Below are 72,089 nucleotides of genomic sequence, written 5' to 3' on the forward strand. Positions count from 1 at the left end.
CTCTGAGCTACTATACAAGGGGGCGGTCCTTGTAAGGGAGCAGGTGGCGACCAGGCAGGCAGTCACAGCAGGTGACCGGGACAGTCTCTAGAAGAACGGGCAGGAGGTCACGGCAAGTGACCGGGGCAGTCTCTGGATGAACGGGCAGATGGTCACGGCAAGTGACCGGGGCAGTCTCTGGGTGAACGGGCAGATGGTCACGGCAAGTGACCGGGGCAGTCTCTGGGTGAACGGGCAGATGGTCACGGCAAGTGACCGGGGCAGTCTCTGGGTAAAGGGTTGGTATGACCTGTGGCGGCTGATGGTAGACGTGAGCTCCCAGGTGAGCAGGCGAGAGTCTCTGGATAAACGGGTGGTCACAGCATGTGACGGCGGAGCCTCCAGGAAGACCAACAGACAGGCAGCAGATGAGCGCTCCCAGGTGAGCGGGCAGGAGTCACTGGACAGGCAGGTGGTCACAGCACGTGACGGCAGAGCCTCCAGGTAGGCTAGCAGGCAGGTAGCAGATGTGCGCTCCCAGGTGAGCGGGCAAGCTGGTCCATAGACAGACTGACAAGAGTTGGAAGGCAGACCGTCGGACCTCAGGCAAGCAGGCAGGTAGTTGATGTGCGCTCCCAGGTGAGCGGGCAAGCTGGTCCTTAGACAGACTGACAGGAGTAGTAAGGCAGACCGTCGGACCTCAGGCTAGCAGGCAGGTAGCAGAATATCAGGCAGGAATAAGACAGCAAGCTGGCAGGAATCTGGCAGGTATCTGGCAGGTAACTGGCAACGGGACCTGAGGGCTGAAGCAGAGTAGTGAACAGTGCAACAACATTGCTCGGGCACCTCCATTTTGGAGGAGGTGCCTTATATATGGTGAAGTCCTCCGGCCATCTGCCGGGGACTCCTTAGGACGGCGCGCGCGGCCCCTTTAAGAGGGAGGGAGAGCGCGCGCGCGCGCCCTAAGCACAGTGGCCGGGAAGGAGCGCGCGCTGCCAGCAGAGCGGGAGGAGGACGCCGGGCACGGAGCAGAGAGGTGAGGGGAACAGCGTCCCTGCCTAGCAGAGGGCAGGGACGCCGGCGCTACAGTACCCCCCCCTTTAGGCCCCCCCTTTTTTAGGCCAGACAGAAATTTAGCAAGGATAAGAGGGGCATGGATGTTCTCCCGGGGCTCCCACGTTCTCTCCTCAGGACCAAACCCCTTCCAATCTACTAGAAAAAAGGTCTTTCCTCTTACCCTTTTGGTGGCAAGAATGTTCTCTACCTCAAACTCGTCCTCAGCAGAAACCGGAGCAGGAGGCGTACCTGTAGACTTGGAAAAAGAGTTAAGTACCACAGGTTTGAGGAGAGATACATGGAAGGAGTTAGGGATCCGTAAGTTGGCCGGGAGTTTCAATTTATAGGCCACCGGGTTGATCTGACTGATGACTAGTGTTGAGCCACCCCCGTAGTGTTCGAGTTCGGTTCGGTTCGTCGAACACCCGTGTGTTCGCCGAACTGTTCGTCGAACTGTTCGTCGAACACCTTCGAACACCGTTAAAACCAATGGCAGGCAAACAAAAACACATAGAAACACATAGAAAACACCTTCAAAGGTGTCCAAAAGCTGACAAACTGCTCAGAAGACATAACTAACACATGGAAAAGTGACAAGTACATATAGTCATGCGAAAATAAAAGAGGTGGAGGAGTAAAAGGAGGGGGAGACACAGATATAGGCATGTCATGCCCTTCTAAAATCCAAAAAGTGAGAAGCCGACACGGCCAGTCCGCTCCTGCCCGTGCCACCTCCGTGTCGCCGGGTTTGTGCCAGAGCCGCGGTGAACCCTGACGGCCAGCCCCCCTCTCCCAATACTGGTGCCTGTCCGCTGGTGGGTCGAGCGAGCCCCCCTGTGGTGGAGGCAGCTCTAAGCTTTTTAATTTAAATTGTCTCTCTAATTTGAATGAATACACTTTAAATCCATTTACAAGGATCTATTGGAGGGCAAGTCTCATGCCAGCAGCCGCGGTAATTCCAGCTCCAGTAGCGTCCACTAAAGCTGCTGCAGTTAAAAAGCTTTTATAAGGATCGAGCTCGGCTGTCCACCGCAAGGCATCCTACTGCCAGTCCCAGCCCCTATGCCTTGGGGTGCCTCCTGATGCTCTTCACTAAGTATCCCATGGTCCCGAAGCATTTCCTTTGAAAAAATTAAGTGTCTAAACTACAGGTGGTGCAGCTTGCTTAACAGCCGGGATAATCCGCTCACTAGCAGACACTGCTACTAGGCACAAAGTATTTCCTGGGCTAGATGCAGTTAAAAATTTGTAATTAGATACTCTCGTTTGATGCTGAGAAAGCATTCCATAGAGTCTCCTGGCACGCCATATATGATTCTCTTAAAAAGCTTGGGGTAGGGGTCTAGGGGACCCTTTTATAGCCAAAATCACGGCCCTGTATCGCAATACGTCACCTAGGCTGAAGATAAATGGAACTGTAGCACCCTGAGGGCTCGGTTGCTACAGACGTATTGCACCTCACCCAGAGGTAAGGATGGAGTGTGGATCAGGACCCGACACCTGCATGCATTACACCACATTGCCGTGGGGCAGGGCGACCAATATGCCCCTGAGATGGGCACGACAGTCCCTGTCCCTGGATGGAGTGGGGGGAGGGAACACTGAGGAAGGGGAACCCTGTAGTGCATGAGCAGGGAGGAAGCAGTTCCTGGGTGCATTGAGAAGGGAGTATAAAAGGTGGGCACCATCTTAGTTCAGTGCAGAGAAGTCTGAGCAGAAGTGGCAGGGAGCAGGGGCTCTGCATGAGCTCTGCTCCGGAGGCGGGCCTAGTAACAGAGGCCCAGGCCTGGAAGAGGGAGAAGGAAGGAAGAGGAGCGGAGAAGGCTCCAGGAACGAGGAATGAAGGGATCCCAGGGGTGCGGACGGGCGAGTCGCCACCGCACGCCCGAATCCACCTGCGTGGAGGGGTCAGGCCAAAGGGGGAGACCGGTCCCCGAACTAGTGGAGGCAGGAAACGACCCTCAGCTAGAAACCGGAGGCTGTGAGATTTTATGTGGCGCAGCCACTCGCTACACCCGCTAGGAAGGCACCACATAGGGTCAGGGAAACTGGCGCCAAGTTTACCAAGAGGAGGCCCGAGGCAGCCGGACAGAAGTGTTGGTAAGAAAGGCCAGACAAAGGACACACAAAGGGGGTCCTGTGAAGTGCTCCAAAGTTATCTGGGAGTTGTCTGAGCCCCTCACCTGGTGAGCACAGTACGACGTGGGCAGCCGTTACCTGCAGACGTGGTCTGGATAATAAGAACTGTGAGTAAAGGCCCTGAACTGCATCACTGACTCCGTGTCGTTACTGCTGCTGCCCTGCACCATCACCCCCATCCTCCGCATACACTGCCCTGAGGCTATACTCCTCCCGTGGGGAGTTATGCTACGCTCTGCTGCACCCACAACACCAGCCTCAGTGGTCTGCCCTGTAGCGGCGGTTCACTCTGACCGCAATCCACGGGTGGCGTAGTCGGACATTTAAACATGAAAACCACATAAATAGTTCCGCCACTGGTTTGACCGCCCTGAGCCACGGAACCGGGTCGCCGCCACGAAGACTACAACCACCAGCATCCACCAAAAAGGGTCCGGCTCCTGGTGTCCCAAGGCCCAGGGGGTGCGTCAGAACATTTTCATCACCTTTCACAATCACCAATGGGACAAGGCAGTGATGTCCTCTGTCCCCTCTCTTATACATCCTAGTGACGGAGCACCTGCTCTCATCAATTCGCCATAACCCCAATATTAGGTGGATTGAGGTGGGAGGCACCGAGTACAAGTGCTCTCTATTTGCTGATGATGTCCTAGTATATATCACTCAATCACATATATCCATCCATGCTGTTATGGCTGAAATAGATCACTTTGTTACATGGTAAAATTTTAAAATCAATGCAGCGAAGTCTGAGGCCCTCGATGTCTCCCTCCCCAAATCCATATAGGATTCCATCCAGTCCAACTTTCCCTTTGCCTGGCCCTCACAGGGTATCAAATACTTAGGAATTCCTATTCATAGAGACCTCTCCCATCTATGTTATCTTAATTTTGGGCCCTTTATTGAACAACTCCATACAGACCACGGTTGGCAAGTTAGAACTGTAAGATTCACTACGTGAACCACTGGTGTTTTGTGGAAAAGCACATGTACACTGCGTTCCAAATTATTATACAAAAAGTGTTTAGGAGTGATAAGGGAAGAATTTGTTTGTTTGTCAGTTAAACTCATTGATGGTGATGTGTGTCAGGGCTCTTTATATCACTGTAAGCAATTGCAGACACCTGTGCTAATTAGTTTGGCAGGTGTGTCCAATGAAAGGCAAGACTACTTAAGAAGGCTCTCTCACATTATTAAGCAGCCTACATTTTCTGCCAAAATGGGAAAGAAAAAGGATGTGTCGGCTGCTGAGAAGCAACAAATTGTGGAGTGTTTAGGTCAAGGCATGACTACAATCAACATTGTGCGATGATCAGGATGAAGTGTCTTGGCAATCAAGAAGTATGTAGCTGATTCACAGTACACACGTGTGCGTGCTGATAAGGGCAAATTGAGGACTCTTTCCTACAGGCAATTACGTCAGGTTGAAAGAGCAGCGGCAAAAAAGCCTTGTCATAGCAGCAGACAAGTTTTTGAAGCTGCTTGTGCCTCCAACGTCCCCCGAACAACAAGATGCAGGGTCCTTCAGAGGTTTGCAGCTGTGCATGCGCCATCCTGTCGACCTCCTCTATCCACTTCACACAAGCAGAAACGGCTCCAGTGGGCCAAACATTACATGAAGACTGATTTCAAAACTGTTTTGTTCACGGATGAGTGCCGTGCAGCGCTCGATGGTCCAGATGGATGGAGTGGAGGATGGCTGGTTGATGGACACCCCACGCAAACACGGCTACAGTGCCAACAAGGAGGAGGTGGAGTAATGTTTTGGGCTGGAATCATGGGGAGAGAGATTGTCGGCCCCTTTAGGATCCCTGAAGGCGCTAAAGATGAATTCCATAATGTATGTGGATTTTCTCAAACAGCACTTCCTGCCATGGTTCAAGAAGAAGAACCGTGTATTTCACAGCAAGATCATTTTTCTGCATGATAATGCACCATCTCATGCTGCACATAAAACATCTGCATCTCTGGCTGATATGGGCATAAAAGGGGACAAACTTATGGTGTGACCCCCATGCTCCCCTGACCTCTACCCCATTCAGAACCTTTGGAGCATCATTAAAAGGAGTGTCTATGATGGCGGGAGGCAGTTCACATCTAAGCAACAGCTCTGGGAGGGTATTCTGTCCTCATGCAAAACAATTGAAGCAGAAACCATCCAAAACCTGACAAATTCAATGGACGAGAGAGTTCAGAAGCTCCTTTCGAACAAGGGGTCCTATGTGAAAATGTAACATCACCTAGAATAAAGTTTTGAGTTGAAAACTGTTTGATTTCAGTTTCTAACAACCTGCTAATGCTTATAATTTCAAAAATGACCATTTTTTTGGTCTTTATTAAAATGAAAAGGTTGATCGAAAAGTTTGGGGGATCTAAGAGTGTGGCAACCCAGTAGTCATGATTACTTCGAATTCTGACAATATGAGGGTCATGCTGCAGGTAGTGCAGCAAGAAGGCACTTATGTGCCTTGCGCATCTCGGAGCCCCAAAATTATTTTCCGGGCTAGATGCAGCTAAAAATTATTTTTAATTTTAAATCTGGTGAAGCTTTAGTATAGATGGCCTAATAGGATCAGTGCTGCACACTGCTACAAAGCCCAAATTATTTTCCAGTCAAGATACAGATAAACATGATTAGTAATTTGAAAGCTTAAAACGGTTGGTAGGGTGATTTTAACCAATCATCAAGCTTTTACTCTCCCCAGGATGACACAGGGGTAGAAAAGTCGTTTCGGATCCATGATTTGTTCATCTTTATGAACGTGAGTCTGTCTATATTATCAGTGGAGAGCCGCGTGCGCTTATCTGTCAGCACACCACCAGCAGCGCTGAACACACGTTCAGACAGAACGCTGGCTGCGGGGCATGACAAGATCTCCAAGGCGTAAGTGGCTAGCTCTGGCCATTTATCCAGATTGGAAGCCCAAAAAGAGCAAGGGTCCAGTGACACAGTCGTGGCTTCAATGTTTACTTGGAGATACTCCTGTACCATCGTCTCTAGGCGTTGACTATGTGTCAGACTTCTTGTCTCCTGTGGCCTTGCAAAGGATGGGCACTCATGTGTGTTGCGCATCCAGGAGCACCAAGTTCCTGTTGTGTTGGTGGCGAGGTAACAATCATGCTTCCTTCCTCTGTCCTCTCCCCCCAACCTCGCACAACAGAAATGTGATCAAGGTCTCCCTCATCTGATGAGTCTTCCATCAGTTCGTCCTCCACTTCTTCCTGGGCTCCTGCACCTTCCTCACTAGTTTGGCTGCTACCATGCGCCCTGGTAAAACCATCTCCCCCACCCTCACATGCCTGCCGCCTTGGTGCTGCCGACCGTCTGGACCTTGCAGATGTTAGCCCTTCCGCATACAACTCCTCCTCCTCTACTTCCTCCACCTCCTCTTGTGCCACCACCTGACTCCGAATTCTGTTTAACATGTGCTCCAGCATGTAAATCACCGGAATAGTCATGCTGATAATGGCATCGTCAGCACTAAACATCTTCGTCGCCATTTCAAAACTGTGCAGAAGGGTGCATAGGTCCCTGATCTGAGACCACTCCTCCAGCGTGATTTGCCCCACCTCTGAATCTCATTGGCCCAGGCTATACGTCAGAACGTATTGCACCAGGGCTTGTCGGTGCTGCCACAGTCGCTGCAACATGTGCAGAGTTGAATTCCACCGGGTAGGCACATCGCATTTTAGCCGGTGAAGTGGCAGGCCCAACGACTTCTGTAGAGATGTAAGTCGCTGAGCTGCGGGATGCGAACGGCGGAAGTGAGCACACAGCGACCGTGCCCTCTGCAGAAGGCCATCTAGTCTGGGATAGTGGGCTAAAAATTGCTGGACAACCAGGTTCAACCAGGTTCAACACGTGAGCCATACAAGGCACGTGTGTGACATTGCCCCGGCGAAGGGCCGCACCCAGGTTTGCAGCATTGTCGCACACCTTCTGCGTCTGGTCCTGGATCCGACTCATAAAGATTCTGGGCATCAGTGCAGATCATTTCCTCGTCTCGATTCACAGAAGCGCTGGAGTCGACCTCTGATTCCCAGGCTATAGTATGAGTAAACAGCTCTGCAGACTCAACCATCTGTTCTACCTCATACTCAGACGGGCAGCTGGAGATTTGGGAGCTGTGAGGAAGCAAGTGCGATTTGGGTGACACCTTTGAGGACTGGAGTATTTGTGATGTTGAAGTTGATGTGGAGGAGAGCCCACTTAAAGGAGCACTTGATATCCGTTGAAGCACCTGCTGTTTTTGTGCCTCATCTGGAATTTGTAGCGATTGGCGTGGCCATAAGAAAGGGATCTTATCACATTGTCCGCTAAAAGAAGTAGACATTTTAGTTTGGCTGGAATATGGTCTTTCTTCTGCAGATGTTACTGTTGCTTTAACACCTACCCCACGGACACAACCATTTTTCCCCTTCCCAACACGCCTATTCCCCTTTCCACCAGCAGCAGGCCTTTTTCCACTCATTTTGGTGGTTAACTAATTCACAACTCTGGAGTTGTTTGCACAAAAAAACAATGGATGGTAACCGAGCAGAGCTGAGTGGCCAAACTGTGGTATTAGGCCAAAACTATTGGCTGGGTTAGATGCAGAAAAAAATTATTTTGAATTTGCAACCTGATGGAGGTCAGTATAGATGGACTAATACAAATAGTCCCACACACAGCTAGAAGCCCAAATATTTTTTCAGAGGTACTGTAGATGCAGATAAAAATTAGTTTTAATTTGCAACCTGATGGAGGTCAGTATAGATGGACTAATAGAGAAGGTCCGACACACTACTAGAAGGCCAAATATTTTTTCAGAGCTAGATGCAGAAAAAAATTATTTTTAATTTGCAACCTGATGGAGGTCAGTATAGATGGACTAATAGACGAAGTCCCACACACCGCTAGAAGCCCAAATATTTTTTCAGAGCTAGATGCAGAAAAAAATTATTTTTAATTTGCAACCTGATGGAGGTCAGTATAGATGGACTAATAGACCAAGTCCCACACACTGCTAGAAGCCCAAATATTTTTTTCAGAGCTAGATGCAGAAAAAAATTATTTTTAATTTGCAACCTGATGGAGGTCAGTATAGATGGACTAATAGACCAAGTCCCACACACCGCTAGAAGCCCAAATATTTTTTCAGAGCTAGATGCAGAAAAAAAATATTTTTAATTTGCAACCTGATGGAGGTCAGTATAGATGGACTAATAGACCAAGTCCCACACACCGCTAGAAGCCCAACTATTTTTTCAGAGCTAGATGCAGAAAAAAATTATATTCAATTTGCAACCTGCTGGAGGTCAGTATAGAAGGACTAATAGAACAAGTCTCACACACTGCTAGAAGCCCAAATATTTTTTCAGAGCTAAATGAAGAAAAAAATTATTTTTAATTTGCAACCTGATGGAGGTCAGTATAGATGGACTAATAGACCAAGTCCCACACACTGCTAGAAGCCCAAATATTTTTTCAGAGCTAGATGCAGAAAAAAATTATATTCAGTTTGCAACCTGATGGAGGTCAGTATAGATGGACTAATAGAATGATGCTATGCCCAAAAGATTTTACTTCACTAGGTGCAGTAAAAAAATTGGTATTCTATACACAGGTGTTATATCTTGCAACACAGATAGGCTACTCCACTGACTAACACACTCTGCAATAGGCCAAAAAGGATTAGCTTTGCTAGATTCAGCCAAATGCTGTGAAAAAAACTTGCACAGCACTGGCACAGACCTGCCTGGCAAAAACTGATAGGAACTCATGTAACCTAGTCCTGAAAAGGACTCCAATTACAATTAGTCTTTACTCCCACAACCTATCTATTTAAGAGCACAGACCTCCCTGATAAAAGTCGTAGGAAATGCTGTAACCTAGTCCTTAAAAGGACTGCAATCACAACTATTCCCTACTCCCAAGCTATCTGTATATTTGTGCGAAAATTGGCTTGAAATTAACAAGGTATAGCGCACACAGCAACAGCGGTGCCGTCTAACACGCAGCTGCAGCAGTGAGAAAATGGTGGCGACGGGGAAAATGGCTTGGTCTTATAGGGCAAGGACATGTGACATACACTGCCAATGACACATGCCCTTGCTTGTGTGAAAAAAAGCACTTCGCTCCATGTGTGCGCTGCTGATAGGCTGACAGATTGCACCTCCCCACTGCAAATGCGGGAAAGAGAAAAAAAAATGGAGATCTTCATTGTTACTGCAGAGATCCATCCCCTGCCCCTCCCCCCACCCCGCTGTACACTCAAACTGCGTATTAACATTACTTTTCATCATTACTGAGAAAAAATCCAGTTATGATTTTGGTGCACGAACAGTTATCGAACATAACCTCGAACAGCCGAATTTTTCTCAAATTGTTCGTGTTCGCCGAACGGCTCGAACACCGCCCAAAACAGCTCGAATTTGAGATTGGCGAACAGTTCGAGTAGAACAACGCTCATCTCTACTGATGACCTCCAGAGGACCGATGAACCGAGGCCCTAACTTGTAAGAAGGTATCTTGAGTCGGACATATTTAGATGAGAGCCAGACTTTATCTCCAGGACGAAATTGTGGAGGATCCAGGCGTTTTTTGTCAGCGTGTCTTTTCATCCGTTCGGACGACTGAAGGAGTGCGGATCGGGTACTCTCCCAAATGGAGGAAAATTTGCTAACGAGAGATTCCGCAGCCGGGTTGTCCACAGAGGTGGAGACAGGAAAAGGAATCCGAGGATGGTGACCGAAGACTACAAAAAACGGGGATTTGGAGGAGGATTCGCTCTCGTGATTGTTATAAGAGAACTCGGCCCATGGTAGGAGAACCACCCAGTCTGAATGATGGGCATTAACGAAGTGCCGGAGGTAACTGGTCAGGTTCTGATTGATCCGCTCCACTTGACCATTGGACTGTGGGTGGTAAGCGGAAGAGAAGTCCAGGGTGACGTCTAGCAGTTTACAAGTGGCTCTCCAGAAGCGTGAGGTGAACTGTACCCCACGATCCGACACGATGTGGAGGGGCAGGCCATGAAGACGAAAGATGTGACGAATAAAGTCTTTAGCTAGCTCGGGTGCAGACGGGAGGCCTGGCAGGGGAACGAAATGAGCCATCTTGGAGAAGTGGTCAGCGACCACCCAAATGACCGTACAACCGGCAGAGACTGGGAGGTCAGTTATAAAGTCCATTGCTATATGCTGCCAGGGGGCAGCAGGTACAGGAAGCGGAAGGAGGCGACCGGCTGGCAGATGTCTCGGAACCTTGTTGCGGGCGCAGGACACACAGGCAGAAACAAAGTCTATTACGTCCTTGTGCAGGGTAGGCCACCAGTAGTGCCGGGTAATAAGCTGGAGGGTTTTTTTCTGACCGGCGTGGCCAGCCAGTTTAGACGAGTGACCCCAGTGAAGGATCTTCTCCCGATCAGGTACTGATACGAACGTCTTTCCGGGAGGGAGACGATTTAGACTCACGGGAGCCACCTGCATTACTCTGGCGGGATCGATGATGTGTTTCGGATCTTCCTCGAGATCAGACACCAGAAAGGATCGAGACAAGGCGTCCGCCTTGACGTTTTTGTCAGCCGGGCGAAAATGAAGAACAAAATCAAAGCGAGCAAAAAACAAGGACCACCGGGCTTGGCGCGGGTTAAGTCTCTGGGCATGCTGGAGGTAAGCCAAGTTCTTGTGGTCAGTGTAAATTATTACCGGGTGAAGAGCCCCCTCGAGCAGGTAACGCCACTCCTCCAATGCCAGTTTGATGGCCAATAACTCTCGGTCTCCTATGGAATAATTGCGCTCTGAAGAGGAGAAGAGTTTAGAGAAGAAGCCGCAAGTTACCATCCTCCCAGAAGATGATTTTTGAGTAAGTACCGCTCCGGCTCCAGAGGAGGAGGCGTCAACTTCCAGGAAGAACTGCTTGTTGCCGTCCGGGCGATGCAGCACCGGGGCGGAAGAGAAGGCCTGTTTTAAGGAAAGAAAGGCCTCCTCTGCTTCGGGCGGCCACTCTTTGGGATTAGTACCCTTACGGGTGAGCGCGGAAATTGGGGCAGTCCGGGAAGAGAAGTGTGGTATGAAGAGGCGGTAGTAGTTGGCGAAGCCCAGGAACCGCTGAATGGCCTTCAACCCCTCCGGTCGAGGCCATTTCTCGATGGCAGACAGTTTCTCTGGATCCATTCGTAGGCCGGTCTGAGAAATAATGTAGCCCAAAAACGGAAGCGAGGTCTGCTCAAAGAGGCACTTCTCGTATTTAGCGAAGAGGTGATTCTGCCTGAGCCTGAGCAGGACCTGACGAACGTCCCTCCGGTGAGTCTGGAGATCCGGAGAGAAGACCAAGATGTCGTCCAGGTACACCACTACGCAGGAGTAGAGAAGGTCCCGGAAGATGTCATTGACCAACTCTTGAAAGACGGCAGGAGCGTTACAGAGACCAAAGGGCATTACCAGATATTCATAGTGGCCGTCCCGGGTGTTGAATGCCGTCTTCCATTCATCCCCCTGACGGATACGAACCAGGTTGTACGCCCCACGGAGGTCCAGTTTGGTGAAGATTCTAGCCCCCCTCAGACGATCAAATAACTCCGGAATGAGCGGAAGGGGGTACTTATTCTTCACCGTGATCTGGTTAAGGCCTCTATAGTCTATACAGGGACGGAGAGAGCCGTCCTTCTTTTTGACGAAAAAGAAGCCTGCTCCCGCCGGGGAGGTAGATTTCCGGATGAATCCCCTGGCCAGATTCTCCTCAATATATTCGGACATCGACCGGGTCTCAGCAGCGGATAATGGATAAATACGCCCACGGGGAGGAGTAGTACCGGGTAACAGGTCGATAGGGCAGTCGTATGGTCTATGAGGGGGTAGTGTCTCTGCCTCCTTTTTATTAAAGACATCAGCATAAGATCAATAAGGAATCAGAAGTCCAGGTAGATTAGCTGGGGTAGGAGAAGGACGTACGGGATGGACGGGAACCAGACAGGTCTTATGGCAGTTCTGTCCCCAGCGAAGGACTTCTCCGGTCTGCCAGTCAAGCACGGGTGCATGTCTCTGGAGCCAAGGTAGACCTAGCAAGAGGGCGTGAGAGAGTCCAGGCAGAACATGAAAGGAGATACTCTCAAAATGCAGCATTCCCACCTGCAGAGTAATGGATTCGGTGATGAGTTGGATGGGGCGTGGTAAGAGACCCCCATCCACGGCAGCAACAGACAAGGGTACAGCCAGAGGTTTGGTGGGGATGCGGTATTTCTCTACCAGGGACTGTGAAATAAGATTCCCGGCTGCTCCAGAGTCAAGTTGGGCTAGTTCGAAATAACGGTTCTCCCCGCAGACGATTGAGACTGACAGCAGCAGAGATGGAGAGGATTTATTCTTGTCTAGGTCGACCTCTCTGAGCGAACCTAGACACAGGCGTTTCCCGACCTCTCCGGGCAGGCACGAATCCGGTGCTCCTTACTGCCACAGTAGAAGCAGCTCCCCTCGGCACGGCGTAAGTCCTGACGGGTTTTGACCATCTTGGTCTGGTCGACCTGCATAGGCTCAGGAGAGTGTACCTGGGGAGAGACGGAGGGAGTGACGGGTTTCTGAAAAGTAGGAGCTAGACGTGGAAACCTCCTCTCACGGGTGACCTCTTTGGCACGCTCCTGGAACCGTAGGTCAATCCGGGTGGCAAGAGTTATTAGGTCATCTAGAGTGGTAGGAATGTCCCGACCGGCAAGTTCATCTTTAATACGGCCGGACAGACCCTCCCAGAAGACGGATACCAGAGCGTCGTTATCCCAAGCCAGCTCCGAGGCAAGGGTATGGAACCGTATGGCATATTGGCCCACGGTGAGACTTCCCTGACGGAGGCGTAGCAGTGATGATGCGGATGAGGTCTTCCGTCCGGGTTCGTCGAAGACTTTCCAGAAAGCCGTGAGAAAGGCAGGCAAGTCGGACACCAGGGGGTCTCCTCTCTCCCATAGAGGATTTAGCCAGGCCAGGGCCTCTCCGGTGAGATGGGACATGATGAAGGCAATTTTGGCCCGGTCGGAGTTAAACTGGTGAGACAGGAGTTCAAAGTGCAGGGTGCACTGATTTATGAAGCCCCGAGCCTGGGCGGAGTCGCCTCCGAAACGAGGAGGTGCAGAAAGCCGGGGTCCGGGGTAGGATACCATGTTATTAGTGGGCAGTGGAGCTGCCGGATTGCGAGTCATGGCACTGGCGGTGGTTGCAGGCAGAGCAGTCAGAGTGTCCAGGCGAGAATTGACATTCCGCAGGTGACCCAGGATGGACTCCTGTTGGGACCTCTGACGGGACAGTTCATGACACAGGTCCGAGAGCGAGGGAGCTTGGGTGCCACCGGGTTCCATGGCCCGAGCAAACTGTAACGGGTCTGGGAGGCGGAACCTCTGAGCTACTATACAAGGGGGCGGTCCTTGTAAGGGAGCGGGTGGCGACCAGGCAGGCAGTCACAGCAGGTGACCGGGACAGTCTCTAGAAGAACGGGCAGGAGGTCACGGCAAGTGACCGGGGCAGTCTCTGGATGAACGGGCAGATGGTCACGGCAAGTGACCGGGGCAGTCTCTGGGTGAACGGGCAGATGGTCACGGCAAGTGACCGGGGCAGTCTCTGGGTGAACGGGCAGATGGTCACGGCAAGTGACCGGGGCAGTCTCTGGGTAAAGGGTTGGTACGCCCTGTGGCGGCTGATGGTAGACGTGAGCTCCCAGGTGAGCAGGCGAGAGTCTCTGGATAAACGGGTGGTCACAGCATGTGACGGCGGAGCCTCCAGGAAGACCAACAGACAGGCGGCAGATGAGCGCTCCCAGGTGAGCGGGCAGGAGTCACTGGACAGGCAGGTGGTCACAGCACGTGACGGCAGAGCCTCCAGGTAGGCTAGCAGGCAGGTAGCAGATGTGCGCTCCAAGGTGAGCGGGCAAGCTGGTCCATAGACAAACTGACAAGAGTTGGAAGGCAGACCGTCGGACCTCAGGCAAGCAGGCAGGTAGTTGATGTGCGCTCCCAGGTGAGCGGGCAAGCTGGTCCTTAGACAGACTGACAGGAGTAGTAAGGCAGACCGTCGGACCTCAGGCTAGCAGGCAGGTAGCAGAATATCAGGCAGGAATAAGACAGCAAGCTGGCAGGAATCTGGCAGGTATCTGGCAGGTAACTGGCAACGGGACCTGAGGGCTGAAGCAGAGTAGTGAACAGTGCAACAACATTGCTCGGGCACCTTCATTTTGGAGGAGGTGCCTTATATATGGTGAAGTCCTCCGGCCATTGGCCGGGGACTCCTTAGGACGGCGTGCGCGGCCCCTTTAAGAGGGAGGGAGAGCGCGCGCGCGCGCCCTAAGCACAGTGGCCGGGAAGGAGCGCGCGCTGCCAGCAGAGCGGGAGGAGGACGCCGGGCACGGAGCAGAGAGGTGAGGGGAACAGCGTCCCTGCCTAGCAGAGGGCAGGGACGCCGGCGCTACACTTACTACCTAAGAGGTAGTACCTTAAGGTGTCCAAGACCCACTTGATGGCCAAACATTCCTTCTCCACTATGGAGTAATTTTTCTCACAGTATGTCAGCTTCCGGCTTAAATACATTATAAGGTGCTCCTCTCCGTTCACCTCTTGTGATACGACAGCACCCAGTCTGATATCTGACGTGTCCGTCTGGATCACAAACTCCTTTGAGAAATCCGGAGCCACCAGGACTGGCTGTTTTCACAGAGCCAGCTTTAGTTCCTAGAAAGCCGTCTCTGCTTCTGGAGACCACTTAGCCATGACCGACTTTGTCTCTTTAAGGAGGTCTGTCAAAGGGGTGGCTACCATGGCGAAGTTGGGGATGAACCGGCGGTAGGAACGCTCTGGCCTGCTTTTTTGAGAGAGGTTGTGGTCAACCCTGGATCGCGTCAATTGTATTTATTTGGGGCTTGATCATGCCTCTGCCTATGACATAGCACAAATACTTGGCTTCCTCCATGCCCATGGCACATTTCTTCGGGTTGATGGAAAATCCCGCCTTCTGCAGAGCATTGAATATTGCCTGGACTTTGCTCAGATGGCTTCCCAGATCTTGGCTGTAGATCACAATATCATCCAGACAGGATGCTGCATACTTCTTGTGGGGAGCTAGGATCCGGTCCATGGCTCTCTGGAAGGTAGCTGGAGCTCCCTGCAACCCAAACGGCATCTTGGTGTACTGGAAACACCCATCTGGAGTTGAAAAGGCTGTCTTCTCCTTGGCATCTTGGGCCATAGGAATTTGCCAATACCCTTTTGTGAGGTCAAGGCTGGTAATGTACCTGGCAGGCTCTAGCTTTTCAATTGGTTCATCTACCCTGGGCATTGGGTATGGATCGAACTTAGAGACCTCATTCAGTTTTCTCGTCTTTGCAAAACTGCCATTCTCCATCTGGTTTTGGCACCAGGACTATGGGACGTGACCAGCCACTCTTGGATTCTTCAATGACTCTCAGACTTCACATCCGCTTCATTTCTTTTGTGATTTTCTCTCGACGGGCTTCAGGAATCCAATACGGCTCTGTAAGGACCTCATGCTCTGTGATCTGGGTACAACCTGGTAGTTCGGAGAACAGGTCCCTGTTCCGCTGCAGCAACTCTCGGCACTGTTGCTTTTGGGCACATGACAGCGACTCAACCACCTTGACCTCTTCCGCATCGGCTTCAGGCTTTGCCACCAAACAGGGAGTTTCCACGGGCTCCCTATCTCACCATGTCTTGATCAGGTTGACGTGGTACACCTGGTAGGGATTTCTCCTCGCTGGTTGGTGAATTTTATAATTGACACCGCCAACTTTTTCCACTACTTAATAGGCACCCTGCCACTTAGCCAGGAATTTGCTCTCCACTGTAGGTACCAGCACCAGTACCTGATCTCTGGCGTTGAAGTGTCTCACCCTCGCTGACCTATTGTACACCCTCGACTGTGCCTCTTGTGCTTTGAGGAGGTGTTCTTTCACAATGGGCATTACTTCTGCAATCCCCTCTTGCATCTGTGACACATGTTCAATTACACTCCTGTAGGGTGTAGACTCAGCCTCCCAGGTCTCGTTTGCTATGTCCAGGAGTCCACAGGGAGTCGGCCATACAACAGCTCAAAAGGGGAGAATCCAGTAGAGGCCTGTGGGACTTCTCTGATAGAGCACAGAAGGTACGGCAGTAGGCAGTCCCAGTCCCGGCCGTCATTCTCTACGACCTTCTTCAACATGGTCTTCAAGGTTTTATTGAACTGCTCCACCAAACCATCTGTCTGTGGGTGGTAGACTGAGATCCTGAGTTGTGTGATTTTCAGGATCTTGCACAACTCCCTCATCACCTTGACATAAACCGAGTCCCTTGGTCCGTTAGAATCTCTTTAGGCAACCCCGTCCTGGAAAAGATATGGACCAACTCCCGGGCTATATACTTGGAAGAGTTTTATAGTGGCACCACCTCCGGATGCCGCGTAGCATAGTCCAGTACCACCAAGATGTACTGATGTCCTCTGGTGGACTTGACCAGGGGTCCCACTAGATCCATGGCGAGGCGCTCAAACGGAATCTCAATGACAGGTAGAGGCACTAAAAGGCTACGGAAGTGAGCCACCGGGGAGGTCAACTGACAGGTGGGACACGACCTACAATAATTCACTATCTCTCTGTGACACCTGGGCCAGTAGAACTTCTGGAGGATCCTTTCCTGGGTTTTTTCTAACCCCAGATGACCACCCAAGACATGTGCATGGGCCATATCTAACACCCTGCGTCTGTATGGTCCTGGCACTAGTAACCCATGTGCATAAAGCAGACGGAATTGAAAAGAATATATGAACAAAAATTCATTAACATCAAGTTATACAAGGAAAAACACACAGCAGAGGTTTTACTAGACTTACTTATTTCAAAACTGAAAATTAATAGCGTCCTCTAAGTACTTGTCAGCACATAACGCCTGCCAAGTGGAAAATGAGCTTTAGAATGAGCATTTAAAGATGTTGTCTCAAGTTCATAAATTATTAAAATTGCAAAATGTTCTTAAAATCAATTTACCCTGTAGATACAGGTTACCAGAAACATAGGTAAGGAGTGCACACCACTTGCAGGCTCTAAGCTTCAGAGCCTGTAACCACTGCTCTGAAGCCAGCTGGATCACTGGATCAGTCTTCAGTAGCGCACCACCGCCTGGAAGAAGCTGGGAGGTAGTGGAGGAGCAGTATGCTCCTGAAGACAGAAGATTACAACACTATTTTGATACTCCTTGATAAAACAATGCATATTTCAATCACATTTGCAAAGCTTTTTTGGATGAAACTGTTCCAACTCTAACTGCAGTTTTTTTTTTTTTGTAAAAAAAGGTTGTGGTTTTGCTGGAACTATGAAAATCATTAAATCATGGCACAAAGCTGTGATCACCAGGGAAAATAGTAGCCATACATTGTATATCAATGGAGCACTACATGGCAAACATTCAAAGAAGTTACATTTTATTACATGGATGGGTCAGATCTGTCCGAAGCATAGCTGATGATACTCTGTAGCTCTGTTCTTTGATTTATAGAGGGTGGTTCCAAGTGTGCATAAAAGCCCATGTTCACACGTTTAGTATTTGGTCAGTATTTTACATCAGTATTTGTAAGCCAAAATCAAGAGTGGGTGAAAAATACAGAAGTGGTGATGTGTTTCTATCATACTTTTCCTTTGATTGTTCCACTCCTGATTTTTGCTTACAAATACTGATGCAAAATACTGGCCAAATACTGAATATGTGAAGGTGGCCTAAGAGTCAGATACAGAAGTATAACAAAAGGCTGAATGGAAAGAAAAAATCTATCAGATCAGTTATATGAATTAAAGTAATAAACAATGCAGACAGCTACAACATGGATTATTATGGAACGTTAATTGAGATTAAATGGGGGTTGTGGAACTTTATGATACAAGTAATTAGATGAGACTCCGGTGTTCCTTTCTGACCATTCCATTCAGAATGACGCAATGCAGATTGTGATGTCATGAAAGAACATCAGATTTTGATTCCATAAACAGCTTGGAGATTAGAAGATGCAGAGACAGGACAGGCCACCATACATTCACAATGGATTCTGAGGAAAACTTTTACACCAGTGAAATGGAACGCAAAATGACCCCTGGGGCTTACACCATCTTTAATGAGCTTAGAATGGAGGGCAAGTTGTGTGATGTTATAATCAAAGTTGGCAGTGTGGAGTTCAATGCTCATAAGAACATCCTATGTGGCTGCAGTCCGTACTTTAGGTCAGTGTTTATGATGTTCAGTGGGAAATGTAATTTTATGAAAATGCCCACAATTTGCTGTAAATTTTAATTCTATGGATATTCAAGGGAATTTCCAGAAATAAGTATTTCATCAGTATGAGACAATCATAAATCAACAGAACTCACAGGCCCTTTCATTGTTTTTTCATACAGAGTTGATTGTCCTTACATGGAACTATGGCCGGTACTGAGACTTCGCTCCATTCAGTATCAGTCACAGCTGCATGTACATTAACAGGGTCAAATTGCTCTAGAATGCTTTCAGACTCTAGTGTGAACAAAAAAAACCCCAAACATTGACATCCTAAGGAAAGGCCAGTAATCCTAGGAGACCCCTTTAACTAGATATAGACGAATTTGGCAAAAATTTATATTTGCAGCTTTGCTTGAATTTCTTCAGGAAATTTGATTTGTATGGAATTTAATCTGTGTGAATGGAATGAGAACTATTATGTTCTGAGTTTTCTCCAGACACCAGAATATAATATAAGATAGGTTAAAAAAAGGAACAAAAAGTATATACTCACTCAGCACTGACTGATCATTCATGACATTGCGAGGCCTAGTCACCACAGAAGGTGCTGAAAATGGTGTTTATGGAAAATGCTGAGGATAGTAGAGCCCCAGAAGACTCCAAAGATGGTCCAGTAAAGACTGGACAGAATTAGGGCTGTGCGACAGGATATTTAAGACCCCGGTGTATATATATTTTTAACCCCTTTCTGGTTATTTATAGTCTAAAAATGATGGCTGGGCGGACACCATTTTGCTGGATTCATCCAAAGAGAATTCTAGATATCTGGATTTTGGTATTTTTTTGTAAAAATTTATTTGAGGCAACTTCAATTCATCTCAAATCAAGGTTTTAACTTATAACCTATATTGTTCCATTTAATAGTTTCTTGAAGGTAAAAGCAATTCTCACCTAGATCATGCTTTTATCTCCACCTTATTTCTCATTACAGAGCAATGTTCACAAATCGCTGGAAGAACAGTGAAGAGAAGGTATATGACATTTCTGGCGTCGCTCCAGAGATAATGAAAATGGTTCTACAGTATGCCTACACCTGGACTGTCCCGATCAATACCGACAATGTGGAAAGTCTCTTCATTGCGGCAGATTACTTCAACATTGAAGGTCTTCTCCAACTTTGCTCTGGTTTCCTGATAAACCAACTGTGCCCAGAAAATAGTATTGGTATCTACAAGTTCACTGAACATTACTATAGCCCCGAGGTTCAGCAAAAGGCACATGCTTACATCTTGCATAACTTTGAAAATATAATGAAGACCTCAGATGAGTTTCTTGATCTGTCAGCTAACGAATTTAAGATTCTATTAGAGAAAGATGAACTTAATGTTAAACAGGAAGAAGTTGTATTTGAAGCTATCATAAAGTGGATCAATCATAACCCAGCAAGCCGGCAAGAGTATATCTCAATTCTTCTTCCAGAGGTAATGCTGAATTTTTATCATGAAGCCTTCACCTAGAGTTAAACGCTAATCGAAAACATGTATCTGATACCAGTGAAGGTCTGGCCACTTGAAACCCAACGGTTCAGAAGAAGAAAAACTTGCTGATGACTGTTTGGCTTTTACTAAGAACAATGCCACCTACGTCGATGTTTTGTGTTCAAATTCGAGCTTAGATAGAAAGATAGAAATATACTGTATAAATTGCTGCATAGTACAACAGATGTATTTGATTACATATTTCTCTTGTTGTCTTTATCTTCATACTTTTTATTGTTTTGTCAGAGACAATTGGTTCTCTTTTTCTAAAGCACACCTGTCATCTCAGCTGACTTCAGAATAAGCTGTCATTTGTGTGTACATCAGGAACAACACTATTTCTGGCCATTATATGACTTTCATCCTGCATTTTCACCAGTTTTCTCATCCATAAATTCCAGTTGTCTATGAGCTAGTGGGTGTAGACTAGCTTCTATGATGTCTCCTATACATGGTACATGAAGACAAGAGAGACAACAGGGATTCATGTTCCCCTTCACTTTGTAGAATGCAGACAGAAGCATCAGCATCAGAGAGGACATTATATAGCAGTAGTGAGCAGTGTAGCTGTGAATCCAGTACTGGGGGGGTAAAACACTTACTAGAAAGCAGCATCACCTCTCCCACTCTGTTTCACCCTCTTTCTCCCTCTCTCCCCTCCATAGATTTCAATAGACTGCTGTATTCTGAACTCTCAATGAATTGTTAATCTTTTTAATGAGACAGATTTTTTCTGAGTGAGTTACACGTTCAGGAGACAGAGGGTATTAGAAAGGGCTAATAGTTGGAGAAAAAGGCATATTTCTTTGACAAAATGTTACAAAGTGTTATTGATTTTTCAGTTTTTTGAAACAATAGTAACCATTATATCTCTTTCCAGGTTCGCTTTGCCTTCATGCACACTGAATACTTTGGCAACAATGTCAAATCCAACATCTATATAAAAGACAATGAAGAGTGCAAACCTATTCTAATTAATGCTTTCAAAGCCATGTATAACCTCAATGTTAATGGCCCCTCAAATTCTGATTTTAAAAACCCTATGAGCAGACCCCGTCTTCCTTATGCAATCTTGTTTGCTGTTGGAGGTTGGAGTGGAGGTGGACCAACCAATGCCATGGAATCATATGATGCTCGTGCTGAAAAATGGATCAATGTTACATGTGAAGAGGAAAGTCCAAGAGCTTATCATGGAACAGCATACTTAAAGGGCTATGTGTACATTATTGGTGGATTTGATAGTGTGGATTATTTTAACAGTGTAAAATGTTTTAATCCGGTCAAGAAAACTTGGAAGGAAGTAGCACCCATGCACTCAAAGAGATGTTATGTCAGTGTCACTATTCTGGATGGAAACATCTATGCAATGGGAGGCTTTGATGGCCATTTTCGTCTAAACACAGCTGAACGATACCAGCCGGAAAGCAACCAATGGAGTTTGATTGACCCTATGAATGAGCAAAGAAGTGATGCAAGTGCCACCACACTTAATGATAAGGTAAGGAGATATTAATCTTAATTAGAGATAAGCAAACCGGTGTCGTTCATACTGGTCTTCAAAAGGAGATGGGCTGGAGTGCACAGTGTGGGCGATGGGAGGATTGACAAGTCTGTAGTCACGCAGAGTGACTGCAGACTTTTCATTTTAGGCCGGATAACCCCATTAAGAATTTCATGTACGGGTGTAGTGAGTATTTGTAACCCATATATGCCTCATGGAACTTTATAACAATGGATTGGGGAAAGTAAAATTAAATTTTTACCACTAAAATGTAATAAAAGCTGCAAATTTTTAACTTTCACCAGGGAAAATGGGTAAAAATGAACCCCAAAATTAGTCATGCAATTTCTCCTGAATGCAGCGGTAACACATAGAGTATCTGCTTGGAAATTACAGTTTGGCCACATGGTAGGGCTCAGAGGGGAATGAGCGCGATCTGACTTTTGGAGCGCAGATTTTGGTGGGATAGAATATGGGTGTCACTTGCACAGACCTCTTCATGCCAGAACAGCAGAAAAATTCCAGAAAGTGACCCCATTTTTGGAAATTATACCCCTCAATGAATTGGTCTAAGGAAGCAGCGTATTTTGCTCTCACAGGTTTCTCAGAAAAAAAGTATGGGCTGGATGTTGCTGAGTGAACATTGCAAATATGCCAACTTAGTGCCCATATATTGTGCCCAGCTAGTGATTCTGGACAAACGTACCCTATAAATTGTTCAGTGACTTCTTGCTACATTAATGCCAAATATGAGGACTCTAACTGCAGTTTAATCACAGTGGGGCTCAGCAGGGGGAAGAAGGGAGCATTTGGATTTGGGAGCATAGATTCTGCTGGATTGGTTTTTGGGTGCCATGTCACTTTTCCAGAGCCTTTGTCCTACATGTAATGTATTTTTCTGCTCACAGATGACGTTTTTGAAGTTTTAATTGGTAATATTTTGGGGTACAAAACATTTTTTGGTCGTTTTCAGTATAAGGCTTGGTTCACATTTATCCTGTACTTTCTGCTGAGCACTTACGTCGGCTTTTCCACCTAAATTCCCAACAAATGTGACTGAGACTGAACCTCTGATGGAACTGCTATAATGAGGCAGATGATGTCACTTTGGATTCCTCTGCCCTCTGTTTAAGTGTCCCATCGTTTTAGACATGCACAAAAATGCTGTCAATCTCACTTTTTTTGTGCTAAAAGATGCCTAAAATGACAAGATTCCTCAGGAACGGAGGCCAAACATAGTCCAAAGTGACTCCATCTGCCTCTGTATAGTGAGTGGTTCTGCCTGGTGTTTGCTTTGATTCACATCATCTTAGGGATTTTGACAGAAACCCCGAGGTATGTGCTTAGCGTACAGCACAGGATAAATGTGAACCAAGAATTATACAGATTTTTGGGAAGCAGAATGAACAACTAAACAGCAGTTCAAGAATTGTTTTTATTTGATTATATTTTTTTTGCGCTATATAAGTGATAAGATGATTTTATTCTTTGGCTCAGTACGATTACAGCAATACCACATTTATATATTTTTTACTTTTTGTTACTTTTACACATCAAAAACAATTTTTTCATCATTTTCTAAGAGTCACAATTTTTTCTTTTGTTTTCCACCGACAGAGCTGTGTGAGGGCTTGTTCTTTGCTGGGCAAGATGTTTTCAATAATACATTTTTTTACATACAAATTTTTGATCTCTTTTTATTCCATTTTTTGCTTGTCAGTATGGTAAAAAAATGGTTTCAAGTTTACATGGTAACGATGGGCATCTAGGATGTTAAAAGGCCATGGCCAGTGATAACACATATCGAGCTCGAGCCAGGATAGTGTATAACAACCTCCTGCAGTACCTGAGAGCCCTTTCTGATCTTCTCTGCAGCATCACTGAGAAGATCAGAGCTGGAAAAGTAGCTTGCTTCACTGTGATTGGTCTCTGTGTGTAGATAGATCAATCGCAGCAATCACAGTGCGAGACTAAATCTGATTGGTCTCGGGCTAGATAGCTGCATGTCTCCTGTGTAGGAGACAGTAGTTTGTGTTAAATGCTCACCTTGTGATTACGTGCACTGACAGTGTGACTTAAAGGGGTTTTCCCACGAGCAAAAGTTCATTTAACTCAATAGATCTTGGAATAATAATAATTTCCACTATTGGATGTGTTTTTAAAAAAATGTTCCTGTGCTGAGATAATCTTATAAATGTGCCCCTGCTGTGTACTGTGTAATGGCCGTGTCTTACCGTACAGGGATATGGTCTGATCATACCACATCTCCTGGGCAGGGGAGGAAGTAAGAGTATACAGATATTACAGCAGGAGATCACAGCTGATTCTTATTGTGAGGCAAACCATTTCCCTGCCTGTTTTTAAACAATGTCTTACTTCAAAAAAATAATAATTTGCGATCCTATGCTGTAATGTCTGCATACTTTTTTTCTACCCCCCTGCCCAGGAGCTGTGGTAAGATCAGATCATGTTTTCCTTTCATAAAACTTTGGGTTATACAGTAAATGATGCTAGTTATAATAAAACAAACGATGTAATAATTACCCTCCCATGGGTTCAGCGCTGGCTCTATACCACTGCCCCCATCTCTGTTGTCAGAAGCACTAATGTCACAGTTGAACATTTAGACAAAATAAAAGAATGCTGGAACTTGAAGATGAGGAGGCAACATTTTAGATCAGTTTCACAGTGAATTAAAGACATTTATATTCTGGAAATTATAGCATCGTTTCTATATATTCATTCATCAGGCATACACTGCATATTTTAGCACTTAAGCCTCATTCACTTCATTATTAACTATGCTCTTAAATGTAGCATCATATAATTCAAGACACATCAGTTTTAGTGATGAGCGAGCATGCTCAACACATGTGAGGATTCCCTATCAAACAGGCAATCTCTGCATGTGTTGAGGCTGACTACCAGCCATAAATCATGCAAACGCAGGGACTCAAACTTAATATACGAACACGCCGAAAATACTCGGAAAGAACCCGAGCGTGCTCGGCGAAAGGGTTAAACGAGAACACTCGCTCATCACTAATCAGTTTCCAAGAGGTCACTGTGAATGGTGTTCTTGTGCCCCTCTTTATATAGAATAAGGGTCTTGGAAATTGAGTGGTTCCTCCCCCACACACACTCTGGGATTCACATTTTACTCTGATAAGCTCTGGCACATCAGAGAAAACAGAATTTAAAGATCCAGCCCACAGAGACGTGACTGGTTGGACCGCTTCTCCCTGCACTGCTCTAGTTAATTGATAGATCTCTCCCATGTGCGTACCTTGGGAGAAACCTGTCAATCAGCTCGAGTGGTTAAGATCTTAAAGCACACCTAGCTGTAATTAGGCAGCCAGGCTCTGATTCAAGCTGCTCATGGTTTGGGCATCATGAATAGACAGACAATTTCCCTTTAACATTCAGAGAAGCCACACACTTGATGGTTACTTCCTTATTCTTTGTTCTTTAATTCTACTATTCTATTGAGGTACTACTACATTTTGTTAACTTTTTCTTCTATATGTATAAAAAATTGTATGTAAAAAATTTATGCTTCTTCTTATTTTTTTTCACAGATCTATATATGCGGAGGATTCAACGGGAATGAGTGCTTGTTCACTGCTGAGATGTACAACCTTGAAACCTTGCAGTGGAGTACAATTTCTTCAATGAGGAGCCGACGTAGTGGAGTGGGAGTTGCCGCTTATGGAGAAAAAATATATGTGGTATGAAGGACTTATATTTAAAACCTGTTATTATTGGACATGAGGCAAACCCCAAAAATGTACAAGCTAACCAATTCGTCAATCAGAGAATTTTATAATTCTAGAACATATTTCTCCCTTTGAAAACGATTGCCTCGATTCATTGTTTGTGTTTTTTCTAAGTCACTTTCCTTTTTTGTCTTATGGTATTAGATATTTTTGGAGCCAAATTCATCAAAATGACACATACAATTCATGAATTTGGTGCAGAGTTAACAATGGGTTTTCTTCCTGTCTTGAACCATTTTTACATCTTTTGACACTAAATTTTTTTATGTTGGCACAAAAGAAATTAGAAAAATTGAAGCAAAAATTACTGGCGTACTAAAAAATGCATCAAGGGTGACTGGAGTGAAGATGACCCAAATTTTGTGATTTTTTAAAAAAGTGGCAATTAATTAATGAATTAATTAATAAATGAGCCTAAATCATTTGGAATTACAAGACTTTGCAAAGGGGAAAACTAAAAAATTTAGTTAACACATGTAGTATATAATAGACTTCAAAAAAAGCGCAAGTTGAACAATGAATTGGGTGCAAACAAAAAAAGCCCAAAACTAGACAAAAAATTGTTGCACAGCAATGATGGATCAGGGCCGATGTATAGTTAAAGATAGACCCGTAGTGTAGCCAATATTTGTCTTAACAACTTTATACCAATTTTTGTTTTCATTTTTTCCTCTGCATTTTTCAAGAGCCATATTTTTTTCAGCTTTCCGCCAACATAAATAGCCATTTGAGGACTTGCGGGTCAAGTTGTAGTTTTAAATGACAAAAAAAATACATGTACATCAAGTTCAATTGAGGGATGGTAAAGAATAAAGGGAAGACGTTTAAAGGGAATCTGTCCCCATATTTGACCTATCTAAACTATTACTATGGGCATACAGGTTATATACTGCTGTAGAGAGTGATACCTGTATACCTCATATCAGATGCCTTGTTGTGGATAAATCATCTTTTATCACTTTATATAAATTAGCTCTTCCAGGCTCTGGGGAGGATGTTGCCTGGAAGATAACTCTTGTCTCCAGAGCTTATTTTACATGTGCTTTTTTGGGCTATTTAGGCTATTCTGGCTTTTTCTGGTGGCTAATGTGGGGTCTTATACTTCAGTGCCATATTTTTATGTATGTAGAATAAGTTCTACATAGTTTCACGTGCTGCCCCACAGTGGTTGCTCATCTAATGAGAATCAATCTTCTGCCCTGCTAGAATTGGGGGAACCTTCAATCAAGATGACGATTTAATAACATGGAGACATCCTCCTTTTTTAAGGTCTCCATGTGACCTAGATCATAAAATGGAATCCAATAGAAAATGCCGAGGCATCGGACTCAGATGTGTTTGAAAGTAGAGACAATCACAAAAAAAGACAACATTTTGGGTATTAAGCAGCCTTTTTCAAACGCGGATTGATAACTTAGGACCCTGATTCATCACTTGCAGTTTTTTTTACCTTGTATCTTTTTTATGCTGGTGGATTTAGTGCCAAATTCACCAAAATTGTGCACCATGTTTGATGAATTTGGTTCAAATTTAAAGACACTATTTTTTTATCTACTGCTTTATTTGCACTGTTTTTGAATAAAATCTCAATCCAAATGTTGCATATTACACTGTGTTCCAAATTATTATGCAAATAATATTTTCTCAGATTTTCCCAAATTACCTATATGAATTGCAGTCATTGTAATTTTCCAGTCAAATAACTATTAGAGTACAATTGAAAGGTTTTTGTACAAACTGCCTATGATAACAGTATATTTAAAAAAAAATAAAAAACTCAAACTGCACTCAAAATGCATGTTCAAAATTATTATGCACAGCCGAGTTTTCAACCTTTTCATTTTAATAAAGAACAAAAAAAATGGTCATTTTTGAAATTATAAGCATTAGCAGGTTATTACAAACTGAAATCAAACAGTTTTCAACTCAAAACTTTATTCTAGGTGATGTTACATTTGCACATAGGACTGCTTGTTCGAAAGGAGCTTCTGAACTCTCTCGTCCATTGAATTTGTCAGGTTTTGGATGGTTTCTGCTTCAATTGTTTTGCATGAGGACAGAATACCCTCCCAGAGCTGTTGCTTAGATGTGAACTGCCTCCCGCCATCATAGACACTCCTTTTGATGATGCTCCAGAGGTTCTCAATGGGGTTGAGGTCAGGGGAGCATGGGGGCCACACCATAAGTTTGTCCCCTTTTATGCCCATAGCAGCCAGAGATGCAGATGTGTTATGTGCAGCATGAGACGGGGCATTATCATGCATGAAAATGATCTTGCTGCGAAATGCACGGTTCTTCTTCTTGAACCATGGAAGGAAATGCTGTTTGAGAAACTCAACAGACATTATGGAGTTCATCTTTACCCCTTCAGGGATCCTAAAAGGGCCGACAATCTCTCTCCCCATGATTCCAGCCCAAAACATTACTCCACCTCCTCCTTGTTAGCGCCGTAGCCGTGTTTGCATGGGGTGTCCATAAACCAGCCATCCTCCACTCCATGCATCTGGACCATCGAGATCATTTCATGCATGATAATGCCCCGTCTCATGCTGCACATAACAGTTGAAAACTGTTTGATTTCAGTTTGTAATAACCTGCTAATGCTTATAATTTCAAAAATGACCATTTTTTTGTTCTTTATTAAAATGAAAAGGTTGAAAACTCTGCTGTGCATAATAATTTGGAACATGCATTTTGAGTGCAGTTTGAGTTTTTATTTTTTTTAAAATATACTGTTATCATAGGCAGTTTGTACAAAAACCTTTCAATTGTACTCTAATAGTTATTTGACTGGAAAATTACAATGACTGCAATTCATATAGGAAATTTGGGAAAATCTGAGAAAATATTATTTGCATAATAATTTGGAACACAGTGTAGATTGTTAGTCTTTAACATGCAAAAACAAAGAAAAGAAATACAGATTATGTACTACACTAGGATATTGGTGGACGATTGTACAAAAATTTTGCAATGTTTCAAAAATTCCCGAATGATGAATTAGCTGACAACATCTGAAAAATGAAAATCATGCGCACATTGTCAAATAAGTAAATGAAGAGAACTGTAGAAGCTGATATAAGGATTAAGAAAAAGCTAAAATGAATTTGTCGCAAAAATAAAAATGCCTAAACCCAAACCAAATAATGGCACAAAATGAATGATAAATCAGGACTAGTGATGAGCGAGCATGCTCGCCACTGCTCGGTACTCGCCGGAGCATCTCAATACTTGAGATGCACGGAGCTCGCCGAGTACTTGCGCGATGCTTGGGCGGGAACTCGGGTCCCCGTCCTGCATGTTTGGCACTATTTAGAGCACCAATCATGCAGGAATTGTCTGCCACTCACTGTAATGCCACAGCCATGGTGGTTGTGGCATTACAGTGATTGCCCAAATCGATGGGAACAGTGCTCACAGTGAAACATGAAAGCCGTGAATTCATCAGCGGCATACACCGGTACCCGACAATTTAGAACAGAAAGAATAGAGCATCACACATAGATTAGATAGATAGAAACATGTCAGTCACATATATAATAAGTACAGTGACAGTGTTGGTTACTGTACTTTTTATTTAGTGTTAAAATAAAGGATTTATTAAAAAAAAAATAATAGTGCTTTCATGCACCCGTCTATTTGTTTGTTTGTATTTTTTTTTAACTTTCACTATGGGGTTAGCAATGGGGGTGTCTTATAGATGCCTCTCCATTACTAACCTGGGCTTGATGTCAGCTGGCATTATAAGCTGACATCAACCCCAACCCTATTACCCCACTGCCACCACTACAGGGCAGTGGGAAGAGCGAGGCTAAGTGCCAGAATTGGCGCATCCTATGGATGCGCCATTTCTGGGGAGGCTGAGGGCTGGTGTTTCTAGCCTGGGAGGGGGCCAATATTCATGGCACCCTTCCTAGGCTATTAATATCAGCCCCCAGCTGTCTGCTTAGCCTTTGCTAGCTATTAAAATAGGGGGGACACCACGTCATTTTTTTGGGGTCCCTCATTTTAATAGCTAGTAAAGGCTAGGTATTCAGCTGGGGGCTGATATTAGTAGCCTGGGAAGCTCCATGGGTATTAACCCCTTCCCAGGCTTCAAACATCTGCCCCAGCCATCTGCTTAACCTACGCTAGAGACTAAAACTACGGGGAACCCCACGCCAATTTTTTTTTAATAAATCCTTTATTTTAACACTAAATGACAAGTACAGTAACCAACACTGTCACTGTACTTATTATATATGTGACTGACATGTTTCTATCTATCTAATCTATGTGTGATGCTCTATTCTTTCTGTTCTAAATTGTCGGGTACCGATGTATGCCGCTGATGAATTGCCAGCCGGCTTTTTTAAAGAGATAAACACACTATTATTTTTTTAATAAATCCTTTATTTTAACACTAAATAACAAGTACAGTAACCAAAACTGTCACTGTACTTATTATATATGTGACTGACATGTTTCTATCTATCTAATCTATGTGTGATGCTCTATTCTTTCTGTTCTAAATTGTCGGGTACCGGTGTATGCCACTGATGAATTGCCGGCTGGCTTTTTTAAAGAGACGGGTGCATGAAAATCGGAGGGCACTAGTGTGTTCCAAGTGCCCTGCTATGTTTTTCATGCACCCTCCTATATACCCTGCCTGCCTGTCTGCCTATATATTCTGCCTGCCTGATGTTTAATTGAGCACTGTTCCCATTGATTTGGGCAATTTTTGACCTTCTGCAGACCGCCGGGGGGGACTGCCAGAAAAATGCTCGAGTATCCCATAGACTTACATTGGGCTCGTTGCTCGGGTCGAGCACCCGAGTATTCCAATGTGCTCGACCCGAGCTTCGAGCACCCGAGCATTTTAGTGCTCGCTCATCACTAATCAGGACCTCTTTGTTGACATTTGCAAGTTATATAATAATGAGTTGCGTAATAACAGTGGATAGCATATTAGCACACAGGAGTATGCTAAAACATTAAAGATTTAAAACAAACTTGTAATATAATAAATCCTTTACGGGGTTTTAAACCAAGATTATAATGAAAATATTAAAATGATCACACATGGCTGTAATAACCTGAAGAACTAACAAGTTACAGAAATAATGCTGAAAATTGCTTTATTCAAAAAATTTAAAATCGGTATCAGTAAAAAAAAAATTAGGGTACCTGAAATGCAGACAGGGAAAAATGGAAAAGTGTAACTGGCTATAAAAGAGAGTTTGCCATGAGTTTTGACCTCTGCTATATAGAAGATGGAAGAGCAGTTGAAACATATTTATGTTCGGGGTCATGCAAGTTTTATCCAAGTTTTAATTTTAATTAACCTGTCACTGGTGTGACAAGTGCCCAAATAGGGGGCATATAAATGTGAAGTGTTCTGGGCTCTTAGCATTGAATACTTCCAACCAGCGGCGTAACTACAGTCCGATGGGCTCAGGTGCAATGCCTGGACAGCCCCCCACCCCATCCTGTTGTGTGTGTATATATATACATATATGTCCTCCATTCTGATTTATGTCCCCCATCCTGGTATATATCTTCCTCATCCTGCCTGGGCTCCATCCTGGTATATATATATCCCTCATTTTGGTATATGTCCCTCATGGTCCCACCCTGATATACAGTGGGTACGGAAAGTATTCAGACCCCTTTAAATTTTTCACTTTGTTTCATTGCAGCCATTTGTTAAATTCTAAAAAGTTCATTTTTTTATCTCATTAAAGTACACTCTGCACCATCTTGACTGAAAAAACTAGAAATGTAGAATATTTTGCAAATTTATTAAAAAAGAAAAACTGAAATATCACACGGTCATAAGTATTCAGACCCTTTGCTCAGACACTCATATTTAAGTCACATGCTGTCCATTTGTCCATTTCCTTGTGATCTTCTTTGAGATAGTTCTACTTCTTCATTGGAGTCCAGCTGTGTTTAATTAAACTGATAGGACTTGATTTGAAAAGGCACACACCTGTCTATATAAGACCTCACAGCTCACAGTGCATGCCAGACCAAATGAGAATCATGAGCTCGAAGGAACTGCCCAATGAGCTCAGAGACAGAATTGTGGCAAGGCACAGATCTGGCCAAGGTTACAAAGGAATTTATGCATTACTCAAGGTTCCTAAGAGCACAGTGGCCTCTATAATCCTTAAATAGAAAAAGTTTGGGACCACCAGAAGTCTTCCTAGACCTGGCCGTCCAGCCAAACTGATCAACCATGGGAGAGCAGCCTTGGTGAGAGAGGTAAAGATGAACCCCAAGATCACTGTGGCTGAGCTCCAGAGATGCAGTAGGGAGATGGGAGAAAGTTCCACAAAGTCAACTATCACTGCAGCCCTCCACCAGTCAGACCTTTATGGCAGAGTAGCCTAACGGAAGCCTCTCCTCAGTGCAAGACATATGAAAGCCCGCATAGAGTTTGCTCAAAAACCCATGAAGGACTCCCAGACTATGAAAAATAAGATTCTCTGGTCTGATGAGACGAAGATAGAACTTTTTGGTGATAATTCTAAGCAGTATGTGTGGAGAAAAGCAGGCACTGCTCATCACCTGCCCAATACAATCTCAACAATGAAACATGGTGGTGGAAGCATCATGTTATGGGGGTGTTTTTCAGCTGCAGGGACAGAACGACTGGTTGCAATTGAAGGAAACATGAATGCGGCCAAGTACAGAGATATTCTGGATGAAAACCTCTTCCAGAGTGCTCTGGACCTCAGACTTGGCCACAGGTTCACCTACCAACAAGACAATGACCCTCAGCACACAGCTAAAATAACAAAAGAGTGGCTTCAGAACAACTCTGTGACCATTCTTGACTGGCCCAGCCAGAGCCCTGACCTAAACCCAATTGAGCATCTCTGGAGAGACCTGAAAATGGCTGTCCACCAACATTCACCATCTAACCAGACGGAACTGGAGAGGATCTGCAAGGAAGAATGGCAGAGGATCCCCAAATCCAGGTGTGAAAAACTTGTTGCATCATTCCCAAGAAGACTCATGGCTGTACTAGCTCAAAAGGGTGCTTCTACTCAATACTGAGCAAAGGGTCTGAATACTTATGACCATGCGATATTTCAGTTTTTCTTTTTTAATAAATTTGCAAAAATGTTTACATTTAATTTTTTTTTCAGTCAAGATGGGGTGCAGAGTGTACTTTAATGAGATAAAAAAAATGAACTTTTTAGAATTTACCAAATGGCTGCAATGAAACAATGAGTGAAACATTTAAAGGGATCTGAATACTTTCCGTACCCACTGTATATGTCCCCCATACTGGTATATATGTCCCTTATCCTGGGCCCCATCCTGGTATATATAGCCCCCATTCTGGTATATACAGTATATGTATGACGCGCCCCCTGGGCCGTGGAGTACTCGGTAGCCGGGCGGGTCGGTGCTGGGGATGTCACGGTGGCAGTGACCCAGTCCGTGACCCAGGGCGGTCAATTAAAGGAAGGGAAAGGGGAATAAAGTTTTTAGAGATAATGTTCGTGTTGCCACCTGTGGTATGCAGCTATATAGGGCCGCCGCTGCGGTGCAGATCCACTGGAGCTGATGGTGACGCAGCAGAGTTGGTTCAGATCTCCACAGGCAGAGCTTAGCTCCAGGGCAGGATATAGAGATTTTATGAGGTAGATGTTGTTGGGGCTGTGTAGTGCAGGGCTGGTGATGGCGCAGCAATAATTCCAGGACACAGTGGGGTGCAGTCTTCAAGGTTTGCTCACAGTTGTTCAAGACTCCAGGTTACCAGGGCCAGTGGTTAACCTCCCACGTCGTCCTGTGTTCACCAGGGAAGGGGTTCAGCAACTCTCAAGTCTCTCAGGAGTACTTAAACGGGACCCCATTCTATGTTCCTTTCACGGTCGTCTTCCCTGCGCTGGCTCTCGCCTTCCTGCCCTGCGCCTCACAATCAGTGTCCCAAGCCGATAGCCTCGGGTCTTGTCGCGCGACTTGCAATCCCCTGGACCCTACATGGCCACCTTTTCGGCGATGTAATTGTGATGGTTGGCTGCTACACCTTGCAAATACAGCAGCCTCCGTTTATCTAGCAGAGCCTGATTATTCTCCACTAGTTTAGGGGCCGGTCCCCTCTGCGGCCTGATCCCTCCATGTCCGTGTAGATTCTGGTGCACGGGTGGCTTCCTGCACTCACCATGCCCCTGGGATCCCCTCTGATTCTGGAGCCTTCCCTCTGCTCCTGTCCTCTCTCTCCTGGGCCTCTCTTACCAGGCCCGCTCTCCTCTCTCTCCTGAGCTGAGCTCCTTCTGACCTCCCACTCCCTACTGTTTCTCCTCTGGACTCACACACTTCTTGATGGCTCCCCTCCTTCTTATACTCCTACTGACAGTGCTCCCCTGATCTCTTTCCTCCACCCTCACCCACTACATGGTTCCACCCTCCAGCTAGGGACCAGAGACTGTGCTCTCCCTTAAGAGCAATCTCGCCCTTCCCTACTGAGGTGGAGTGTATTGGATGTGGGTGTGTGGGTCCCGGGTAGTACTCCCTCCTTACCTGAGAGTGGGGTACCACACCTCTGGGTGAGATGCAGTACCTCTGTGGTGACTGAACCTGCAGGGGCGCCACATATGTTCCTTATCTTGGGCCCCATCCTGATATATATATATATCCCCCCTCCTCTTATACACTGTGTTCCAAATTATTATGAAAATAATATTTTCTCAGATTTTCCCAAATTACCTATATGAATTGCAGTCATTGTAATTTTCCAGTCAAATAACTATTAGAGTACAATTGAAAGGTTTTTGTACAAACTGCCTATGATAACAGTATATTTTTAAAAAAATAAAAAACTCAAACTGCACTCAAAATGCATGTTCCAAATTATTATGCACAGCAGAGTTTTCAACCTTTTCATTTTAATAAAGAACAAAAAAATGGTCATTTTTGAAATTATAAGCATTAGCAGGTTATTACAAACTGAAATCAAACAGTTTTCAACTCAAAACTTTATTCTATGTGATGTTACATTTGCACATAGGACCCCTTGTTCGAAAGGAGCTTCTGAACTCTCTCGTCCATTGAATTTGTCAGGTTTTGGATGGTTTCTGCTTCAATTGTTTTGCATGAGGACAGAATACCCTCCCAGAGCTGTTGCTTAGATGTGAACTGCCTCCCGCCATCATAGACACTCCTTTTGATGATGCTCCAGAGGTTCTCAATGGGGTTGAGGTCAGGGGAGCATGGGGGCCACACCATAAGTTTGTCCCCTTTTATGCCCATAGCAGCCAGAGATGCAGATGTGTTATGTGCAGTTTTCCATACAGGTGCCAGCTGGAAGGCAATGGGACTGATACTCTGATATGGTAAAAATATTTGGCCTTGTTGTGATGGGCTCTAAAAAGATTGTCTGGCAAGGTACTTAATCCTAGCAGCCCTTGTACTCTTCGCCTCACCTCTAGTCGGGCTTGACTATCTCTAACCGCCAACTGCCAACTCCCCCTGGTCACCATAGTGACCAGACTATAGAGGATGTTGATCAGACATCCTCCAATACAGTCCGTTGCCGACCCTTATACCACCACCTGCTGGTCTCCAGTGCTATTACAGAGCAACAATTTACATTTAATTTAACAAAATGACACCAGGCAATATATCAAAGCATGACTTATTCGACAGGCTCATATGAATGCAGAAATGTTTGTAATGGCCTCTTTTGGGTCATTACAGCCCCATCGTGGTATATATATCCCCCACACTGGTATATATATGTTACTTATTCTGCCCCCATCCTGATATATATCCCCCATCCTGGTATATGTCTCTTATCCTGTGCCCCATCCTGACAATATGTCCCTTATCCTGGTATATATCCTTTATCCTGAGCCCGATCATGGTAAAATGTTCCTTATCCTGAGCCCCATCCTGATATATGACACACATTTTGCTGTTGTTTTTTAGTGCATAGAAAAAAAATAAACCATTATGCTCACCTTCCCTCGGCTCCCCCGCCACGCAGCATCATCTTCTGAAGCTGGCAGCTGACTTCAGTATGCAAGCGATGGGAGCGCATGACGTCATTGCCATGCACCCCCTGTCATATGCACGCCGACATCAGCTGCTGACTTCTGATTGGCAGCGTGTATTGCCGCGGTGACGACCTCTGCAACCGCGGGCGTTACGCTCCCGCTTCCCACTTCTCTCCTCTGCTATTAATGATAATTGTTGCAAGAGATGGTTAGATGATGGTGTGCTGGTTTGAATAAATAAGGTACAATTGAGCACATCTTGAAAACATTAATTCCCTTCAAAATACTGTCCATTATATGATATGTACTTGCCCCAATGGTTTTTCCACTGTTCATAACAACTACACTGTGTGCAAAATTATTAGGCAAGTTGTATTTTGGAGGATTATTTTTATTATTGATCAACAACTATGTTCTCAATCAACCCAAAAGACTCATAAATATCTAAGCTTAATATTTTTGGAAGTTGGAGTGTTTTTTTATTTAGATTTATCTATCTTAGGAGGATATCTGTTTGTGCAGGTAACAATTACTGTGCAGAATTATTAGGCAATTTAATAAAAACCAAATATAATCCCATCTCACATGTTTATTTTCACCAGGTAAACCAATATCAGTGCACAAAATTTAGAAATAAACATTTCTGACATGCAAAAACAAAAAACAAAAAAATTAGTGATTAGTGTTGAGCCACCCCCGTTCGTCGAACTGTTCGTCGAACACCTTAGAACACCGTCGAACACCGTTAAAACCAATGGCAGGCAAACAAAAACACATAGAAACACATAGAAAACACCTTCAAAGGTGTCCAAAAGCTGACAAACTGCTCAGAAGACGCTTTCTTTAAAAAAGCCGGCCGGCAATTCAGCAGCGGCATACACCGGTACCCGACAATTTAGACAAGAAGGAATAGAGCCTCACACATAGATTAGATAGATAGAAACATGTCAGTCACATATATATGAAGTACAGTGACAGTGTTGCTTACTGTACTTGTCATTTAGTGTAAAGGATTTATTAAAAAATATAATAGTGTTTTCATGCACTGTCTCTTTAAAAAAGCCGCCGGCAATTCAGCATCTGTACCCGACAATTTATAACAGACAGAATAGAGCTTCACACATAGATTAGATAGATAGAAACATGTCAGTCACATATATATGAAGTACAGTGATAGTGTTGGTTACTGTACTTGTCATTTAGTATTAAAATAAAGGATTTATTATTAAAAAAATTGGCGTGGGGTTCCCCTTAATTTTAGTCTCTAGCGGAGGTTAAACAGACAGCTGGGGCAGATGTTTGAAGCCTGGGAAGGGGGTAATACCCACGGAGCTTCCCAGGCTACTAATATGAGCCCCCAGCTGAATACATAGCCTTTACTACCTATTAAAATGGGGGACCCCCCAAAAAAATGACGTGGGGTCCCCCCTAATTTAATAGCTAGCAAAGGCTAGGCAGACAGCTGGGGGCTGATATTAATAGCCCAGGAAGGGAGCCATGAATATTGGCCCCCTCCCAGGCTAGAAACACCAGCCGTCAGCCGCCCCAGAAATGGCGCATTCATAGGATGCGCCAATTCTGGCACTTAGCCTCGCTCTTCCACGCTGCCCTGTAGCGGTGGCAGGGGGTAATAGGGCTGGGGTTGATGTCAGCTTATAATGCCAGCTGACATCAAGCCCAGGTTAGTAATGGAGAGGCGTCTATAAGACACCCCCATTACTAACCCCATAGTCAAAGTTAAAAGAAAACACAAACACCCAGAATAAAGTCCTTTAATTGAAATAAACACACAATCCTTTATTGTTCTAAATTAAACTATACTTACCATCACGCCCATTCCAGCTGAAGCCAACGATCTCCTGCAATAAAAGAAAAATAATAAACCAACCTCATCCTTACCTTTCCATGGTTCCCACGACAGCTTCAGCTCTGCTACATCGAGATGACAGGCTGGACCGCAGCAGAATGCTGCCATCCAGCCTGTCATGCCGCAGACACTGAGAAGAGCAGGCATGCTTGTGCTCCTCAGTGTCTCGCTGTGACGGCATCCAGATGAGCCGAGGTCATGTCCAATGAACTCGGCTCACCTCATGCACGTCACTGACAGCGTGGGAAAATTCTCACGCTGAAGTGCTGAGTGCAGGAGAATTCTCCCACGCTGTCAGTGACGTGCATGAGGTGAGCTCATGTCCAATGAACTCAGCTCACCTCATGCACCTCACTGACAGCGTGGGAAAATTCTCCTGCACTCAGTGCTTCAGCGTGAGAATTCTCCCACGCTGTAAGTGACGTGCATGAGGTGAGCCGAGTTCATTGGACATGACCTCGGCTCATCTTTATGCCGTCACAGAGAGACAATGTGGAGCGCAAGCATGCCTGCGCTTCTCAGTGTCTGCGGGATGACAGGCTGGATGGCGGCGTTCTACTGCGGTCCAGCCTGTCATCTCGATGTAGCAGAGCTGAAGCTGTCGTGGGAACCATGGAAAGGTAAGGATGAGGTTGCTTTATTATTTTATTTTTATTTCAGGAGATCGTTGGCTTCAGCTGGAATGGGCGTGACGGTAAGTATGGTTTAATTTAGAACAATAAAGAATTGTGTCTTTATTTCAATTAAAGGACTTTATTCTGGGTGTTTGTGTTTTTTTTAACTTTGACTATGGGGTTAGTAATGGGGGTGTCTTATAGACGCCTCTCCATTACTAACCTGGGCTTGATGTCAGCTGGCATTATAAGCTGACATCAACCCCAGCCCTATTACCCCCTGCCACCGCACCAGGGCAGTGGGAAGAGCGAGGCTAAGTGCCAGAATTGGCGCATCCTATGAATGTGCCATTTCTGGGGCGGCTGACGGCTGGTGTTTCTAGCCTGGGAGGGGGCCAATATTCATGGCTCCCTTCCTGGGCTATTAATATCAGCCCCCAGCTGTCTGCCTAGCCTTTGCTAGCTATTAAATTAGGGGGGACCCCACGTCATTTTTTTGGGGGGGTCCCCCATTTTAATAGCTAGTAAAGGCTATGTATTCAGCTGGGGGCTGATATTAGTAGCCTGGGAAGCTCCGTGGGTAATACCCCCTTCCCAGGCTTCAAACATCTGCCCCAGCTGTCTGCTTAACCTCCGCTAGAGCCTAAAATTAAGGGGAACCCCACGCCAATTTTTTTAATAATAAATCCTTTATTTTAATACTAAATGACAGGTACAGTAACCAACACTATCACTGTACTTCATATATATGTGACTGACATGTTTCTATCTATCTAATCTATGTGTGAAGCTCTATTCTGTCTGTTATAAATTGTCGGGTACAGATGCTGAATTGCCGGCCGGCTTTCTTAAAGAGACGGTGCATGAAAACACTATTATTTTTTTTAATAAATCCTTTACACTAAATGACAAGTACAGTAAGCAACACTGTCACTGTACTTCATATATATGTGACTGACATGTTTCTATCTATCTAATCTATGTGTGATTCTCTATTCCTTCTATTCTAAATTGTTGGGTACAGATGCTGAATTGCCGGCCGGCTTTTTTAAAGAGACAGTGCATGAAAACACTATTATTTTTTTTGATAAATACTTTACACTAAATGACAAGTACAGTAATCAACACTGTCACTGTACTTCATATATATGTGACTGACATGTTTCTATCTATCTAATCTATGTGTGATTCTCTATTCCTTCTATTCTAAATTGTCAGGTACCGCTGCTGAATTGCCGGCCGGCTTTTTTAAAGAGACGGTGCATGAAAACACTATTATTTTTTTTGATAAATCCTTTACGCTAAATAACAAGTACAGTAAGCAGCACTTTCACTGTACTTCGTATATATGTGGCTGACATGTTTATATCTATCTAATCTATGTGTGAAGCTCTATTCTTTCGGTTCTAAATTGTCGGGTACCGGTGTATGCCGCTGCTGAATTGCCGGCTTTTCATGTTTCACTGTTGGCACTGTTCCCATCGATTTGGGCAATCACTGTAATGCCACAACCACCATGGCTGTGGCATTACAGTGAGTGGCAGACAATCCCTGCATGATTGGTGCTCTAAATAGCGCCAGACATGCAGGACACGCTTTTGGTGCACGAACAGTTATCGAACATAACCTCGAACAGCCGAATTTTTGCAAATCGTTCGGGTTCGTCGAACAACTCGAACACCGCCCAAAACAGCTCAAATTTGAGATTGGCGAACAGTTCTAGTCGAACACCGCTCATCTCTATTAGTGATCAATATAGCCACCTTTCTTTATGATGACACTCAACAGCCTTCGATCCATAGATTCTGTCAGTTGCTTGATCTGTTTTCGATCAACATTGCGTGCAGCAGCCACCACAGCCTCCCAGACACTGTTCCGAGAGGTGTACTGTTTTCCCTCCCTGTAGATCTCACATTTTATGATGGACCACAAGTTCTCTATAGGGTTCAGATCAGGTGAACAAGGGGGCCATGTCATTATTTTTTCTTCTTTTAGACCTTTACTGGCCAGCCACGCTGTGGAGTAGTTGGATGCATGTGATGGAGCATTGTCCTGCATGAAAATCATGTTTTTCTTGAATGATACCGACTTCTTCCTGTACCACTGCTTGAAGAAGTTGTCTTCCAGAAACTGGCAGTAGGTCTGGGAGCTGAGCTTCACTCCATCCTCAACCCGAAAAGGTCCCACAAGTTCATCTTTGATGATACCAGCCCATACCAATACCCCACCTCAACCTTGCTGGCGTCTGAGTCGGAGTGGAGCTCTCTGCCCTTTATTGATCCAGCCTCTGGCCCATCCATCTACCCATCAAGAGTCACTCTCATTTCATCAGTCCATAAAACCTTTGAAAAATCAGTCTTAAGATATTTCTTGGCCCATTCTTGACGTTTTATCTTATGTTTCTTGTTCAAAGGTGGTCGTTTTTCAGCCTTCCTTACCTTGGCCATGTCCCTGAGTATCGCACACTTTGTGCTTTTTGATACTCCAGTAACGTTGCAGCTCTGAAATATGGCAAAACTAGTGGCGAATGGTATCTTGGCAGCTTCACGCTTGATTTTCCTCAATTCATGGGCAGTTATTTTGCGCCTTTTTTGGCCAACACTATTCTTGCGACCCTGTTGGCTATTTGCCATGAAATGCTTGATTGTTCGGTGATCACGCTTCAAAAGTTTGGAAATTTCAAGACTGCTGCATCCCTCTGCAAGACATCTCACAATTTTGGACTTTTCAGAGCCCGTCAAATCTCTCTTCTGACCCATTTTGCCAAAGGAAAGGAAGTTGCCTAATAATTATGCACACCTTATATAGGGTGTTGATGTCATTAGTCAACACCCCTCCTCATTACAGAGATGCCCATCACCAGATTAACTTAATTGGTAGTTGACTCTCAAGCCTATGCAGCTTGGAGTAGGACAACATGTATAAAAATTATCATGTGATAAAAATACTCATTTGCCTAATAATTCTGCACACAGAGTAATGCTGTTAAGTGCCTCCAGCTATTTTTTCTTAACCTCTTCTAAGTCCTAAAAACACTTTCCCTTTAGGTTTTTCTTCATTCTTGGGAATAAGAAGTTGTCGTAGGGGGCTAGGTCAGGCAAGCGAGGGAGTGAGAAACCGTTGTCATTCCGTTTTTTGCCAAAACTGGTTGATTTTCAATGCAGTGTGGAAGGCGCGTTGTCATGATGCAGTAGCCAGTCATTAAAGCATTGTTATCTTAATATTTAAATGATCTTTATTTTATTTTTCAGGTTGGAGGTTTTGATGGATCAAATCGCCTAAGAAGTGCACAGGCTTACAACAATGTTGTAAGTGTTTAATATTTAAATGATCTTTATTTTATTTTTCAGGTTGGAGGTTTTGATGGATCAAATCGCCTAAGAAGTGCAGAGGCTTACAACACTGTTGAAAACACTTGGCATGTGGTGCCAAGCATGTACACACCACGGAGCAACTTTGGCATAGAAATACTAGATGACCATCTTTTTGTGATAGGAGGATTCAATGGATTTACCACCACATCCAATGTTGAATGTTATAATGAAACAACAAATGAGTGGTATGATGTCCGTGGTATGAATATATACCGCAGTGCCTTAAGTTGTTGTGTGGTCCCTGGCCTCATCAACATCCGAGACTATGCAGCCTGCCGAGACATCAATTCCAGAGATGAGGTCAAAGCGTCCTCCTGTACGGGTTCACTATCAGTATGATTTTTAACACAACTGCATACAAAATAAACAAGTAAACATGTTTTTGTGGGTTAGATTTGGCCATTAAAGTCTATGGGGATCCGTGAGGAAATCTATGGGGATCCGTGAGACTTTGATGAACTAGGAAGACTTTGTACTGCAGTTTTCCATCCTAGTTTCATCCATTTGTAACTGATACATTCTTAAGACTCAATGGATAAAACGTTCTGACAGTCTACCCACTTCACCGAAAAAAACAGGATCAGAAACAAATTGACGCATATTGGAAGCAATTGGGTTCTTAAGACATCTAAAAATAAAATCGGTCTGTTTCTTTGGATGGTAACACTCATACAGATGTGTGATAGTAGTCAAAAATGGATGTATTTACACATCCGTTAAAATCATGGGTCCAAGAGTAAGATCCATGAGACTCAGAGCATGTCCTATTGTCTAATTTGTGGATCAGACTCAGCCATTTAAGTCTATGGAGATCAGTGACACACGGATGCAAATAGGAAGGCTCCTGATTTGCTTCCCTTTTACATCCGTATCACATGAATCTGTTGCTTAGTAATAAACTTGAATAAAAACATATGACCTTTCCAGGGTTTTTACTGGCTTGGAAGCATGCACACGTCATCAGTGAAAAAAAGAAAATGGATTGGAAAAAAATAAGCAACTAGGAGGCAGCTGGCAAATAAAATGGGCCCTAGGTGTCCTTAAAAAGACATTTATTATGTTCTGAGGTCTCCTGACTGCTAAGCATAATAAACGGATGGGCTGGGAAGAGGTTAAAAAACAATACAAAATCATGCTCAGTTAGCCATTCATATGTCATTGCCAGTCATTGCCCCACTCATTCTCAGCTTGCTCCCTTGATCCCTGCTAGGCCAGAATGCATGTTCAGACATCATGATATCAGAGCGTGCGTTGCCATACATCAGAACATGTCTTCCACTTTGCTGTATTTGCATAAATCCAAAAATTTGGATTTGCTAGAGTATGCAAATTTTGGGAAATTCTAAATGAGTTTCATTTTTTTAGAATTCATTCTCTCTTCCTAATTATATCCTTTTAAGGCTACAGTCACACGATCAGTATTAGTATTTCACATCAGTATTTGTAAACCAAAACCAGGTGAAGAACAATCAGAGAAAAAGTACGAGGGTCAGTCAATAAGTAATGCCTCCTATTTTTTTTTCTCCTTTTAATTGGCAAGAAATTCAAATGCAATTACATAGGTTGAAAACCACAACATTAACGATTAATTTGTCACTTTTCAATATAATCTCCATCTATTTCCACAGTCTTGGTCCACCGTTTAACAAGGGCATGTATTCCAGCATGGTAAATAGCATTCTTGGGACCCACCGTGCACAAACTTTTCTGTATCCCAGTTGTCCAATAATTTTCATCACACTGCCTTTACTGAGGCAGATAATGCCACACAATTCATCTGCAGTCACCCGGCGGTCACCACGAATGATGTCATCGACTCGATGAATGTTGCTGGGAGTCACTGTGGTTACTGGCCTGCCACTCCGCATTTTGTCAGCCAACGGTGATGGCCCTTCAGCTGTGTTACAGCGACGAACCCATCGTCTAACAGTACTGACATCCACTGTTGCATCACCGTACACATTTTTCGGTCTCTCATGAATTCGAATGGGCGTTTCACCTTCTGCATGCAAGAATTCAATCACAGAACGTTGTCTAATACGAACATCGATATCAGCCATTTTGCAAACGGATACAGTCCTGCCACCTGTTGGTGCAGGAAGTTGCAATTGCTGTGGATTGGAGAAGAAGGTTTGAGGAATTGTGCCAAATTTGTATATTTAGCATAACTACCTTATTTAAGGAGAAAAAAAGTAGGAGGCATTACTTATTGACTGACCCTCGTATATTAGAAACACGTCACCACTTCTGCATTTTTGACCCACTCCTGATTTTGGCTCGCAAATACTGATGTGAAATACTGACCAAATACTGATAGAGTGACCGTAGCCTTATACAACTAATTTTCTGTCTCAATTGTGGAACATCAGTATTCCAAACAGGAATCTAGTAGCAGTCCACTATGACAAATTTGCCATAGAGCGGACTCAAAGAGTCTCCATTTAGAAACATCTTTGACAATGATCTGACACTTACTGCATAAGTTCAGTTTTTTTTTGGTTATAACAAGTTATCTCCTTTCTCCATGATAATACATAGCTGCTCGACTGATGGAAGTCCATCTGCTGAGACCCCAGTTCATCAGAACAGGCGTCCAGTTACAGAGAAGTCAGTACAGTAACTTGTATAACTGGAATACCACTTTGAGGGTGAAGAATGTTTATCTTTAAAGGGGTTGTTAACTACTCAGACAACCCTTTCTCAATCATAAAGTTTGCCCCCGTAAAATAACAATAGTTATCCTCACCTCCGGTGCCGGCGCTGTTCCAGCGGTGCTGGCACTCACTGTTCCGGGGCTCTCGTGACATTGTTATGTCACCTGAGCCTTGCTCCCAATCAGCGCTGATTTCACTCTCCCCGCCTTCTGAAGCATCAAATATAAAGAGGTTAAAGATATAAAGTTAGCGGCCAGCCACAGCTCTGACTTCCTCTTCATGTCTGTTTCGTCTGAAGGTGGGGAGAGTGAAGCCAGAGTTGATTGGGGGCAGGGCTCATGTGACATAACAATGTCATAAGAGCCCTGGGAGAGCGAGTGCTGACACCCCTGGAACCGCAGGCACCGGAGGTGAGGATAACTGTTGTTATTTTACTGGGGTAAATGTGTTGATTGAGAATTGGTTGATCGAATAGTGGACAACACCTTTAACAGAGTTGTGTAAATAATTTTTGCATGTCTTTAAGAATGGTATGGTCTACAATGACAGATGCAACATGGTGATGGAGTGTTGTATCCTGAATGTCATGTTGCTGTTAGATGACAACTAGGGAAGCCCTTGGTGATGCATTGGATGTTGTGCATGCATCACAGTGCTAAGTGGAAGGGATTAGTTATTTATTAAAATAGGGATTGTTTTCCATTATAGTCATTGTTAGGCATCTACATATGATATAGCAATAGTCCATTACATCTGTGGACACAGCCTAGCAGTGAGAGATCAAACTGCATCAGATTAATTGGGTAACTGGAAAGGCAACTCCAGTTTCCTATGAATCGCTGTAGAGCCAATAAAAGAAAAAAAGTTGCCAATCTTAGCAGAAAGGTCATTAGTTGCTGTAGAACATGTTGCGATGTTATGGAGAAAAACTGTGGTACAAAAGTGTGTGTAGCCTAAAGTTTAGAATTCAAATTTAGAAAGGTTTTCCAGGCTTCTGCTAAAATTCTGCAGTCACAGAGTCATTGTAAATTGACAAATCTTGACAGTGTGTAATATACATGCTGTTAGGATAACCCTCTATCTCTAGCTTGATTGGTTGGTCACATGATGGTAAGTATACAATTTATATACTTGTGGTCAAGTTCCAACTAGCAATTTTTCAGAGACAAGTGGATGAGAAGCTAGGCGGCACAGGGCTGCAATATTTAAATCACATACCTGTGACTGCCTCCGTGAGCTGGAACTAGTAGAGAATTCTCATATTGCACACTGTATGGATTCGGCAATGGGCAGTCACTTAAAGCGACTCAATAAATTTAACCGAAGCACGGAAAAACATTTTAAGGCAAGGCCTCTATTTTTGTTTCGAGGAAGCAGCTCTCTCCTCTTCTACAAATACAGTTTATCAGAAGAAAAGGCCCAAAAGTAAACAACTGCATTACAAAGGGGCAGGCCTATCCAGTGTCAGACTCAAGTGTCTGGGGCCCACAGGAGGAATTGACCTTAGGGGCTCACCCTATAGCTATATGCAAATACCTGTTAACTTTTATCCCTGTTATAGTGGAGCATCAACTGTAAAACACAGGCAGCTCCTGCACATGTAATGTGCACATACTATAACTGGGATGTACAATTATGGTAGTTAGCATGAAAGGGATTCTTTGGTTAAAACACACCTATCCATAGGCTCCAGAGGATAGGTGATAACTTATTGATCGTTTTAGTTCGACCATTGGAAACCACGCCGACTGGAAGAATGGGGAACTTTTTTCCCTGACAGGACACTTTTATCCCCATTTTAAAATGCAGCGGCAGGTCAGATGTCTGACCGCAGCTCCATTCATTCTCTTTGGGGCTTCCAGAAAAAAAAAGCGGTCGCAGCCACTGAGAGAATGAATGGACCTGCGGTCAAGTCGCACAAGAGCTCCAGTCTAATAGGGATAAAAGCTCCACAATCTGCCGATCGCTGCAGGTCCCAGCTGTCAGACCCCCACCAATCAATACGTTATTGAGGTGAGGTGATTACTTGTTTTCCCCGGAGAACCCCTGTAAGTGCATCTGGTCCAAGTATTTAATCTCTAATGGAAATAATCATCTCCTAATTAATATCAGAGAAAACAATTGACCTCCATATACAACACAATCCACTATACCAACACCGATAGTATCACATACAAGGGAGAAATACTGCCACACCTTGACTGGACTACATATTATCAGCACATAGTGACAGAATAATACCACATACTGCACAAGGGAGAAATACTGCCACACCGTGACCAGACCACATATTACTAGCATGTAGCAACCAAAAAAATTCCACATGCAAGGGAGAAATACCACCACACCGTGATTAGACCACATGTTACCACCATATACTGACCAAAAAATTCCACATACAAGAAAGAAAGATCGCCACACTGTAACCAGACCATATAGTGACCGAATAATACCACGTATAGGGATAAATAATGCCACACCATGACCAGACCACATATTACAACATTGTGACGGAATATTTCAGTACTGATCATTAATAAAAACCTCAATAGTAACAACACTGTTATTACCAAAGGTTACATTATACACATGATCTCTTTGTATTGTATACAGTGTATAGTGTAAGTCTACAGGTAATACAATAACTTACCAATAACAATATACACAGGAGCTCTGTATTTATTTTATAGTATATAGGTAATATAGTGATCACAAGTGACATTACATAGAGGAGCTCTGTATATAGTGTCAGTGTTCAGGTAATATAGTGACTCACCAATGACAATATACACAAGAACTCTGTATATAGTGTATAGTGAACAGGTAATACAGTGATCACCAGTGACATTATACACAGGAGCTATGTATATAGTGTAAAGGTAATACAGAGATCACCAGTTATATTATACACCGGAGCTCTGTATATAGTATATGTTGTAAGTGTACAGGTAACACACTGACTTACCAGTGACATCTCTATTTGAAGTCCTTCATCTTCGCTTTTCTACTTCATCTGGCACAGACCGCCATCAATTCTTCCAGCCAGGACTCTCTGCAGAAAATAGCACACAGTTATCAATAGCACATTCTTCACTTATTCCCCTACTTACACACTATGCTAGATGAAAAAAAGGCGAAATACTGCCGCCTTGCGCAATAACAGGGCCTCCCTTTTGTTCCCCCTATAGAAAACAGTATTCTAAAAAGTTAATTATATTACAGAAGTAATGTTCACTAATTGACCCCTACAGTAATTATGTCCGTCCACTTGCCACCATAAACTAATAATGTAGGTTCCTCATTTTGGCATCCATACAGTAATTAAGTTCCTCAACCTGGCCCTTTTAACTATTAATGTCCCTCATCTTGGGCCCCATATCCCTTGTGCTGGCCATCATGTCCCTTGTGCTGGTCCCCATGTCCCTTGAGCTGGCCTCATTTCTCTGGCCCCATTTCCTGGCCCCATGCCCCTGTCCCCATGCCCCTGTCCCCATGCCCTAGTCCCATGTCCTTGCCCCATGCCCCAGGTCCCATGCCTCTGGTACCATGTCCTGGCCTCATATCCTGGCCCCATGTCCCTGGTTTCACGTCCCTGGTCCTGGCCCCACATCCACAGAAGAAGAAAAAAAATAGAAAGGATTCTTGCCTGTCTGCGCTCCCGGCGACGCGTGGCGTCCTCTCCCTTCAGATCCGGCGCTCTCGTGTTAAAATGGCCACCGACCTATCAGAGGCCGGCGGCTGACGTCAGTGCACCCATCGAAGTCACTTTCATGCGCCGCCTGCAATGAGCGCACTGGTGTCAGCCGCTGGCCTCTGGTAGGTCGGTGGCCATGTTAATTATTGCGGTGCAGACTTCACAGAAGAGGAGACGGTGGATGGGAGCCGGGATTATGTGAGAATATACTTTTTCTTTTTTTTATTCTTACATTACTGTGCAGGGGGATGAATAAAATGATAGACAGCCTGTGCTGATGGGGGTGGAAAAGAAAATGACGGGAGGGTCTGTGCTGATGGGGGGAATAAAATAAGGGGTTGTGCAGAGGGGCATGAAGTGAGAGGCAGTGTGGGGGGCCATGAAATGAGTGGCTAGGCGGGGGGGCCATGAAATGAGCGGCTGTGTGTTTAGGCCATGAAATGAGGGGCTGTGCAGGGGGGACAGCAAAGTATATGAGAAGCTCTGCACAAATGGTCAAATGGAGTTGTACTGGAAACCTGCAGGGTATGGAACAGGGATGATGCAAAATGTCTAATCTTGATGTACTGAAAAATCAAAAGTTTTTGTACAGATAGATTAGACTTCATCTCGTCATATGTGAGCAAGTTCATTGTTAACCGGTTGATTATATCTGCAAAGTTAAATATCCCAGTATGGGACCAATTATTTGTCAGAGATGAGGCCAAGCCATCAGGAAAGTTTGGACGACATAGGAAGGATGTAAGGTGAATTTGTAGATGATTTTTTAGGGCTGAATTTGCCTCTATGGAAATGTTCCTGGTAATGTTCATTGGGCCTAATAATTCATTTAAAGGGGGATTTTAGTGGCTTTTCTATAACAGAGAATTAGAATGTGCAGGTGCAAGCCATAGTTTTTCTATTTCTTCTCACTTTGTATAGGCTGGTTTGGTTTAAATAACCAAGCTGGAATTCTCCATAGATTAGTAGCCAAATAGTAGTGTACAAAGTGAGGAACTCCCAAGCCGTCTGAATTTTTATTCATCAACATGATCAACTTTGAAATTCTGTGTTGTTTTTCTGCCCCTATAAACCTCAAAGTAGCTGTTTGAAGTGCTCTTAACTCCCTGAGACTGCCTGAGAGGAACAGGTATGGGCAAAGTTTCAAATATAGTAGCTTTGGAAGCATACGGCCAAATAGAGATAGAGGTAGGGTCATCCATCTTGCCAGAAGAGAGTGGATTTTTTATAAAGTGGTGGAAGTTACTTTTGTAAAGCGATGAAAACGAAAGTGTGAGGTTAATTCCTAAATACTCAAGGATGTAATTTTTCCAGTGACTTGAAATTATTACAAAGAGAGTTCAGTTGGGAGTCTGGAATATTTATTGGGAAAGCCTCTGTTTTAATCATATTCATTTTGTACCCTAAGAGTTTGCCAAATTCTACTAGAAGTGAATGTAGGTCAGGAAGGGAGAAGTGAGGATTAGTGAGAGTTAAAAGGATATCATCTGCAAAAAGGGAAAGTTTGAACTCTTGCCTTTATCTTTTACCCGGACTCCTTTTATATCTGGATTTATTCTGATGGCCGCGGCAAGGGGCTTAATACATAGGACAAAGAGTAATGGAGATAGTGGGCACCCCTGCCTAGTGCCATTTTTTATTGTAAACAATTTGGGGGAACTATGGGGAAGCCTAACTGTAGCAGAGGGTTTAGAATAGAAGCCTTCGATAGCCCTTAAGAAACGGCCATTTATGCCATAACTCTCAAGAGTCTTGAGCATGAATGGCCAACTCAGGCAATCAAACACCTTTTCCGCATCTAAACTTAAAAGGAGGGTAGGAAGTTTTGATTTTTGAACTATGTCTATGAGATTGATTGCTCATCTGGTATTGTCACCTCCCTGTCTGAATGGGATAAAACCTACTTGATCTTTATAGATCAGTGAGGATAGATATGAATTTCAAGAATTGCAAGTAGATTGGTGAATATTTTGATGTCTGAATTAAGGAGAGTTGTAGGTCTATAGTTTTTACAGTCCAATCTATCTTTGCCTGGTTTAGGTATTAAAGTGATATAGGAATGTATCATGGAATCAGGAATAGGAGATCCATTTAGGAAGGAGTTAAAAAGAGGCATCAGAATAGGAAGAAGTTCATTTTGGAAGATTTTATAAGATAAATAGGGTAGGCCGTCTGGGCCCGGTGTTTTCCTGTTTGGTAGGTTTTTTATAATATCTTTGATCTCTTCTTCTGTAATATGTGCATTTGGGGCTGAATTTGCTTCTGTGGAAAGAACAGGGAGGTGGCACGATTTTAGAAAGGAATTAATGAAATTAGTCTTTGTAGGGATACTAACCGCTGGGGAGTTAGGGAATGAGAATAGCTGTGAGAAAGACGCATGGAGTATTTCTGCAATTTCTTTTGGATCATACGTTATTTGATTTTTTTTGTTACTTAATGCATAATGTTCCATATGATCTCTAAGTTGTTTAACTAATAATGTGTGGGGCTTGTTAGCCTTTTCATAATAACATTAGCGCGTATAGAGAAGTAGCTTATCCACTCGTTTAAGTGGCATATTCTTTAGTTGGGCCCTAGCATCTATAATTTTTTAAAGTGTTTGTTTACAAGGTTTAGAGAGCAGTCTTGACTTCAAGAATTTCAGCTCCATGCTTAGCGCTTCTTGTTTAACTTTATAATCTTTCTTAATTCTAGCTCCAATTGCAATACAACGACAACACAAGACTGACTTATGAGCTTCCCATAGTATTGCTTCAGAGGAGACTGAACCTTTATTGAGTTCAAAGTAGGTTTGAAGATGGGGACGTAGTTCTTTTTTACTGGAGGTTTATGTAAGGAGGTTTCATTAAGTCTCCAATGACAGGCGCGGGTAGAAATCTAGGAATCTTTAATTTAAACCTCTATTGGGGCATGATCAGGCCATGTCACAGGACTCATTTCTGCAACCGGTAGCTTACGCAATAGAGGAGTATTTCCGAAGAAGTAGTCTATGCGTGTATGGGTGCAATGAGGTGGTGAGAAGTAGGAAAAGGATCTATCCTCAGGATGATTAATTCTTCATGAATCGTAGAGAGAATATCTGTGGATTAGCTTGCAGAATTCTCTGGACAAATGTGTTTGGGAAGAGGATGGAGGTCTATGATTTAGAGAAAGTCTGTCCCTTTGTTCGGAGAACATCATATTAAAGTCTCCTCCAAGAATAATTTCAGAAGCCGGGAGGTGTGAAATTTTAAGCAATATTTTCCTAAGAAATGTGATTTGAGCTACATTAGGGGTATAGATATTACAAAGTATAAGGGGGTTTCCCCTTAGAATACCTTGTAAAATTATGTATATCCCATTGGGTTCCAAATGAGAAGAGGTTACCTAAATCCGGTATGTTTTTGATAAAAGAATTGCCACGCCTGATTTTTTTCTCTCTCTCACTTCTTTGAGGGTGAGGCACCTTTTAGCATTAGAGTTGAGGCCTTTAACATTTAATGAAATGTATTTAATCATGGTGGATGTAACAGTAGTATGAACGCTGATGTGACTCACCACTGTTAGAGGCTCGGTGTGGGGCCATGTAGGTCTTTTGGTTCATCTGAAGGTTCGCTAATGTTCTGGTCTAGAGACATAAGGAGGGGAGGGAAACACAGAAGGAAGAAGGGAACACATAGTAACTTTAAGCATGTATATATAGAGCAGTTTGAGAATAGTAATAAACCTTATTTTAAAGAATCCTTAATTTAGGCTCTTAAGCTCCTAGGGAGATCTGAGATCTGTAAAAAACTAAGCTCAAGATGACCTTGGGAGTCTAAGGCTGTGTGCCCACGTAGCGTTTTTCAAGCGTTTATGCTGCGGAATTTCCGCAGCGGAAACGCTTGAAAAACGCTAGGTAATCCGCACCCCATGGTCCCCAAGGGGATTCCGCATGTTCTATGCACATGCTGCGGATTTTTCCGCAGCGTTTATGCTACGTACAAAAATCCGCAGCATGTCATTTAATTTTGCGGAAGTGCAGCGGAACTCCCGCCATTGACTTGCATTGAGACGCACAGAAACCGCGACTGTACATTTGTACAAGCGGCTTCTATGCGTCTCTATGTGCGGATGGTACCCAGTTCTGGAGGAGAGGAGACTCTCATCCAGACCTGGGTACCATTGTACCTGTAAAAAAAGTATAAAATAACAAATAAAGTTTATACTCACCTGTCCGGCGGCTTCTCTCTGAATGCCGGCATCGCTTGAGGACCTGCGGTGACGTCACAGTCATGTGACCGCAGGCCCTTCACCGCTCTGTCTCGCGATATGCCGGCAGCCGGGAACCAGACAGGAAGCAGCGCTGCAGCCACGCCGGGGCCTCGGGGGTGAGTATAGCTTTATTTGTTTTAATTTTTACGGTTCACACTGTATAAATTCATGCTGTTTGCATGGATTTATACAGTGTGACCTAGTTGTCAAGCACTTTCCAAGTGATGCTATCGCCTGGAAAGTGCTTGTCAATCTGCATGCGGAAACGCATGTGAACCCGCATGTGGATCCGCATGTATTCTGCAGGAAAAACGCATGCACAATCTGCATGCGTTTTTTTCTGCCAGGGAGATGCAGAAATGCTGCAGAAATTTTCTGCTTCATTTCTGCATCGTGTGCACATACCCTAAGGGTTATAAACAAACTCCAGTTAAGGGGAGAGAATAGGTATAACCAGTAGAACTAGTAAACAGACAGATAAACAGATGGCAAGGATATTATATCCTGGCAATTTTCCTATTATTATTCATGCAATGATAGGCTATAATGTAATATTTTACAAAAAAGAATTATAACAACCCTATATTATCATGATGAATCATATGAGAGTCAATAATAATGTTTTTCCTTTTTCCTGTGGAAATTCGCAGGGGGGATCTTGGGTAGAATTTGGTCTTCTTCGTTTCTTCGTAGCTGATCGACACACTGGAGATGGGGCGGGCGGTGGTGGTCCCAATTCCCAATCCGGGAGATCAGGGAGAAGAATGTCCAAGATTTTGCAGAAGTTCAAAAGGTCTTTGCAGGATTTAAATATGGCAGATCTACCTTCTTTTCTGGCTGTGAGTGAGAAGGGGAAACTCCAACGGTAGACAATTTGACGATCCTTTAAGATAGATAAGAGGGGGCGCAGGTGTCATCTTTTTTGTAAAGTTATGTAGAAGAGATCTGAAAAAACTTGGAAAGGCTCATTTTTGTATTCCAGGTTCCGTATATTTTGTGCTTTAGACATCATAGCTTTTTTGATGGAAAAATCATGTATGCAGCATATGATGTCTTGGAGAGAAGTTGAGGAACCTTTTGGTCTGAGAGCTCGGTGAGCTCTGTCAAGCTTTAGTTTGTTAGATTGTGGAAATCCTAGGATTTTGTTAAAGATAGATTCTAGGATTATCTGGAGGTCTTCATTCCCCTCATCCTCAGAAAGGCCTCTCAGGCAAATGTTATTCCGCCTTCCCCTGTTTTCCAGGTTCTCCAGATGTCGATTGGTGTTCCTGATGGTCTCAGCGTGGGAGGAGACAGCCTCTTGTATAAGGTTCATATGTTTACGTGTATCATCATGTATTTCTTCCAATGAATCTACACGGTCTGCAATACATTTGATGTCTTGATGCAGTTATTTCTGATCTGCAGGTGGATTTCAATGAGATAAGAGCTTTGAAGTCTTCTTTTGTTGGTAGGTGTTGGAGATATATATGTAAGTCCTCAGGATTCAGGAACAGGTGACCTTGATGACAGGTTGGCAGTGGAGTGAGAGGGATCTCGGGAGTCATCACATAGATCAGTTCCTTCCATTAAGCCTGAGATGGAGGGAGTGGCTCCCAGATTTTCAGAGGTGTCTTTCCATTTTCTGGTAGTAGGGGTTCGTTTGTCTTTTTGTTGATTTTTTTGTGGTTTAGGAGACATGTTGTTAACAGAAAGGGATGTTTCTGGTGAATTATCCCTGAGGACCTGAGCAGCTGTAGGGGCCCCCAGAACACTTTGAAGAAATACTGGGGGGGCACTAGCAGTTCGGACAAATTGTAGAGTCCTATAATATGCTCGTCTTGGAGTTTGGGTGCCTCTTTTTTGAAGGTTACCAGGAATTGTGAAAAAAACGTCAACCGTCTTAGAGCCAGTTGATGAATGTTGAGTTGGACCGTATTTTTTTCCCGAGATCTTTTTCCCCCATAAGATTTAGTATAGGGTTGGTTATGATCCTGTTTTGTTGCCAGCCTTTAGGAAGTCATATGATCATTTCACACTCTTTTAGGCACACTTCAGTTTTAAATGAAGTAATAGAGGAATAAAGAAAGGTGAGTATAATAGTTATATGTAATTTCTCCAGTAGGTTACAAGATGGAAGCAGAGAGTTCAATTTATAGAAAGTCTTAGGTGTTTCACTGATCCATCACTAGGTGGTGGTATAATAGTATAAAAATGATGATTAGTATAGGAGTTAATCTTTAGACTTTAATAAAAAATTAAAATGGAGTATTTTCCTCTTTTTTTTCAACACTTATAGGTCCGTTTGTTGTGGAGAATATGTGTTGAGTTGTAGCCCAAAAAAGAAAATGATCAATCAAAGGTGTCCATATGAAGTCAGATGGATTAAGTTGCCTGAGAGAAGATTGCTTAGGGTGCGGAGGCAGCAGTAGGGATATATCCAACTTCTCCCTCTAATCTGTATATTTCTCCAGTGAATGCAAGACTAGGGAGGAAAGGAGTTCCCTTTGGAGCAGGAAGTGCAGTGGAGAATAGGAGCTGCGTGTATTCTGCAATAAAAATGGCCACTTTTGGCGACAAAAATGCGTCTGTAAAGGTGTCTTGAAAAGAAGTGTCACCGGGGAAAAAAGGAAAGGGGGAAAAAGGAGAACCACCTACAGCAACACCGACATGTGTGTCTACAGATGTGAGGAGCAGTATAGCAACCTCGCTATGAGGAAGTCCCGTCTGTGCGCACGATGAGCAGCGCGCTGCCGGATCACCAGATGGGAAACCCCGTTGCCTCACCTCCGATGCTGTTGATTGAAGCCGGCTCCCAGAATCGCGTCAGAGGTTAGATCTTGATCGGGAGTTGTGCAGATGGGAGGGGAAGAACCCAACAGCCAGTCCCAACAGGGGTTCCCCCGGAGTAGCGGTCTCGCTCTGTCCAAGGCCACAAAAGAGGGACAAAAGTTGGGATCTGTCCTCCGGTTTCTCTCCAGGGGAAATACATGATCTAAAGGGTAGTGTATTTGAAGAGAGAGGTAGCACCGGGATCCACAGGGACAAATTTGATTCAGTTTTGGCTGGTAAAAGTCTAAAATATACAGCTTTAGAGCAGGAGCTGTTGTGACATACATCCTCTCTCACATTGTATGATTTTTAAAAAATTTAATTGCATTTTATTGCATGAAATATGTACTTGATCACCTACCAACCCACATGAATTCTGGCTCTCACAGACCTGTTAGTTTTTCTTTAAGAAGTCCTCCTACTCTGCATTCATTACCTCTATTAATTGCAACTGTTTGAACTTGTGACCTGTATAAAAGACACCTGTCCACACACTCAATCAATCACACTCCAACATCCCCACCATGGCCAAGACCAAAGAGTTGTCTAAAGACACAAGGGACAAAATTGCACAAGGCTGGGATGGGCTACAAGACAATCTGCAAGCAGCTTGGTGAGAAGGCAACAACTGTTGGCACAATTATTAGAAAATAGAAGAAACACAAGATGACTGTCAATCTCTGAAAAAAATATTGCAATAACACGTTTAGTTTTACACAAGTTTATTTCCTTTGTGTGTATTGGAACAACAAAAAAAAACTGAGAAAAAAAGCAAATTTGACATAATTTCATACATATCCAAAAATGGGCCAGACCTTTCATTCAAACTCACCTGTAACAAGTAACTGGTGTGGGCAATATGAAAATCACATCTGAAATGAGATAAAAAGGGGAGAAGTTAACTCAATCTTCGCATTGTGTGTCTGTGTGTACTCACATTAAAAATGGAGAACAGAAAGAGGAGAAGAGAACTGTCTGAGGACTTGTAACCTTGAGATTGTTCATATTTTTCAACAATTTTGGTTCTCAAGTCCATCTCCAGAGATCTTGATGTTCCTCTGTCCATGATGCGCAACATAATCAAGAAGTTTACAACCCATGGCACTGTAGCTCATCACCCTGGACATGAACGGCAGATAAAAATTGATGAACGGTTGTAACGCAGGCTATCGTGGATAAGCAGCCCCAATCAAGTTCCAAAGAAATTCAAGCTGTCCTGCAGGCTCAGTATGCATCAGTGTCTGTCACACCAGGTGTGAGTGCAACACAGAGAGTCATGCCAGGTGTGAGTGCAACACAGAGGGGAAAGGGAGCCCAGACACTAGGGAAAGCAGGAAGAAGTGACCTCCTAATCTGAACTGGCGTCACCCTGTCTCCCCCTAACATCCCTATACAGCTTCAGCAGCTGTCGCCGATCATGTGCCTCTCCCTACTATCCCTGGCGTAAGGCTAAAGCTGGGGGTGGAAGGAGATGAGCACTAGTCAACCTCTGCTAGCACTCTAAAGACAAAAGGGGAAGACAACACAGGGAAATAATAACTTAGCTTTAAAAGAACTCCAACAGGGAACACAGCCTCAAGACTCCAAAGAGGACGTGATGCTGCGTCAGCCAAGTTCCAAGAAGAAATGAGTATAACCGGCGACGCCCACCTAGACACACCAGGTACATATACACCCAGACTAAAGGGAGGTAGTCGCTGGGTCCTAAAACACAGCCTCCTATCTAGGCATCTGTCTGCATTGCCAAACGTGGAGACCTCCTGCAAACCACTGCAGGGCGACTGTCTGTCACCTCTGACACACCCATGACAGTACCTCCACCTCTACGAGTGGCCTCCGGACACTCAGGACCGGGTTTCTCAGGAAAAGAGGTGTGAAAAGAGTGAACCAATCTGGGAGCATTCACCTCTGAAGCTGAAACCCACGTCCTCTCCTCCGAACCATAGCCTTTCCAGTGCACCAAGTATTGCAGAGAATCTACTATCCTCGAAATCTCGAACTCCAAATTACCATCAACCATTACTGGGGGCGGTGGTAGAGGTGAGGGCTCAAGAGGTTTTACGTACCTTTTGAGTAAGGACCTGTGGAACACATTGTAAACCTTAAGGGCTCGAGGAAGTTCAAGACGAAACGCTGCTGGGTTAATGACGGCGGTAATTTTGTAGGGACCAATAAACCTAGGTCCCAGCTTCCAAGAAGGAACTTTTAATCTTATATTCTTGGTAGACAACCACACAAAGTCATTCACATTCGAGTCCCGACCTGGCAAGCGTTTTCTGTCAGCCATATGTTTATACCTGTCACCCTTGGTCTTCAAATTACACAGAAAACCCTGCCACACCGAGGAGAGTGACGAAGCAAACCGTTCCTCTTCAGGAACTCCTGAAGCTCCTCCCCCACTGAAAGTACCAAACTGTGGATGATAACCGTATGCACCGAAAAACGGTGACCTGCCAGTGGATTCTTGACGATGATTATTGATGGCAAATTCTGCCAGTGGTAAGTAGGATGCCCAATCCTCCTGATTTTCGGAGACGAAACACCTGAGGTATGTCTAGAAGTTCTGATTGACACACTCGGTCTGACCATTCAACTGAGGGTGGAAGGCAGAGGAAAAGGACAGCTGCACCCCCAGTCGAGAAGAGAATGCCTTCCAGAACTTGGAGACAAACTGGGTCCCCTGATCAGACACCATATCGGAGGGAACCCCCGTGAAGTTTCACAATCTCATTTATGAACACCTGAGCAAGTGGGAAGTGCAGGTAAAGTGATGAAGTGAACCATTTTACTGAACCTATCAACTACTACCAAAACCACTGTTTTGCCAAAACCGGTAGGTCAGTAATAAAATCCATGGACAAGTGTGTCCGTGGCCTGCTAGGGATAGGTAGCGGAAGAAGAGTACCAGACGGACGGGTGTGTGAAACCTTAGAACGCGCTTAAATACTATAAGCAGCTGCATGTTCAATTACATCCCAATGCAACCCCGGCCACCAAAAACAACGAGAGAGGAGGTCCACGGTTGCCTTACCACCTGGATGCCCAGCAAGCACAGAGTTATGATGTTCCTTGATTACTTTACAGTGCAGATCAGGTGGTACAAATAACTTTCCTGAAGGGCAGGAGGCAGGGGCGTCCCCCTGAGCCTTCAGCACCTCACCCTCCAGTTCAGGAAAAAGAGCCGAAATAACTACCCCTTTCTGTAATATCGGGTTCAGGGTTCTCATGGTCACCACCACCAGGGAAGCTCCGGGACAAAGCATCAGCCTTAATGTTTTTGACCCCTGGACGAAAAGTGACAACAAAATTGAACCTAGTAAAAAACAGGGACCATCTGGCTTGCCTAGGGTTGAGACGTTTAGCTAACTGGAGATATGACAGGTTCTTATGGTCAGTAATAACAGTAATAGGATGGACAGCACCCTCCAACCAGTGTCACCATTCCTCGAACGCCAATTTGATCGCCAAAAGTTCTCTATTACTCACGTCATAATTTCTCTCAGCTGGAGACAATTTTTTAGAAAAGAAGGCGCATGTACGCCATTTACCAGGGGACGAACCCTGTGACAACACAGCCCCTACCCCGACATCCGAAGCATCGACCTCCACAATAAAGGGTTGAGAAACATTGGGTTGACTGAGAATAGGTGCAGTGGTAAAATGATTCTTTAAGGAAGAAAAAGCCTGGAGGGAAGCCTCCGACCAGTTGGAAAAATCAGATCCCTTCTTAGTCATGTCAGTAAGGGGTTTCACTACCTGCGAGTAATTTTGGATGAATTTCCTGTAAAAATTAGTAAAGCCCAGAAAACGCTGTAGAGCCTTCAGGTTCTTGGGACATTCCCAGTCAAGGACTGCACGGATCTTCTCCGGATCCATCCGAAAACCTGAAGATGACAACAAGTACCCCAAAAACTGCACCTGTTGAACAGCGAAAACACATTTCTCTAGTTTGGCATAGAGTTTGTTATCCCTAAATATCTAGAGCACCGGCTTAACATGCCCCCGATGGGTCTCAAAATCAGGTGAATAAACCAAAATATCGTCCAGATAGACCACCACAAACCTCTCCACCAAATGATGAAAAATATCATTTATGAAATGCGGGAATACCGCAGGTGCATTGGTCAAGACAAAAGGCATAACCAGACTCTCGAAATAACCTTCCGGGGTATTGAACGCTGTCTTCCATTCGTCCCCTTCTCTGATTCAAACCAGATTGTAGGCTCCCCTTAAATCCAACTTGCAAAATACCTTAGCTCCCACAACTTGACTGAACAAATCAGGAATCAGAGGAAGAGGGTATGGATCGCGGATGGTAATTTGATTTAATTCCCAGAAATCTAAATAGGGACGTAGACCGCTATCTTTTTTCTTCACAAAGAAGAACCCTGCTGCCATGGGCGAAGATGAGAGTCTGATATGTCCCTTCTCCAGACTTTCCGCAATGAAATTCTTTGTGGCTTGTCTCTCAGGGCCAGAAAGATTATACAGTCTGGACTTGGGTAGTTTAGCTCCGGGGGTCAAGTTAATAGGACAGTCAAAAGCACGATGAGGAGCCAAATACTGACACCCCTTCTCAGAAAAAACGTCTTCAAAACCAGACAGAAAAGCAGGCAGTATGTCCGCAGAGACAGCAGCAATGGAAACATTCAGACAGTTCTCATGGCAGTAATCTCCCCATTCAATAATCTCCCCAGCTTGCCAATCCACCAATATATTATGATTAACAAGCCAGGGGATACCTAAAACAATCGGAGTAGGGAGATTCTCCAAAACATAGCAAGGAATGATTTCACAATGAACTGACCCCACCCTCAATTTCACATTATGTACAATCTGAGTAAATGCTTTCTGTGCAAGTGGCGCCGAGTCAATGGCAGAGATGGAAATAGGTTCAGCTGAAGCACAGCAAGCAAGACCATGAGTTTTCACAAACTCATCATCAACCATGCTGACCCCGGCTCCACTGTCAACAAACACAGCAATTTTTTTGATTTTGCTCTCTAGCACCACCTCTGCAGTCAGGACAAAGCAGGATAAAATTTTGATTATGATTCCAAAAGATATGTTTGCTGCAAAACCAACACAGCACATCAACAAAAGAGCACCATACCTACAGTGACGCATGGTGGAGACAACATTGTGCTTTGCTCTGTTTTTCAACAGCTGGAACTGGGGCTGGAAAGAATTATGAACAATTACAAATGCCAGTCAATTTTGCAATAAACTTTCAAGCCTTTGTTAAAAAGTTAAAGATGAAGAGGAGATTTCACCTTTAAGCTCAACAACCCTAAGCATACCTCCAAATCAACAAAGGAATGACTTTGACAGAAGAATATCAAAGTTTTGGAATGGCCCAGGCAGTGTACAGTCTTGAGTCCAATTGAAAATCTATGTGTTGATCTGGGCGCTGTACCCAGAAGTTACCCTCGCATTCTGACAGATTTCCAGAAATACTGCAAGGAAGAGTGAGTAAAGATTGCCAATTCTAGATGTGCTACGCTGATAAACGCCTACTCAAAAAGACTGAATGCTGTCACAAATTGAAATGGTACATGAACAAAGTATTAGTTAAAGTGAACCTGTCAGCTGTTTTTTGCTATGTAATCTAAAGACAGCAGGAGATAAAGGCTGAAACACCAAATTCTGGGATGTGTCACTTGTCAAAGTGCGTGCTGTTGTTTACTAACTGTGAAGGATTTATCACTAAGAAATTAACATTGCGGACTAGTCCAGCAACGCCCCCTCCTGTGATAAGCACCTCACTGTCTTTGGACTTTGTACATGGAGAGCCTGGTGTTGGTGCTCTGCTTCATATTAAAACTAAAAGCTGTGATTGTTGTGTCAGAACGGCTGCACCCAGTAATTTAAGTAATACATTGTTGGATCCTGCTTCTCTTTGACTACATCATGCTGCTCTCAGGGGAGCAAAAACTTGCTGACAGAGCATCACAAGAATAAGGGAGGCACCGGACCAGGACAGCAATGCCCATTGGACTCGACCGCCCCTTAGGTGATTATTATAAAAGGTCTTTTTCTTGTCTTGTAGGCCAGATTGGGGGCATATATACAGCATTATAGAATGCTGTTTATAAGGGCTGAAAGGTGGTGGCCTTATCTCATAAGGGACAAACCTAGCGACAAGTTCCCTTTAACATGTCATTTAATACAGTATGAGTCATTGTAATGTAACAGAAAGGTTTTACACATCAGAGTATCACAATGAATTAAGTGTCAAATGAATATTTGCTACATCTGTAAAGAAAGTTCAGTTGTATCAGTCACACCTGGACATTGGTATCTGAAGGGGCCCAGGCTTTTTCAGCCAATCAAAGGTGTTGTATGCACATGCTTGTAAGTGTGCACATATATTGTTATACATTTTGCATTAGAGCTTCAATTTATATCTCAAGGATGTTGTCCTGTTAAAAGTGAATCTGTCATCGGGTTTAGCTACCCCATTTGATAGCAGCATGGTGTAGGGGTAGAGACTCTGATTCCATTATGTGCCCCTTACTGGCCGGCTTGCTGCAGTTTTAATAAAATTACTTCTTTAGCTGCTGCAGATCTAGCAGTTCTCTGAATGCTGAGCACTGTATAATCCCATCCCACATCACTGATTGGCAGCTCTTTGTGTACACTGTGCATAGGCAAGAAGCTGCCAATTAGTGGTGGGGGCAGGTTTATACAGAGCTCATAAATAAAAAGGACAACATGGCAGCAGGTTTAGCAATCTTCTAGTGATAATCTCCTGCTGATAAAACAGAGATGTTATCAAAACTGCAGCAAGCAGCCCAGTAAGTGACACATTGCTGTAATTAAGGTTTCTGACTCTACATTATGCTCCTGTCAGATTAGGTGGCAAAAACCTGGTGACAGTTTACCTTTAAATTCCCCCCATCCACCCCAAAAAAACAAAATGTATTAAAAAAAAGATTTCACTGTTTTAATGATATGTTAGTACATGGTACACGTTTATTGACATACATATCTAGTATATACTGTATAATCGTCTTATCCCGTCTGTCTGTCCTTCTGTCCAGGAAATCCCGCATCGCTGATTGGTCCGGCTGCGGCCAATCAGCGACGCGGGATTTCAGAAAAAGATGGCGGCCGTTAGCGGCTCATCTGCCGCACGGAGGTCAGCGGCGATGCAGCCGGGAGATGACCGTCATCTACCGGCTGCTAGCAGCAGAAGGACCCCGACTGGCGGCGCCGCTGCCCTACATGCGGCTAGGGCCGCTGATCTCCCGACGGCAAGTGTGAAGGGAGGACCGGGGAGCGGCGCCGCCGGTCGGGATACTTCTGCTGTGAGCAGCCGCTCATCTCCCAGCTGCTCGCAGCTGAAGTACGCACACAGGCAGCGCCGCTCCCCGGTCCTCACTAATAAGATTTGCTGATTGGTCGCGGCCGCCGGCGATTTTGGCGCCAAATTTAAACACCGCTCTGCTGATTGGTTGCGACCGCCGGCCGCGACCAATCAGCGATATTGGCTCCAAATTTAAACCCCGCACTGCTGATTGGTCACGGTCGCCGGCCGCAACCAATCAGCATTATTGGCGCCAAATTTAAACACCGCTCTGCTGATTGGTCGCGGTCGCCGGCCGAGACCAAGCAGCATTATTGGAGCCAAACTTAAACCCTGCTCTGCTCATTAGTCGCGACCGCCGCCCGCGACCAATCACCAATATTGCTGCCAAATTTAAACACAGCTTTGCTGATTGGTCGCGGTTGCAGGCCGCGACCAATCAGCGATTTTGGCGCCAAATTTAAACACCGTTCTGCTGATTGCGCCCGGTCGGCCGCATACATATTCTAGAATACCCGATGCGTTAGAATCGGGCCACCATCTAGTATAACATATTCATCTTAAAGGGGTTGTCACACGAATGAAAGTTCAGTTTAATCAATAGATCTTGAAATAACAGTAAGTTCCACAATTGACTGTGTTTAAATAAAATGTTCCTGTGCTGAGATAATCTTATAAATGTTTCCCTGTGTAATGGCTGTGTCTGACCGCATATGGAACACGGTCTGATCATACCACAGCTCCTGGGCAGGGCAGGAAGAAAATAAGAGTATACAGACATTACAGCAGGGGATCACAGCTGATTCTTTCTGTGAGGTAAAACATTTCACTGCCTGTTTTAAAACATTGTTCTACTTCAAAGAAAGAATCAGCTGTGATCCCCTGCTGTAATATCTGTAAACTCTTTTGCTTCGTCCCCTGCACAGGAGCTGCGGTATGATCAGACCGCGTTCCGCACAGGGTCAGACACAGCCATTACACAGGGGAACATTTCTAAAATTTTCTCAGCACAGGAATATTTTATTTAAACACATCCAATTGTGGAACTTATTATTATTATAAGGTCTATTGATTAAAATTAACTTTTAAAAACTCCTTTAAATCCGTTTTTCAACCAATTAATCCCCAACCACTAAAAATGAAATGTATTCTGTATGAGAGAGAAGTAAACATCTATTGTAAATTGCTTCCCCCTCAGTACAGTCAATGGTAACAGATTCAGAAACCAATGCAAAATGTAGTTTACTATTAGTTTAAATCCTATTGAAATGAATGTCATCCATCAAAGTGTCAGTTTTAGGAAATCATTTCAATTCCATTGACATGCCTACAAACAGTAACACCTTCATACACTATCAGTTCTGCTTATGAAAAGCTGATTTCGATTGCCTATCTTTCTGTATATTGTGTTTGATGTCACTATGAAATGTGCTATAAGGACACAATAACATGAATCACAGCAATTTATGTAGCAAGAGGTTTTTTCTCTATACAGCATTTTCATTCTTTGTCTATATCATTATTAATGTAAACATAATGTGATTTTACAAGGCTCTTTATTTTGCTACAACCTCATTTGTCCAGAAGAATCAATTGTAATTTTATCCAAGTGGATCATAAATATTAGAGCTTTCAGGTTGTCATCAGTATGTAACACGAGCATTACTTTCTATGGATGAAAAACAATAGTAAAACACTTCAAGCCATAATATTGGGTCAGGAAAACAGTTGTTTGGCATCCTCTGGGTATCAATTGCCACATAAGTTAAGGGTCATTATAGTATATATGCAAGTTACTATGCAATGGGTCAGTGCTGTGAAAAAGCCAATAATGACTAAAATAGGAATAAACATTCATGGGAAATTTCAGACTACATTGGCGGTATGAATCAAACGTTTTCATTGGCACAATACCCTGATGGAAACTTTGGACTTATATGTTTAGTTAGACATAAGCTTTTATGGTAAGTATAAATACTGTATACAATGTATACTTGTATTGCTGGATGCCCTTCATGGAATAGCACAGTGTACAAAATTAGTCAATACAGTGTTAAGGATCAATTTCTGCTAAAGATTCACTAAACTGCAAGTTAGAGTGCACACACGGATGGAAGACAATGGCACAGTGGGTAGGACTTGTTAGATGGCATGCAGAAAAGCAGGGACCAGCAACATGGTGTAAGCTGTATGGCAGGCAGGCAAGTGGAGCAGGGAATACCAGAAAACATAAAAACACAGAAACTGATGGAATGTAGCCAGTCAAGGATTTCTGGCAGCATAATGTGAATAAGTCCAAAGAAGAGTTTGGTATGCTTACAGCAGATGAAGAGTTAATCAGTAAAGCAAATATATAGTCTCTGACAGTAGTGATGATCAAGAACATTTGTCTGTAGAGACAGTGATACACTTAGTTGCAGCTGTGTTTTTAGTGTGAACTAATCCAGAGATGAGTTTGTCATGCTAACATCAGATATGAAGTCAATGAATAGGTCCGAGCCAGAAAGCAGATGCAGATTGTAGAGATCACAGGAGTTTAGAGAGAAGATAGCCATCTGAGAGAACTGATGAGACAACCTCAGAAGCAAGCGGAGAAAAAGTGAAGACTATCTTAAGCAATACCTACTAACAAAAGAATACACCAGCACTCTGTAAGAGCTAAGACGTATATGTGGCATTCCGGTACCCGTTCTACTACTGCTAAATGAGACAGTTGTAGCATTGTACGATATGTTCTATTGTGTGTACTGAGTCAGGGGATATAATACATTGCATTGTAAATTGTACTTTCCTGCCATCTGCTGGCCAAAGTGTGTATATAAAGTAATGATTATTCTCCTCACAACAAGTGGTGGCCATAGCAACGGCTGGGAGGAGGCTCCCAGCTCTCGGCTCTCACTCTGACTGAATGCTGGAACAAACCAGTTGTGGGAGGTTTCTGCTGCCTCAGTAAGATTGAGGAGAGACATTATTCTCTCAGAGAAGTGTTTTCAATGCCAGTCTACCCTGAGGGGACATTTTTCCTCACATAATCTCCTTCATAAAAAGAGTGAAGTGGCTTCTAGTCAGGAGAGAGAAAGCTGTACATGGACTCTCCTGCTCTCTGGTTATCCTGATTAGTGTTGAGCCACCCCCGTAGTGTTCGGGTTCGGTTCGGTTCGTCGAACACCGGGATGTTCGAGGAACTGTTCGTTGAACTGTTCGTCGAACACCTTAGAACACCGTCGAACACCGTTAAAACCAATGGCAGGCAAACAAAAACACATAGAAACACATAGAAAACACCTGCAAAGGTGTCCAAAAGCTGACAAACTGCTCAGAAGACACTCTCTTTAAAAAAGCCGGCCGGCAAATTCAGCAGCGGCATACACCGGTACCCGACAATTTAGACAAGAAGGAATAGAGCATCACACATAGATTAGATAGATAGAAACATGTCAGTCACACATATAAGAAGCACAGTGACAGTGTTGGTTACTGCACTTGTCATTTAGTGTAAAGGATTTATTAAAAAAAATATTAGTGTTTTCATGCACCGTCTCTTTAAAAAAGCCGGCCGGCAATTCAGCATCTGTACCCGACAATTTAGAACAGAAAGAATAGAGCTTCACACATAGATTAGATAGATAGAAACATGTCAGTCACATATATATGAAGTACAGTGACAGTGTTGCTTACTGTACTTGTCATTTAGTGTAAAGGATTTATTTAAAAAAATAATAGTGTTTTCATGCACTGTCTCTTTAAAAAAGCCGGCCGGCAATTCAGCAGCGGTACCCGACAATTTAGAACAGAAAGATAGAGCATCACACATAGATTAGATAGATAAAAACATGTCAGTCACATATATATGAAGTACAGTGATAGTGTTGGTTACTGTACTTGTCATTTAGTATTAAAATAAAGGATTTATTATTAAAAAAATTGGCGTGGGGTTCCCCTTAATTTTAGGCTCTAGCGGAGGTTAAGCAGACGGCTGGGGCAGATGTTTGAAGCCTGGGAAGGGGGTAATACCCACGGAGCTTCCCAGGCTACTAATATCAGCCCCCAGCTGAATACATAGCCTTTACTAGCTATTAAAATGGGGGACCCCCCAAAAAAAATGACGTGGGGTCCCCCCTAATTTAATAGCTAGCAAAGGCTAGGCAGACAGCTGGGGGCTGATATTAATAGCCCAGGAAGGGAGCCATGAATATTGGCCCCCTCCCAGGCTAGAAACACCAGCCGTCAGCCGCCCCAGAAATGGCGCATTCATAGGATGCGCCAATTCTGGCACTTAGCCTCGCTCTTCCACGCTGCCCTGGTGCGGTGGCAGGGGGTAATAGGGTTGGGGTTGATGTCAGCTTATAATGCCAGCTGACATCAAGCCCAGGTTAGTAATGGAGAGGCGTCTATAAGACACCCCCATTACTAACCCCATAGTCAAAGTTAAAAAAAACACAAACACCCAGAATAAAGTCCTTTAATTGAAATAAAGACACAATCCTTTATTGTTCTAAATTAAACCATACTTACCATCACGCCCATTCCAGCTGAAGCCAACGATCTCCTGCAATAAAAGAAAAATAATAAAGCAACCTCATCCTTACCTTTCCATGGTTCCCACGACAGCTTCAGCTCTGCTACATCGAGATGACAGGCTGGACCGCAGCAGAACGCTGCCATCCAGCCTGTCATCCCGCAGACACTGAGAAGCGCAGGCTTGCTTGCGCTGCTCAGCGTCTCTCTGTGACGACATCCAGATGAGCCGAGTTCATGTCCAATGAACTCGGCTCACCTCATGCACGTCACTGACAGCGTGGGAAAATTCTCACGCTGAAGCGCTGATTGCAGGAGAATTTTCCCACGCTGTCAGTGACGTGCAGGAGGTGAGCTGAGTTCATTGGACATGAGCTCACCTCATGCACATCACTGACAGCGTGGGAGAATTCTCCTGCACTCAGCACTTCAGCGTGAGAATTTTCCCACGCTGTCAGTGACGTGCATGAGGTGAGCCGAGTTCATTGGACATGACCTCGGCTCATCTGGATGCCGTCACAGCGAGACAGTGAGGAGCGCAAGCATGCCTGCGCTTCTCAGTGTCTGCGGGATGACAGACTGGATGGCAGCGTTCTGCTGCGGTCCAGCCAGTCATCTCGATGTAGCAGAGCTGAAGCTGTCGTGGGAACCATGGAAAGGTAAGGATGAGGTTGGTTTATTATTTTTCTTTTATTGCAGGAGATCGTTGGCTTCAGCTGGAATGGGTGTGATGGTAAGTATGGTTTAATTTAGAACAATAAAGAATTGTGTCTTTATTTCAATTAAAGGACTTTATTCTGGGTGTTGTGTTTTTTTTAAATACTTTACTAGAAATTCATGGCGGTCATGTCTAATACTGGCGTGACCCCATGAATTTTGGGCTTGGGGCCAGCTGATAATACCAAGCTGGCCCTAACCCCTTTATTACCCAGTGAGCCACCGCACCAGGGCCCTGGATGAGTTGGGTACAGCGCCAGAAGATGGCGCTTCTATGAACGCGCCATTTTCCGGGGTGGCTGCGGACTGCAATTTGTAGCGGGGGGGGGCCCAGAAAGCTTGGGCCTCCCTGCGCTGCAGATTCCAGCCCCCAGCTGCCTAGTTGTACCTGGCTGGACACAAAAATAGGGCGAAGCCCCACTTCAATTTTTTTTAATTATTTCATGAAATTCATGAAATAATTAAGAAAAAAAGGCCTTCCCTATATTGTTGTGTCCGGCCAGGTACAAATAGGCAGCTGGTGGTTGGGGGCAGCCCGTTCCTGCCTGCTGTACCTGGCTGGACACAAATATAGTGCGAAGCCCCACTTCAATTTTTTTAAATTATTTCAGGAAATTCATGAAATAATTTAAAAAAAATTGACGTGGGGCTTCGCACTATATTTGTGTCCAGCCAGGTACAGCAGGCAGGAACGGGCTGCCCCCAACCACCAGCTGCCTATTTGTACCTGGCCGGACACAACAATATAGGGAAGCCCTTTTTTTCTTAATTATTTCATGAAATAATTTAAAGAAAATTGACGTGGGGCTTCGCCCTGTTTTTGTGTCCAGCCAGGTACAACTAGGCAGCTGGGGGCTGGAATCCGCAGCGCAGGGAGGCCCAAGCTTTCTGGGCCACCCCCGCTGCAAATTGCAGTCCGCAGCCACCCCGGAAAATGGCGCGTTCATAGAAGCGCCATCTTCTGGCGCTGTACCCAACTCATCCAGGGCCCTGATGCGGTGGCTCACTGGGTAATAAAGGGGTTAGGGCCAGCTTGGCATTATCAGCTGGCCCTAAGCCCGAAATTCATGGGGTCACGCCAATATTAGCCATGACCACCATGAATTTCTAGTAAAGTATTTAAAAAAAACACAACACCCAGAAAAAAGTCCTTTAATTGAAATAAACACACAATTCTTTATTGTTCTAAATTAAACCATACTTACCATCACGCCCATTCCAGCTGAAGCCAACGATCTCCTGAAATAAAAGAAAAATAATAAAGCAACATCATCCTTACCTTTCCATGGTTCCCATGACAGCTTCAGCTCTGCTACATCGAGATGACAGGCTGGACCGCAGCAGAACGCTGCCATCCAGCCTGTCATCCCGCAGACACTGAGAAGCGCAGGCTTGCTTGCGCTCCACAGTGTCTCTCTGTGAGGGCATCCAGATGAGCCGAGTTAATGTCCAATGAACTCGGCTCACCTCATGCACGTCACTGACAGCGTGGGAAAATTCTCCTGCACTCAGCGCTTCAGCGTGGGAGAATTCTCACACTGAAGCGCTGAGTGCAGGAGAATTCTCCCACGCTGTCAGTGACGTGCAGGAGGTGAGCTGAGTTCATTGGACATGAGCTCACCTTATGCACGTCACTGACAGCGTGGGAAAATTCTCCTGCACTCAGCGCTTCAGCGTGGGAGAATTCTCACGCTGAAGCGCTGAGTGCAGGAGAATTCTCCCACGCTGTCAGTGACGTGCAGGAGGTGAGCTGAGTTCATTGGACATGAGCTCACCTTATGCACGTCACTGACAGCGTGGGAGAATTCTCCTGCACTCACCGCTTCAGCGTGAGAATTTTCCCACGCTGTCAGTGACGTGCATGAGGTGAGCCGAGTTCATTGGACATGAACTCGGCTCATCTGGATGTCGTCACAGAGAGACGCTGAGCAGCGCAAGCAAGCCTGCGCTTCTCAGTGTCTGCGGGATGAGAGGCTGGATGGCAGCGTTCTGCTGCGGTCCAGCCTGTCATCTCGATGTAGCAGAGCTGAAGCTGTCGTGGGAACCATGGAAAGGTAAGGATGAGGTTGCTTTATTATTTTTCTTTTATTGCAGGAGATCGTTGGCTTCAGCTGGAATGGGCGTGACGGTAAGTATGGTTTAATTTAGAACAATAAAGGATTGTGTCTTTATTTCAATTAAAGGACTTTATTCTGGGTGTTTGTGTTTTTTTTAACTTTGACTATGGGGTTAGTAATGGGGGTGTCTTATAGACGCCTCTCCATTACTAACCTGGGCTTGATGTCAGCTGGCATTATAAGCTGACATCAACCCCAACCCTATTACCCCCTGCCACTGCACCAGGGCAGCGTGGAAGAGCGAGGCTAAGTGCCAGAATTGGCGCATCCTATGAATGCGCCATTTCTGGGGCGGCTGACGGCTGGTGTTTCTAGCCTGGGAGGGGGCCAATATTCATGGCTCCCTTCCTGGGCTATTAATATCAGCCCCCAGCTGTCTGCCTAGCCTTTGCTAGCTATTAAATTAGGGGGGACCCCACGTCATTTTTTTGGGGGGGTCCCCCATTTTAATAGCTAGTAAAGGCTATGTATTCAGCTGGGGGCTGATATTAGTAGCCTGGGAAGCTCCGTGGGTATTACCCCCTTCCCAGGCTTCAAACATCTGCCCCAGCCGTCTGCTTAACCTCCGCTAGAGCCTAAAATTAAGGGGAACCCCACGCCAATTTTTTTAATAATAAATCCTTTATTTTAATACTAAATGACAAGTACAGTAACCAACACTATCACTGTACTTCATATATATGTGACTGACATGTTTCTATCTATCTAATCTATGTGTGAAGCTCTATTCTGTCTGTTATAAATTGTCGGGTACCGCTGCTGAATTGCCGGCTGGCTTTTTTAAAGAGACGGTGCATGAAAACACTATTATTTTTTTTGATAAATCCTTTACGCTAAATGACAAGTACAGTAAGCAGCACTGTCACTGTACTTCATATATATGTGACTGACATGTTTCTATCTATCTAATCTATGTGTGATTCTCTATTCTTTCTATTCTAAATTGTCGGGTACCGCTGCTGAATTGCCGGCCGGCTTTTTTAAAGAGACGGTGCATGAAAACACTATTATTTTTTTTGATAAATCCTTTACGCTAAATGACAAGTACAGTAAGCAGCACTTTCACTGTACTTCGTATATATGTGGCTGACATGTTTCTATCTATCTAATCTATGTGTGATGCTCTATTCTTTCGGTTCTAAATTGTCGGGTACAGGTGTATGCCGCTGCTGAATTGCCGGCTTTTCATGTTTCACTGTTGGCACTGTTCCCATCGATTTGGGCAATCACTGTAATGCCACAACCACCATGGCTGTGGCATTACAGTGAGTGGCAGACAATCCCTGCATGATTGGTGCTCTAAATAGCGCCAGACATGCAGGACACGCTTTTGGTGCACGAACAGTTATCGAACATAACCTCGAACAGCCGAATTTTTTGCAAATCGTTCGGGTTCGTCGAACAACTTGAACACCGCCCAAAACAGCTCGAATTTGAGATTGGCGAACAGTTCTAGTCGAACACCGCTCATCTCTAATCCTGATTGCTTCTAGCCAGGACCAGATCCACGTGGCTGCCATGCCACCGACTTTGCTTAAACCTACCCCCTGCAAGAGGGAACGGTGGGATAAAAACTGTGAGTACATCCACACCTTAGTGAGTTTTCCACAGAGAGCCAATCTGTGAAGGTCCCTCCATCAGTGTAATATTTCCTGGACTGTGCATAGCATTTCCTCTACTAGCAAGTGAAGAGAACTCTTCTCCAGCCGCCCAGAGAGGCCATAACAATGCTTGTCTCATGAGGAGAAAACCATTACTTCCGTATGCACAATATACTGTGAACTTTGCTTGTAAGAGAGACTGTCCCCTGTTACCTCCTTCAGTAAAATTGTTATGTTTACAAGGTCACCTGTGTGTCTGGCTGCTTGAGATCGCACAAACATCACGGGAACTCGAAAACCTGCACCCAGACACCACCGCTACAGGAGAGGCCCCGGGGGGTCCTATACCATCCACAAGTGCCACCTCCCGCTTTTGAAATTGTTGTGGACACGAGGGAAGCGTTGAGGGGTCCAGCGACCCACTTCAGCTACCGTGACATAATTATCTGCTGCCAGTGAGACTACACACCCCAACTGGCCCTTCTGCAAAATCTGGTGCCTCCCCAGTGGCCCATCACATATAGAAACATTGCATACATGACATTTGGACTGCATTACTGCTGTATAAAATATACATAGAAAATTAAGGTACTTAGTATGCAAATTGCCCAATTTGTGAAAGCCCACAAGCCTTGACAAGGTGTACCTTTCTTGATGGGACCCTCAAACTATTAATTATCAAACATGCCTTTTCCGGGCTCAAAACTAGAGATGAGCGTTGTTCTACTCGAACTGTTCGCCAATCTCAAATTCGAGCTGTTTTGGGCGGTGTTCGAGCCGGTCGGCGAACACGAACAATTTGAGAAAAATTCGGCTGTTCGAGGTTATGTTCGATAACTGTTCGTGCACCAAAATCATAACTGGATTTTTTCTCAGTAATGATGAAAATTAATGTTAATACGCAGTTTGAGTGTACAGCGGGGCGGGGGGAGGGGCAGGGGATGGATCTCTGCAGGAACAATGAAGATCTCCATTTTTTTTTCTCTTTCCCGCATTTTCAGTGGGGAGGTGCAATCTGTCAGCCTATCAGCAGCGCACACACGGAGCGAAGTGCTTTTTTTCACACAAGCAAGGGCATGTGTGATTGGCAGTGTATGTCACATGTCCTTGCCCTATAAGACCAAGCCATTTTCCCCGTCGCCACCATTTTCTCACTGCTGCAGCTGCGTGTTAGACGGCACCGCTGTTGCTGTGTGCGCTATACCTTGTTAATTTCAAGCCAATTTTCGCACAAATATACAGATAGCTTGGGAGTAGGGAATAGTTGTGATTGCAGTCCTTTTAAGGACTAGGTTACAGCATTTCCTACGACTTATATCAGGCAGGTCTGTGCTCTTAAATAGATAGATTGTGGGAGTAAAGACTAATTGTAATTGGAGTCCTTTTC

At 44.4% G+C, this 72,089-nt stretch overlaps 1 protein-coding gene across 1 annotated transcript; it reads left to right on the top strand.

The window, feature by feature from the left end:
- Positions 1-18,212: 18,212 nt before the first annotated feature.
- On the top strand, positions 18,213-41,387 carry KLHL10 (kelch like family member 10). The gene is made up of 5 exons (XM_073676529.1): positions 18,213-18,391; positions 19,378-19,867; positions 20,805-21,422; positions 25,004-25,153; positions 41,025-41,387. Exons 1-5 carry the CDS (start codon positions 18,213-18,215, stop codon positions 41,385-41,387), a joined length of 1,800 nt encoding a protein of 599 aa, XP_073532630.1.
- Positions 41,388-72,089: the final 30,702 nt, after the last annotated feature.

Source organism: Phyllobates terribilis, unplaced genomic scaffold, assembly GCF_046119375.1.
Source record: "Phyllobates terribilis strain yellow unplaced genomic scaffold, ASM4611937v1 Scaffold_4__5_contigs__length_816908805, whole genome shotgun sequence".
In the NCBI taxonomy this organism is placed as follows: domain Eukaryota; kingdom Metazoa; phylum Chordata; class Amphibia; order Anura; family Dendrobatidae; genus Phyllobates; species Phyllobates terribilis.

Excerpts from the sequence above, each read along its gene's own strand:
- KLHL10 (XM_073676529.1), top strand. The coding sequence starts at position 18,213 with ATGGATTCTGAGGAAAACTTTTACACCAGTGAAATGGAACGCAAAATG. Across the intron at positions 18,392-19,377 it reads GGCTGCAGTCCGTACTTTAG|AGCAATGTTCACAAATCGCT; the intron begins GTCAGTGTTTAT and ends TTCTCATTACAG. Across the intron at positions 19,868-20,804 it reads TCTCAATTCTTCTTCCAGAG|GTTCGCTTTGCCTTCATGCA; the intron begins GTAATGCTGAAT and ends ATCTCTTTCCAG.